The sequence below is a fragment of the Falco punctatus genome (genome assembly GCF_963210335.1).
Source record: "Falco punctatus genome assembly, contig: scaffold_49, whole genome shotgun sequence".
NCBI lineage: Eukaryota > Metazoa > Chordata > Aves > Falconiformes > Falconidae > Falco > Falco punctatus.
Genome location: NW_027660175.1, coordinates 695,420 through 767,508, shown reverse-complemented (window position 1 = coordinate 767,508; position 72,089 = coordinate 695,420). Strand labels below are relative to the sequence as shown.

The window sequence follows — 72,089 nt, the reverse complement described above, 5'->3', positions numbered from 1 at the left end:
GCATGCAGATGTGTCTGCAGACGGAGATACCTAGCTAGATACAGGCACACACAGCGTGGATCTCTCTAGCAGCCTACTGGATTTGGCAAGCCCCTTCCTCTGAGTCCTTAGTTTGGGTTCCCGCCCACCCTTGGGCCTCTCTGCTCCCCTGAGCTGGTGCAGATGGGCCTGTGAAGAGCTGGCAGCTCCTCTGATGGGCCTGGGTCAGCTGGAGCAGGGTATTATTCCGTGTCCCACCCCACCTGCACCACGGTCTCCCTGTCTCTTTTGTGAAGGCAAGCAGAACAGCTTTTCTCACGTAACACAAGACTTAACTCCTCAGTGCCTCAACACCTTCCAGCATGCATGTGGGTCAGATTTCTCACACTGTGTCACTTGTACCCGTTATTTACCCATAAACCCCCAAGAAATTGGCAAGACAACCTTTGGCTGTCCCAATCTCTCCTCATACCAGTGTCTGTTAACTTAACATTGCTGTTGGCTAACTGATTTCTTTTCACTTCTAAAGCAGGTTAACATCACAGAATGCTTAAAGAAATAGCAGTGTGAAAGACAACTTCTTGATCTGCTTATAATTATAACGTCTTTGCATGCCTTTTCCTAGCACAGCTAGTTTGAGAAGACTATGGAAACCACCATCAAACAGAGCTCCTCTACGTGACAGCCAGCAGCGTGGCAGCACAAGGTGCAGGTGCTGGGAGGTATCAGGGTACCTAGAGAAGGCCCCTAGGACAAGGGGTGGGCAACCAGTTGTTCAGCTTTTACTGTACCATCGGTTTGATTTATCCCTCCTCTCGCCCGCTGGTTACATATTGCCAGTAGCAGATGGTGTTGGCTCTTTGCACCTGCAAATCAAGTTGATTTTATAATTGTCTTTCTTGACACAGTCAACCTTGAATTTGCAAATTGCTTTTCATTGGTAGTACCGCCTCTCCCTAAGCATAAGCGCTACTTTAACTGAGGTTACTGTGATAGCTGATCATTGTACTACCTATTAACTATGATGAATTATTAATGATCAGTTATTACTATTAATCACTGCTATAAGCACAGCAAGGACAGTGACTGTTAGGAAGACAAGCAGCACAGTCCATGTTTTATTCAGGATAATCTGGACCACACACTAGTTGGGCCTTTTGAGCACAGCTGTGTATCACAAACAACAAGGACAATATTCACTTTTTATCTTCCTTGCAAATTCTGTTCTATTTGTAGAAACTGAGTACAAGTTCTGCTCCCACCTCACAGGCCCACCCCCAGATGTCTACAGCAATACCTTCATGTAGAAGGAGCTCCAGGCACCTTTACAAACAAACAAACAAGCAAGCTTCCTTCACATCTATAAACACCCGTGGCATCTACACGAATACTACTGCCAGTCACCTTCTGGCTGGTGAAGTGCCAATTGGCCATAGCCTTAGAGAAAGTTCCCTTTTAACCTCCGGCTGTATTATCAAAATCCTGTGCATAAACCTGCGCTCCCTGTTGCAGGAATGAATAGACAGTTATTACCCAGCTCAAATGCTCCTCTTTAATGGCTCTTCATGAAACAGCATCATGCTTACCTATTTCTGGAGCATCAAGGCAAAAATAACCCTGTACAAAGCTAACAGTCCTTTCACAGCAACTAGGTAGCCACAGTAGAAATTATTTACCAAGGAATCCTAAATCGCACAGGCCCATTCCAGCTCCCTTTTCCACATAATTCTTCAGAGCAATCTCATCAACAATGTGTCTTTGTATTTACTGTTCATAAACTCTGTTTTGTGCTGCCCTCTAATTTTCAGGAGTTGCAGGGCTGCTTCCCAGAAATACATCAATATCTCAGAGAAGCTGGGATTTAAAACCTGGCTTGTTTCTTGGCATCCACAATGGCGCTGAGCTTTCTCCCATCAAGAAAAGGACATACTTGGGGGATTTTTTGACTCATCTATTTTGGGGCAAGGAAGAAATTACTTTGAACATGGGCTGAATTTAATCTTCGCCTTATAAATGACTGGCTGTATTGCATTCCAGCTTCATCCCTGCAACAAAATCCTGCACCTGTATTTTGCCATCTGTCCTATGAGGGGCCCGAGCCACTGTGAGAAAGACCAGCTTTCATTTTGCACATGGAAGACAAGATGTGTCGATGTTACGGGCATACAGACAGGAGCAAACAAGAGAAAAGTATGCACCAGAAGTGCAGGGGTAAAACGATGGATCACTGGCTTTTGCAATTTACCTGAACGTCCTTATGTCTAGATTGTCTTCACTGATTAAGCCTTTCTTGGTGCTGTAGTAGAACCTTTGTCATTCTAGAAGTTTTTCACTTTAATAAGTTACTATGGCTCAGATGGTACATGGAAGAGTGCAGGGAAACTTCAGTGCTTTCATAAATAACGCTCAGCTGCTCAAAGGCCCAGGGTGATGAAGGGCATTGCCCTGGGTACATCTGTGTGTTGAAGCATGGCATTAGCAGTAGGGTAGCCTGGCAATTCCCTTTCAGCTATGAGTAATTCTGCTGGCACGTGCACTTTGCAGAAAAGCAAAACTGCTGACATACACAATGTGATTGTAGAGCATCATACACATCTTACCAAAAAAAAAAAGTAAGGGCTCCCAGGTTGAAGTTTGTCTTTCTTACTGCTTTCTACACTGACCAGACTTCTAAAAAATGGTGGAATCAGAAGTTAGATAACACTCAAAATTACTGAATGGATACTATAAACTACGCCAGATGTTAACCTCTAGATAAAAAGGAAGCTGTCCCCTTCACCCATATAACAATCATCACTTACATTATAACAATAGCTAACTCTACCAAATATTTGAATTCTGTTCCATTTCTCATCAGAGACACTTTCCACTCAGATCCTGGCAATTTTAATTGAATATGAGCTGATGACTTTTCGGGGAAGCAACCTTGAAAATCAGAAGCACAATTCTTCACAATGCTTCCCCAGTATAGTTACACAGAAGAATCTTAAGCCTTTTCAAAGGCCTCTTTGCACTTGCTAGACATAAGCTGCCCTTACGCCTGACTCTTGTATCCAGGATGAATTAGAACAAGCAGGAGAAGAAACATGGCAAAAAGCAAGGCCGTTTCCGCTCAGCGTTGATGAGCACGCACTTCCATGCATTTTGCACTTGCAGTTTAATCATGGAAATCATTCTGCACACTCCTACTGCTAATGACCTGATTGTTAGGAGAAAGGTGGGCCCCGGTCCTATTGTCTGTTTACATCTTAATGTGCCCTGGTTTTGAAATCTATGTCCAGACTAGCTGAGGTTCTACGGTGTTACATTTCCTCTGCAGCATCACACACTTCCAATCAGCATCGGCTCTTTAGCCATAATCGCTTCCTGCCCTGGCTTCTGCTCGGCACTGCAACTTGCTGCAGAACAGAACCCCCCCAAACCTGGTCTGTGTGCATGAAATGGTATAGATGAAGTGGTATTTAAGTGGCACTTGGCAAGAACCGGTTATATTCATTGGAAATGCTGTGAATGGGTTTGAAATGGTTGTAAATAGGTTTTCACTGTTGCATGTTTTTTCCTGGTCTTCTGCATGCACGTTGCTTTAAATGCAATTTTGACCATCTGTCCCCTGTATCTGAGGGCACTACGTCACCTGCATGTTCCGTCAGTGCAAATACTGCAGATTCTTGCCATATGCCACCTGCAACTCTGGCCGCTTCACAGAAACGTCACAGCATTCATCTGCACACAGGTAGGTTTCCATCTGCATCATAAGCAGAGCTGAAGTCTGAAATTATACAAGTGAGAGTTCCGAAAGACTTAAGCGCAAAAGTCCAAAGCAAGAACCAACATTTTAAAATAACATTTTATGATAGAAAGCTTCCATATGAAATTCTAGTGCCCTAAAATATTTCTTGGTAGGGAATGTTTTCTCACAATTACTCAGTATTTCTTGTAATATGAATGACATGCACAAGAATTGTATCTGTGTTAGAGAAAACTTCCCTATAATGGGCACTGCTCTAAAACCTGACTTTGTCCACATTCAACAGGTTTGTGTTCTGCTTGCTCCTGCTTTTTGTGGATTTCACTACTTCAAATCCAGCTTCTTTCATTTCTCCGCCTGTATAATCTCCGCTTGTTTCTATGCAGAGCACTGTAATCACTGCTGAGAAAATTGGCACTAAAGATAAAACTCAAGTACAAAACAAAAAGATGATGGTGGGACAGCCAGTAAAGCTGTTTTGGTGGACAAAACCAGCGTATGCACATGCCCTTGTGCTCCCTTGAGTAATGAACACCTTTTATCAAAAAGTGCAAGTAGCAGACAAGGAGTTCAGCACTGAGTGAAATTTCTCGGCGTTCAGCAGCACCGTGCCTGATGTAAAGCTGAACGGCAGCAGCACGTTGTTCCACTCAAGTTCCAGAGTTTCTGGAACGTTCTGCAAGGCTCCAGGAAGGAAGGTATTACCGCCTGGGTGAGGTCAGGCCCTTAGTGCTAGCAAGTAATTCTTGGCAAAAGTCTGAATGCTATTGTGTTTTCAGCTTTGATTTCCACCTTTGTCAGTGAAGCTTTTATTTTCTTCAGGGACAACATTGCTACTGGAAGAAATGTCAGCATTTCTGCCATAACTAAACACTACTATAAAAAAAAAGGCCCCAGAAAAGGTCCCCAAGACAGAATATAGCACACTGGAAGAGGCTGTTAGAACAGGACTTCCAGGACAAATGCCCGGCTCTTTGCTCTCTTCTGTCATATGTTTTTAACCTAAGCCTGGTACAAGTCTTCCCTCCCTCCCTCAAGGCTGGGCCCACACAGATAGCACCTTCTGGCACATCTAGGTTTTGCGGTTTGTCTGTGCACACCCGATATATGAAGTATGTCTTATTATTTAAGCAACAGGGAAGCAAAGACTGATTTACGTGACACAGCTTTACTGGATCTTTACCGTGACTGAAGAACTCTCTTCCACTTAAAATAAGAACAATCCACAGATTTACTTTTGTGATTCTAATCAAGGAACTGCTGTTTCCCCAGCTAGAAAGCAGAAATAAGGACACAATTAGTAAAAATTAGTGGAGTTGCATGCACAGGTGCCAAAATGCACCACAGACCAAATATAACTGGCAAGCACAAACCATCCTGACGTTTCACTTGCGTGACTCACATTCGTAGTTTCCAAGTCTCTTCAATCAAGGCTTCTACCTTCTTCAGAAGTGCCTTCATCGTTGTTGTCATTTAATTCCTAAAGGAACAACAGCTCATGGCTTGGTATTTGTCATATTAACTGTGGAATTAATTAAATTCTTTCTTAACAATGCACAGAGAACTCAACCCTGGCATTTAGGATCATTTCTGTGTGAATCTGCAGAATAAAATTCTTAGCAGAGCACAGATTCCTGCAGAAGAGACTGAGAGGTGGAATTATGTTACCACATTTGCTATGAAAGTAGTACAGCAGTGGCCATGAGAAATCATACGAACCACCTGTACTGTACCTTCAGCTCTAGCACAGTGTGTTTAATGTGTCTCTCAGCTGCTTTACTTATAAAACGGATTGAAGAATAAATGCTCCAGGAACTAAGGATGACAGGCTATAGTTGATAGCAAAGGCTGAGTCATACAGAAATTCTCCACTGTTGGAGTAAGTCCTCAAAACAGAATCCATGTTCTTTCAATGAATAGGCCATGCAGTATTTGAAGAACTTTGGTTGCAAATACGTGGACATGGAGGCACTTCACATGGACTGCAACTAGGGACATTGCCCTTGGACCACAGAAGATGGCTCCTGCATTGCTTCATGCACAACAAATGAATGTAACTCATCTTTTTATAAGACAAGTCAGTCATTTCACTGGAGGCATCCTTTTCCAGTACTCATCAAGACTTGTCCTTTCACTCCATGATCTCTATTAAACAAACAAAAGGAGGAAGTGACCAGCCTAGGGCAATGCAGGAAACTTAATGGAATATGACAATTACCTCCAATTCAGCATTACTTCTTCTTGTCCTTAGCATCACCTTTCTCTGCCCTACTCATTTTGGGAAAATTGGTTTATGACTCTGCAAGGACTCACTGGATTTTAGGGAACATCGCCTGTTATTTATTGAATCTTTAATCTAGGCTTTTTGCAGGAAAAGTGTTGCAGAATGGCTGTGTGATCACGGCCATGACTCCCTTAAAGATCTTTGTGAAACAAAGTTAGCGTAAGTTAGCTGAAGCAGGCCTTGCAGCTGTGCTGAGGCATGCTGATAAGGAAGCTGAGAAAAACACTGACCTTGTGCCTAATGTTGTAAATAACTTTGAGGAATTCGCGTAGACAAGAGAGAAAAAAATATATGTAGCTAGCTATCCGCTGTAACCGCAAATAGGAGGACGTATGAAAATGTAACCCTTTAGAGCTTAGCCAATTAGCAGATGATTTGTAGGCATAAAATTAACTGGAACTGTATATAAGACATAATCGCGCCGTAATAAATTGAAGCTTGCTTTATCACTCACACTGAGTCGGCCGCTTGCTTCCCCTCGCTCGTCACAGAAAAGACAGTTTCCAAGAGCACTATGGACTATGATGACCCTTTTCCTATCTCAGCAGGGCTCTTCACGTGCCGCAAGGAACCAGCTCAGCCATCCAGCCACAGTGGGCAGAACCACTGTAAATGCCTTCAAGTCTGAAAAGGGAGTTACTTTTTTTTTTGTTGAGGGTACTTTTCCATCAGAAAGAGTAAAGCACAGGCTTTTTGTAGACAATACTACTCCTCATCTCCCAGGAGACATTTGCTTTGCTACGTCTCTACAACCAGTGGGAATCGGCAGAGATCCTTTGCCCCAGCCAGCTGACACCCACTGACTGGCATTCCCCCACTCCGCACACAATGGTAATCTGTGGTGCTCTTTTTCCATTCCAGTCCTCTTTCGTACCTCCTCAGCATCAGAAATAACTTCTCCTCCCCAAAATTCAGCTCTACTTCATTTCCTCTCTGTTTTACCTTTTCACCGCTTTCAACACTTTTGCTACGCTGGCTGCAGTGTGGGTTCACCTGGAGTCAAGATACATCCGCAGCCTTCACACCTGCTGAGCTTCCACCCTAGGCTCTTCCTCCTCCGGGGACTGACATCCTCTAGCTTTCTGTTTTAGTATCACTAATACAAGGCCATCACTCTATGTCCACATTCTGGTTTCAATCCCATTTATTTTTCCTGCTTTATTGAAATGAATCAAAGTAAATTAATGACATAAAAAATATTGACTTTCAGGGATGACCTATTTTTTAGCTGGACTGCACTACAGGTTTGATTCAATGAAAATAGTTTCAGGGTGGTTATAATTCAATAATGCATCAACTACTTTTCCTGAGTGCTTTCTTTCCACCACATACATACAGGGATCTAGCTATCCACTATAGATTAAAAGTTACTGTAAATTCACAAGACTATAATTTAATGTCATAATTTTTAAAAGCATATTGGGCCCTAGATTAAATTTCAAGATACCCCTTCTGACTGGGTGTAAGAGACTGTGCTGCTGAGACCCACCATCGCCACAGCAGATGTGTTGTCTCAGCATTGCTGTGGCAGGAGACTCATGCCATCCCCACGGGGAACGATCTGCACATTGTTAAGGCAGGAAGATAACACCACCGGCACAGAAGGGATTTAAGGCAGGAGGGTAACACCGCTGCCACCGCAGAGATCGCTCTATACATTGTTAAAGGAGGAAACCGACGGACGCCATGGAGCAACGGGGGAGGCTGATCCTGCACAACCCAACCAAACCCCTGTGCACGTGCCCAGACTTGGGGTCAGGGGGTCAGGGTGCCCAGAGGCCCCTGAGGAGTGTTGGGCACGTACACCATTGCCGGGTGGAAGGTGTGGTGTAGCAGAACAGCTTGTAGCAACTCCATAAAAAATGGAACCAACTAACATGGGACAGAACGTTCCCCCACCGGACTGGGGAACGAATCAGACCGTTGGGACGCTGCACTCCGGGGTGGTGGCTATTGCCTTGAACTCTTTCTTTTTCTTCCCTTATTTCTTTCCTTCCTTTCTCTCACTTTAGCTCTCGCGCTCTCTCCCTTTGCATTTGCAGATTTATTGTTAGGCAAATAAAGTTCCTTGGCCCTTGACTCTGTGTCTGTCTGTGTGTGTGCGCGTGTGTGTGTGTGCGTGCGCACACGTGTGTGTGTCTGTGTCTCTGTGTGTCTGTGTGTATCTGTGTGTGTGTGTGTCTGTGTGTGTGTATCTGTGTGTGTCTGTGTCTGTGTATCTCTGTGTGTGTGTCTCTGTGTCTGTGTCTCTGTGTGCGTGCGCACGCATGTGTGTCTGTGTCTGTGTGTCTGTGTGTATCTGTGTGTGTGTGTGTCTGCATGTGTATGTGTCTCTGTGTGTGTGTGTGTGTGTGTGTGCGCCTGAGACGTGCCTTGGTGCGAAGTGAGTGCGGAGTCTGGATCCGCGGTTCTGTTTGCCCGTGAGGAAAACAGCCGAAGGACAAAGCGATCCAATTGAACAAGAGATGAGTCTCTACAGAAGTTTACAAGTGTGACCTCCTGAGAGTGAAGGGCGGCGGCAGGGGTGGGAAGTGGTAAGAGAATTTACAGTGAGGCCCTCTCAGGATGAAATAACCCCTCTTTGGTGAAGCGTGTGCCCACACTTCTACAGATGTTCATGATGTTTCCCCCACTGAAGTATGGGGCGAAGATTTCTATAAACTGGATGACTTTTGGGCACCTATCATGCTCGCCCAGCTGCCTGAGGGCGAGAATGGGCAAAAAATCAGTGGTTCCAACCGCAGAGTATAGTGGATAGGATCACGATATTGCAGAAGGAAGCTAAAGTTAGGCCTGGCAAGGGAAAAATCCATAATTTGTGCAGTTTTAGGGGCAAGTTTGCAGCAGCCATAGAAGATAGGAGCCAAACATTGTGTCAAGATGATGCCATGGTAGATTCCTTGAAAATGGCAGTTAAAACACTGCCAGAGCAGTTAGAAAAGACCAAACAGCTATTAGAGCAGGAGAGAAACCAGAATGCTTTGTTAAAAGACACATTAAGAGAAGAATTGTGGAAACAAAGTGACTCGTTTGGGGAGGTGGAGTTGAAGTTAACAGAGAAAGGGATTAGACAAATACACGCCCAGGGGGAAAAAGAGGCCGCAGAAAACCCTCCTCACATGTATCCCCTGGTTAAGACTGAGTGTTTGTATGAGACAGACAACGACACTTGTGCCCAAATTGTGCCCAAATGGTTATTAAAGAGGCTCCGTTTACAGCAACTGAGTTAGTAAAATTAAGGAAGGATTTTGCAAAGACTCCAAAAGAATCTGAAACAGAATATGTTTGGAAAGTGTCCTTGTCAGGAGGGGATGGGATTTTGTTGTCAGAGAAGGAAGCAGAAGGATACTGGGGCCCAGGTGTGTTTTTAACTGCTGGCAACCATCAGGCCCCATGGTCATTAACACAGAGGGCAGCGTATTGGGCCGGGGGAGTGAACCCTCTGGAAGGGGAGACCCCCTAGCCGTAACAGGTGCGGTGGATCAGCTGGTAGGAAGTGTACAAAAGGCAGCTTGTCTGCAGATGATGTATGACAGGAGGCTTGAATCTCGCCAGGGCTCCCCCATGATGGTGCCTGTGGACCCAGAAGGGATGACTCCTCTAATTCCAGGACTTCCTGATTCTTTAAAACCCACTGGGATCCAGCTACAGGGGAAAATACAAAATACCCCCATATCAGGCAGAGTTATGTGAGGGGAAATTGCTCAACTGCGGCGAATGAAGAGACGGGACGCAGCTTGATGCAAGCAAATGTCAATTTATTGTACAGAAGCACGAGGTTTTAGACACTTTCAGAAGCTGCGCGTTTGAAACTAATTGGTTCTTGAAGCTAAGCCTTGCATACTAGGCAATCCCCGATTGGTGGTTAGCTGCCATCAATTAACAGCAAGCTGTTACCTTTCCTTGGCGCCATCCGCCCCCCCTCCCCTGTGCTCTGTAAACATCTCATCATGTTAATCCTTGTCCAGACAAGCTCGAGCACATTCCCCTCAGCAAACGGATTGCCACGCATGGTCCTAGTTTCCAGCCAGCTCCTGCATCTCCCCCTTCCTGTTGCACAAAAAGAACCTTTGAAACCGAACGAGTAAAAACAATGTATAAGTAATAGAACAAATAAAAAACTAACTGAGACATATTATCAGTGTCAAAATAACCCACTGTCTCTGTTCCATACAATTTTACAATTTCCCCTTTTTGTTTTTGAACAGCTGGTACCAGGTTTGGCATGTTCTGCAGGGCCCTTGCAAACATGACAGCAACCAAGGTAACAGCAAACAAACAATACTGCCAGTTGAGTGAATGGATGCCCAAAAGGCTGACATCTTCTCAGATTTTGATAACATGTTGCTGCAATGGGGCGCCTAAAATCCATGCAGCGCATACCATCAAAATCCTCACAGCCATGTCCTTGTGATGTGCGGAATTAGACTCTATTGATATGGAGAAATAGTGTGAAATGGGGACGCTTAACACCGACTGTGATTGTATATGTCTGCCCAGGAATGTGGGTATGGTGACTGGTCATGGGTGCGTGTCTGGTCACATAGGCACACAGCTCTGAGGAGACAACTACAGTTTTTGAGGAGACGCCTGCCCCTCTTCCTCTAACAAAGGGGAGACGGGGAGACGCCTGCCCTTCTTTCTCTAACAAAAGGGGCTATTTAAAAGAGAATGAGAGAAGATGAGAGACATTCAAATGCTATCTAGAGGGAGGGAGTGCTAAGTCTCCTTGCTGGAGAAGATTGGATGGTCACAAGAACATGAATCACCTACAAACCTGCAAGACCACCACATTCCAGGAAATGGACTGATAAGCTAATTAACATACGAAGCGGGGTTTAGGTAACGAATATGTATAGGCGTTAATTGAATATTCATTTGTTTCATTGTATAAATGTGGGATGGTTCGTCACTTCGGGTATGCACGCTTGTGGAGGAGCGATCCCCCGTGCATCTGCGCGCAATAAACATACCTACTTTATAACTTTCGAGTTATAGAGTCAAATTCCGCACGTCAGTTTGGCGAGCCAGGCAGGAGGATTTCTGCTCGGCTGAGGGACCAGCTGCGGAGCGGACGCTCCTAGGCGCGCCCTGGGAGATTTCCTCGGAGGAGCCTCCTCTTCTCAGCTGTTCACCCGGGAGCAGAAGAGAAACCCCTGGATCCACGGATAAAACGGTATGTTTAGTAACGGGGCGGCTGGTGAGACGCACGGAGACGTCCGGCGCGCAGCGTAGTCCCCAGGAGGAAAGGTACCTTGGGAGGGGGTTTGCTGACCAAGGAAGGGGTGGCCGCTAGCGATCTTGAGGGCAGATCGAGCAAACCCGAGGTTACTGCCATTCCTAAAAGCCCGGAGGCCTCGTGACGGAAAGCGGGGGGCGGGACGGAATAAGGCGGAATCTCACAGGAACAAGAGGGACCTCATAGCAAAAGTAAAAGGGAAACTTTTGCGTAGGAAAAAAAAAAAAAAAAAAAAAAGAAAAAGGGGGAAGCTAAAAACTTCCATTAGGTTGTCTTAAGAATTGGGGAATTCCTAGAATGTAACAACTGAAATAGCGCTCTGTGTCTTGTTTGTTCTATGTGTTGTCTTGTTACATGTTCAAAACTTGGAGTTATGAAATGTATGTTGAAAATATTCTGGTAATTCGTGGCAAATAGCGGAAAACTTAACACTCTGCTTAAGACCAGGAAAAATGTGTTTTTTGTTTGTTGTTTGTTTTTTGGCAATTGTTCATTGAAATGCATACTTTGTGAACTGTCAGTGTTCCTAAAAGTTGTACATAAGTGCACGGTACCGTATAGCATACTGCTTGTGTGACTGCGGGCTGCCCGGAGAGTGTGAATGGTGTGATTGAGATGCGCATTTTGATTTTCCGTGTATAGCTTAATTATTTTGACTGAGTGTGAGTGCAAGAGTGCTTGAGACATGCGTTTGAGTGCAATATAAACAAGGAGCTCTATCCGTGTTTCCGACCTTGGGTAGCTAAGGCGACCAGAGAAAAAGTAATTAAAATTGTAAAATGAGAAATGAAAGGAGTAAGCCCTGTAAAAAATCGCCCTTGGGTTGTATATTAAAACATTGGAGTGATATCGTAGGACATGGTGGTACCAAAAATAGAAAGAAATGGATTAAATATTATAATCAGTGGTGGCCTTTGTATAAATTGGGGAGTGATGCGAAATGGCCTCAGGAGGGAGGAACGTTAGATCATAACACTCTCCTGCAATTAATGTTGTTTCTGAGGAGAGAGGGAAAATGGGACGAAGTATCCACCGACAGCTGGAGGAGTTAAGAGATCGTATACATCAAGTTAAAAAAGGTTCTTCAGGTATAGATGAGTGGTTTGCTTCTTTGGGCATTGGAGGGTGGTTGACGGATTTACTGAAACAAGGTCTGTCTATATTGTTGTTTGTTATTCTTCTGTTACTTTTAGTGCCTTGTCTTTTACAATGTTTTCAGAGCTGTGTGGAACGCAGTATTAATGCTGTATTTAAAAAGAAAGGGGGAGGTGTTGGGGCTCTTGCTGTATTGAATGATTATACTGAACTTTGAAGCAAGTGGAAAAATACTGAAGAAATAAGACGAGGTCACGATCAGAACAGTGGAATGAAGAGGGAGGAACAAATTGCAGATGCTTGCACAAAACCAGGGCCAGCAGGACGCGATAAGAGGAGCTGGGAAACAGCAGAAAAGAGCCTACGTGCCAGAATGAGCAGAAACAGAAATCTTGCCAATAAACAATTGTTAACCAATCATATTATTTTACGCTTGTAAGATAGCCAATCATATTATCGCACGTTTATAGAATGCCTTATAAAAGTTTACCTGGTTTGTACAATAAACGGATCAGATCTTGAACTCCATGAGTATTTGAATCTGACTCCCGCTCGCCCGAAATGCCCGCAGCATTTGAAAATGACCATCATAGAAATATTAAAAACTCCGTTTCCAAATCTGGCTAGTTTATGTTACCATCGACTTGTTCCTCTGTTATGTAATTAGTTCTGTGACTAAAAAAATAGCCTGAAATTTACTGTCCAGTGAAACGGATAAGTTCTGGATACCTATTAATCGCAGAACTTGAAGGGTAGTTATTTAGTTATTGGACTTGCCAGCGCTGGCGAGAAGAGCCGGCCACGCAGCCTCTTGCTGCTCAGCTGCTCAGTACGAACCGCATCCGACCGTGCAGTTTGTCTAACCCAGTCAAAAGGTCAATTGTCCCAAACAGACCCTACTCAGCTGTGCAGCACTTGGAGTACACCAGGGTGCTCAGTGGCTCCAGGGACTCTGCCAGCGATGAAACCTGCTACTGCTGAGGCGGGGGAGCCCCCAGGCTTGGTGGAGGAGCGAGGAAGAATGGCACTGAGAAAAGAAAGGACAGGCAGCTGGGAATTCTTGCTTCTTCCTTCTGCTCCCCCGGTTGCTCTCAGCCTAAGGGTGGCCGCACAGATGCGTCCCCTGAAGGCCACCTTCTTCAGTCCTGTTGGCCATCAGTGTTTCTGGAGCTGTCGAGCAAGAGTGTTAGACTCTCTAGACACAGAATTCTAGAAAGCTCTCAAGAAACAAGCTCTGTTGTGCTTCCAAACTAAGATGCACAACATTTTGTGGAATTCTGATACTGGTTTTTGTTTAAATTAGCATGTTATCAGTTTCCTCTTCCCCCCCCCCCCCCCCCCCCCCCCCCCCGTGATAACTGGAACCCATATTCTTTCCTGAAGGTGGAATTTTAAGAGGTATCTTTTTAAGGTAATATGGATGATGTTGAAGTATTATATTAGTCACTGTTTGTCCACCAGGAAAAATGCTATCAGAAGAAATTATTCTTATTTAAATGAAGTTTTTTTCATGCTGTCACAGCTCTATTTTCTGTATCAGCTGCCTTCATGTATAATAGTAAAAATAATACAGGCTTATAAGTGATGATACTGTTAAAGCAGAATACCAGATTTTGATATACACTGTACATACCCAGCAACACTTCTGCAGGGTTGTACTGTGTAATATTAATGAGACTCATATGCTTATTTTTAATCAGTTTGCATGGAATAGGAAGCTAGTGTAGGGAGCTTTGGTGAAAATGGCATAAATGCTGGAAGAGTTTAATGGGAATTTTTAAATAATCCTAGGTCCAAAGCCTAGTCTTTTTTTTTTTTTTTTTTTCAGTCTCGGGGTTGATGGAGATTGGGTTATAGAAATACAGAATTTTTTTAGAATAGGCTTTTTTTAATACCAGCCTGTTTTATTTTCTGTTGTGCATTTTTTTAAAAAAATTTTGCAGTATAGAGAAATACTAAAGTAATCATGACAACGAAAGTACCGTATTTCTTTAAACGACTTTTTTTTAATAGTCAGTGCTTCTCAGGGTAGGAATTGTGCATGTCTGCATTGCTGAATAGCATCTAGCATGGTAAGGCCTTAACTGGGGTCTGTGGTTACTCTTGCAGTCTAAATAAAAACTATGTAAAAAGCTCCAATGTCAAAACGGTTATACTGATGGGTTGGTTAGAAGGCATTCCAAAAGGGAGGTTTATTAGTATTACTCAACTAACAGGCACTTAGCTTTGTTTATTTACATTGCATGGCTTCTTTATTCAAGCAAGATTTATTCCTTAAGGTTGGATTAAATCTACACTTAGGCTCATTTTTATATTTAAAGAATTATTGGCCTTATCATCAAGCTTTAGGAGAAGGCAAATCATACGGGTTTTCTGAGCTTGTTTATGGCGCCGCTTGTTACTTGTCTTTCTACTCCACACCAATGCTCACATTATAGGTAGATTTTTTTTACCTCTTAATTTTATACCCTAATACAGACATTTCCAACAAAACCTGTAGCTGTACAGTAGTTCTAATTGTCTGTTATTCATCTTTTCCTTCTTGTGAAGGAGTTGATACTGACTATTATCAGTAACAGGCTCCAGGAGTAAGTGGATAGCAGTTTTACAACAGCGTATCTGTTTCTCTGACTAGTCACCTAAAGTTCTGTCCCTTTCTGTGCCATTCTTAGCCTGCCCTTCCCTGCCTCAGGAACGCTGCAGGTTAAATGTTCTAGTATGAGAGTTACCTGATCTGGTTTTAGAAGTTAAAATTAAAAGCATGTGCTGCTATGTTGTATCTAGAAATTAACAGCAAGATTTAGGTTTTAAAGCCGAGAAATACTGTGCTTAGTTCTCAGAAATATCGACAAACTTGCTTCTGTATTTTTCATTAAGTATGTTCAAACGTGATATGAAGTGATCTGTCTTTTTATGGCCCGCCCCAAAATTGTTTGAGGATCTTCAAAAGCTATTTAAAGTAGAAGAGGGGTGGTAGAAAGTGCTTTTAAAGTATAAAGCTCCTGAAGTATTGTGGGTAGGAAGGTTAAAGTAAATTAGGTACAGAACAAATGTATCTTTGTGGTTCTTCCTGAATAATGGTTTTCCATGACAATTTGCAAGTGACACATTCGCTGAAAAGCACCTTGAACGTGTGCCACTCATAACAAAGGGGCAACATTAATGTCCAAGGTGTAAAGTATGAGAGTGTTCCTGTTTACTCCTGTCTCTGCTTAGAACAGTTTTGTACTTAGTCTTCCTTTGTATTTTAAGTTTCTTTCTATACAATGTCTTCAGAATGCTTCTAGCATTTAAACACATTTAAAATGTAAATACATTTAAGTTCCTTGTTACACTTCACAGGATTGTCTTGTGTTTGCTGCTAATAAAAAAGTGTTAAAACAAAAGAAACAAAACAAAAAACCTTCTGAGGAAATTTTTTCATGGATTAAGGTTTTGTATAATGACTTTACATATAGAACTAAATCATTTAAGCATGAATGTGATGTCTGCTTTTTTGTTGTTTGTATGTAACCTGAAGATGTGTTGCAGTATGTTGAACAAGTGTTGCAATTCAGACTCGGATATAAAATTTGCAAGTGAAATTTTTCTACAGTAAAGAAAGAAAAATTGTACTGCAGTGACTCAGATTTTTACAGGGTACTAACCTTTTTCAAGATTGCAAGCAATATATTTGAATTAAAATTTTGTTCCTCCTTCAGATTGCTTTGTGGAGGTGAAGAGGGATATTTTAAACGCATGCTGTGTGGGACTGCTGATTTATATGTGTATGTACAATTGTGTTTTGGAATGTCTTCAGTAAAGCAATTTTTACAAATGGAAGTAAGTCAGTTTTATCTGGAACAATTCTATATTAAAATTTTTAAAACAGCACTCATAGATTCGATGTTATCTTTAGGAAATACACAGGCATAAAGTCATCAAACAATATGTTCTTGTGTCCTGATCTTTTTCCATATGATAATACTGAAACATGTCAGCTTCATTTGTTGCAGGAAACAGAGGGCTTGAAGGAACAGAGCACCGAAAACCAAATCCCATCCCATAACTCTTCAAACTTACTTTTCCCTCTCTCATCCCCACCCCGCAATCATATTTCCTGGAGTTCCCATCCATATTTGCATTCTTCTGGTCTCTCTGTTCTTTTTTTCTGAATCATACTTCCGTTTTTTTTTTTTTTTGTAGAGGAAAAGAACTGCTGAGAGAATGCCAAATAAGCACAACTACTGTTTGTTGCCCTTGCAGTTCCTTCAACAGCCTTCAAAGTACTGAAGATTTCTTGGTTAAGAAGTGTTATACTACAAGGTTTATCAGCTGTGCAGTGTTCCCTGGCCAAGTTGGGAAAGGGTTTGTCAGAGGACTACATACTCTGCCTTATTTTATCTTAAAAGAAAAGTAGCTCTTCCTTGGTACCGTATTCAAACTGCCCAAACTGGTTTGGGAATGGTAGACTAGTGTGATGCTTAACTCTCCTCAAATGCTGCACAGCCTGGCTTCTGTTCCCATTTGATGTTTGCAGCTGGACGCTGAGTGTAGTCTTTCAGCTTCCAATGCTACTCATTTCCTTACTCCTTCCGTATGTAAATAGCAGTTGTATGGGTTCTATTCTCTTGCTTTCCCTTTTCAGTTTGATGATTGTAGAACCCTTTTAAGGGGCTGTTGAAGGAAAAGAGTCTCTTATGGAGCCATCCAGCAACATGACTTGGTTATTTGGTACCATCAGAGACAACTGAAATATGACTGAAACACATTTTGCAAGTAAAAAGTGACGCTGTGGTCAATGGAGGAATTTTGAAGAACAGTGTCCTAAATCTGTCTCCTCTGGTGGTTACAAGTCCACAACTAGTTACTTACACTATGAACAAAACATATTCTTGGATTAATTTATCTGATCTAGTGACATATGTAAGATCATATCTAGTTGACTGGGGAGAGTTGTGTTAGGTCATAGCGATCCTCTCATTCCTACTTCATCACTTCTCAGCTTAACTGTGGCAGTTCAGTGTACGTGGCATGAAGTTACCAGCATTAAAGAAACGTCGGTTCTGTCATAGGTGTCCTGCTGTAGCACACTGGGTATCTATACAGAAATGATGATCTATCTCCATCTACGTGGAGTCTAGAGAACATCTCTTCCAGAAACCACTTGAGAATTCTTCAGCGCCTGGTCCAACACTCCCAATCTGTTGACCTTTATTTCTTAAAGAGATAAACATACAGCAGAGTGTATGTGTGAGATTATACACATGTGTAAACACACATTAGGTTATTTTTTTTAAAGAAAGGAAACCTGGTGGTGTGTGATCAATGCACTTGGATGCATATGCTTCTTTTGAGGGTGAAAGGTATTAGGTGTGCTTTTTAATGATGGTTAGTTCAAGAGCTTGTATTAACTAGAATTCCTGGAACTCTTCAGCCATTACACAGAGACTGGCATGTACTCAGTCTCTGTCAGGTGTAAATTCAGCATATGCAAGTGATGCAGCTGCTAACCTCCAGCACGCCTGCAATAGAGATTTTTCACTTGCTGATGTTTGCCTAGAGTCTAAAAATCTGTATGACTAAAAATGTATGTTTTCAAATATGCTAGCCTATGATGTAACCTAGAAGTCACCATTATCACCTAAATCATACCTGATTTCATCTGCTCATTAGCTGCGTTTTCTTGCTCAGAATCTCTCACTGTCTTCATTTCCATCAAAACAGGCAGCTGAGTGGGAAACTTGGGGACTCCTCTGTCTGCTTATTTTTACCAAAGGAACTTCTGTCATTTCATAAAAACTCTCATTTTTTGATTCAGGTACAGTTTTATTTCTTTTACTTATAACACTTATGTGTGTTTCTAGAACAGTGTATGTAGATTTGGAGAACAGGAGGAGAAGGGACGACAAGAGGTCACCTGCTCTATACACCAGCCTAAGGACAGGCTTATCTCTCTACACGGGTGCCAATATTTTCTGTTAAAACCTCTATGATTAAGGTTTTAAAACAGCCCCGGTCAACACCACTTGTAATACTTTACTGTCCTTACTACTAAAAAGGATTTCATAAGGCTGAGTATCTTCTTTTGATATCTTTAGTAGCTAATACAAATTTCCCTTAAGCTTATTAGTTGTCCTATCCACTGTGGACATGAAAATTGCTCTCGCTTTATGCAGCAACCTTTTGCACGTGTGGTACACATTTGCACATCACATCTCTCTCCAATTTTTTCCTTTCTTCAGATAAATGGTTAAATTCAATTTATCTATCTTTTTCTAAAGCTAGAAACCATGATCACCACTCCTGGTATTTCCCCTACCTCCATTTTTCTCAGAACTTTCTTGAAGGATAGAGCCCAAAACTATACATGGTACTGCTGGGCTTCTTTTCTAAAGTTGCTTTACAATAATGTTTACACAGATATCATGGTCAACTTGCCTAGTAATTCCTCTAGAGCCTGTGAGACTCTATGCCTCTGCTGAACTTTGTTCCAGTCTCAAAGCAAGCTGTGCAGTGACACCATCTGGTTTGGTTTTGCCTATAGAGTTCTTCCGCATTTAAATTGCTGTTTCAACCTAATTCAGTTTAAGCTGCTTTATACAAACTCTCTCCTTTCCTTGTAATAGCTTTGTGTCCTCATTCGGTGCTGCCCACACAAGACTTCTCCTGTTTTCAGGAATAGAGCTGGCGTTTCTCCCACACGAAACGTTTGTGGGGAGGGGGCTCAAAGGCTGTTGCCTTACGCAAGCAGCTTCTTTCTTACAGACTTCCGTGAAACTCAATTTTATCTTTTTTTCTTTGTCAGTAATCCAGATTAAAAGGTTAACAGGAACTGTAGAGTTACATATAGCTTTACAAGCAAGAACTTAAATAGTTAGGCATACTGACTTCAAGGGGGAAGTCAGGATAAAAAAAAATGTAAACCAAATAATACTGTGGCTAAGAGATGAAAAACATATTACTGTTACTGCATTTGTGAAAATGGCAGCAATTTTTATGGTAAGTAATATTTTTTTTCTCAAAGTACTACAGTTGAATGTGATTTACAGAAATGAGCTGTGGTGTTTTGTTGGGTTTTTCCCCCTTTTCCCTGTTAGTGGGCAGGAAAGAAGCAAAGTGCAGGGAGTTTTTTATTGCTGCATTTGAGTATGGTCTTTTTGAACAACCTGCCTGCCGAGTTTGTTAGGAATCTTACTTAGATGGCACTGTTTGTTACACTTGTTAATAAATTGTTATAATAGTTATATATATATATTAAATTGTTACTAAATAGTAGCTTGAAATGTGTGGGTGAAGTTGCACTGATAGCTGAGCTGATTTAACAGCTCAACAGTGCCAAACAAAAATCTTCCTCTTTTCTGCCGGTGTGCCTTCCACCTCCCCTTGTATAAGCTTCATTCCGAATGCTCTAAGATGCTGCAGCTCGCTAAACTATTAGACAAAAGAACAGTTCTTTGCCAGATTGTGGAGCTGGATCAGCTTAGCACAAGGGCTAAAGAGCACCAAAAATGGCTTAATGCGGAACTAAAAGTTGGTGCATGGGGAGGAAGGAGGGGTTCAGGTTTTGAAGAGGAGCTGATTCTTCATCCTTTAGTGGACCTGAGCTATTAAGTTGGCTCCAAGGTATGCAATGCTACCCTTTGAGAAGCTGAATTGTACAACATGTTTTTCAGGAAAAAATGTTGTGCCCAGAAGTTGTGGTAAATTCTTCTGAGTCCCTATCATGTGTCCACCTGCCCCCCCCGTCAAAACTAAATGCATGATTTGAGTCGATCTGTCCTCTTTAAGACTATACGTATTTTCTTCTGATCTGTTTCTGTTATTTTTTAGAAAGGCTTGTCTTTTTTAGTTGTTGTTGTTTGAATTGCTGATGCAGTAGCTACCAGAAGGCGGAAGATGACCTCACCAAAGCCAAGAAAGGCACAGCATCCAGAAGGGGAGTCCAGAAGTAAATTATAGATGGAACAACAAATTAAGCTGCTCTTTGGCTTACCTCTGGGTTGTCTTTTTTTTTGGTTACCGTAGCACTGGAATCTATTTCTTTCCTTTTAAAGTGATGAATCCTGAAAACATTAATGTTGTTTGTACCTGTTTTGAAGAATAGATGTTTTATTAAAATAGATGTTTATTAATTAGATTTTTTATTAAAATATTTGCATAATTTACGAATACTTCAATACGAATGCAAAGTTTTGCCAACTTTGAAGTGAGGATGTGTTTTCTTTATACACACAAATCCATATCTTAAAGGCAAACTAAAGTGCTTTTTTCTGCTTTATAATGTAGAAATAAAGCTTTATTTACTTTTGTTGTGGGTACTTTACAAAGAACAGTGGTGTTGCATCTGATTTCTTCTAATTTTGAGTAAGTCCTATTGAGGGCCACTTAGATGTACACCAAGAGGAAGTCTGAAATGGTAGAGACACCTTTTAAATATTTTTCGAGTGTTTGAATTGAAAAAAGAGAACGTAAGACAAAAATCACGTCCTTGCATTCCAGTTTGTTACAAAATAAGTTTAAACAATTATTTGGAGAACAGGTAGTGAATGTTAGTTATTTTTTTCATAGTATTTGTGTTTGTGTCACTTTTCTAATTATTCAGATTTTCTCTGGAAAGGAGGAGACCAGCATTTCAGACATAGAGCCCAGGGCAAAGAAAAGAACAAACCAAAATCCAAGGTCCATTCTCAACTGCCCCCTCAGGTTTTCTTTTTATGTTAGTGAAAAGTTGTAATTGTTAATAATTTTGTAAAGTGTCTAGTTCCAGTGAAAGCTTGACTTGCATGTGCTTCTCATAACAAAATAATGGTTTACCTTTTTTTCATAGTTGAGAAGCATGTAACCTACCAAAACCTTTCTTAAAAGTACTTCCTTGCCTGGCTTTGAGTCTTGTTTTCAGAGTTGTAAGTAAAAAAATGCAGTGTTTAATTTTGGTGTGAAATACCACTACTTTACATTTAGATACTGCAAAAAAAAAAAAAAAAAAAAAAAAACCAACCAAAAATTGTTAGGGCATGAACATTATTCTTATCAGGGAGACTGCTTTATGAAGTTCGGCAAACCAAAACGAATGCATATGAGCCAGTGGGTGGTGTATTTGTGTGGATGCCCAGTGCTATGCTTGCTTGATTTTATGGCTGAATCGCTACTGAAATAAATATGTTATAGCATAAAATGTTGAATGAACGCCAAGGTTATGTTTTGAAAACATATGTTTTGAATCAAATTCAGGATGGGTATAAGATATTTTTTAGATGGTGCTGCTTTGCTAATTTTTACAGGAATAAGTTAATATAAAATATTAACATAATTCCCGATGTTAGTTAAAGCTAGCATTAAGAAGGGTCAGTTGCTTTCCTGAGTAGTTTGACAGACTTTACTCACTGTTTTATCCTAGTGAGCTGCCAGATTTGGGATGCCATAATAGCAGTAATGCAATTAGGTTTTCTGCACGTTGTCTGGTTGACTTCTTAGTTAAGAGTTTCTTTCCCTTTGGGAATAAGACTAGACAGCCTGTCATTTGCTATTACTAATTCTGCTTAAGATTATCACTGGAGCTTTTTTTGTAATTAGCTGTCTTAGTTGGCTCTTAAATTTTAATAGCCAATTGAAGCTACATTTTAGCCAAGTTCCATACCTAAATTGCATTCAGTCCATTAACAAAGTTGGTTAAAAGGCTCTTAAAACAAAAGCCAATAGATGGTGGTTAGCACTTCCATGTTTGCAGCAGTAGCAGTACCAGCCTCCAATGAACATTCTCAAGAAATGGCACTTCCTTCTAGCAAAGGAAAAAAACAAAGAATGACCGAAATTTGTTTTGGGAACAAAGGCTGATTATGCAGAATACTTGTAGAAAAAAAATAAAATTGAAGTGCGTCTTTTCTGGAAGAAGGTGGGAGAGATGCAGAAGGGAGAAATTAATGGTTCTGCTCAGACTTGACAGGTTCTGGAAAAGCCAAATAAATGAAGTTACGTTTTTCTCCATTTCAGCTGATCGAAATTATTAGCAAAACCATCTGAAGCACCTTGTGGTGGAATCGTCACCTTGCTGAGTTTAGTTTGTAAAACATCCTGCCAGACATTAAAAAAACTGTAAGCATGCCAGCACATAGGCTCAGAGCACCGCTTCTCTAGTTGATAGACCCTATAATTTTCTTTTATACTGAAGACCATGGCTGGATACCTCAGCCTCCCAAATAATTTAATGTAACATCAGTCTGAATTTTTATCCCTAATAACACTTGTTTAAATTAGATTTTTCTCCTTTTTTCTTTCTTTAAGGTGTAGACAGGAGATTAACAGCCTTTGGATCATCCCGTGACAAATAATGGCTTTCTCAGACTTTTCTGCTTTTTAAAAAATAAATAAATCTTTACTGCTGTGAAGACATCAAATATTAATACTGCTACAGTTTTAATACAGAGTCTACTAGTTGCTGTTGAGTTGTTTCAAGGATGGTTTGCAATGCCCTGTATGTGTGACGATAGGTAAGTATCAGTGGCTTCATTGCAGGAGGTGTGAGGCAAACCCCAGATTATGTCTGAATAATCAGTGTGTGTGTGTATCTATCTATCTATCTATCTATCTATCTATATGCTTTTACCAGCATATATAGTGGGACATCTAAATTAGAGTTTCCAGAGTGCACCACTTCCATTGTTCAATAAGACGTAGAGCTGGAGCTCTTTGAACATGAGTTGGATGCTGTTGCTTGTAGCTGACCTGCAGAATCAAACCGACTGGAAATGCTCTGTGGCAGTAAGTGCCGGTTCCTTCATCTCTCTTGCTGTTCTGGGGGTGCTGGGCTCTCTGTGACGATGCAGTACTCAAAGGGGGAAGGAATCTTATCTGTCTGAAGGTTGATTTTCACGATGTCCTTTCTCACAGGTAGGGAGAAAGCAGATGTGGTGGGATCAACTTCTTTGGAAATTCCTAGAGTCCTAGTTGATCTCATGGATAGCTTTATGCAACCGCATGCTAACTCACATGCATTTCAGCTTTCTTCCCCCATATTTTCAAGACTGAGCAGCTGAAGATTTAGAAAGGTGATTCTATGAATTCTTGCTTCATTTTAGGCCTTCTTTATCTCTATAGATGATACCTCTATAGCAACAGTTTTGGGGTTTTGCGTGTTTTGTTGTTTGGTTTTTTTTTTTCCTTTTCTCCTGAAGTGATACATAAAAAAGGGAATATACTATTTCTGTGAACAGTTTTTCCTGGATGCAGAATAAGCCGGACAGCTTAGAAAAATGCAGCAGCTCTAATTGGATGCTACAGACTAGTTTTTCTCTGCACTGATGGGCCATGTTTTTAAACATGAAGTCAACCAGCAGTATTGCACTTGTACTTCTTTCTAGTTGTCTGTGTTTCATTTTATCTCAATCCAAACCTGTCTTCTTTCAGACTAGAGCATATCCTGCTCATATAGGCTTTCATGCCAGATTTTAATGCCCTTGCATCTAGGTCTACTGCATACAAATAACTGAAGCATTTTCAAATGGACCTCAAGTTCCACAGCTCCTAAGCTGCTGACAAGTGAATCCTGACAGCTTTTTCTCCATCGTTGTGAATGCTGCAACAAGCCAAAATTGAGGTTTTGCATTTTCTCAGGGATATCCCAAACAGTGAAAGAGTTGTGGAGGAACTGTTATTTGATGGGAGAAAGATTGCCTCCCGTATTTCTGCCCCTTGTGTTGGAAGGTCAGCTTTCCAACCCTGCAGACCTCAGCTGCTGTGATGGGTTTTCATAAGTATACTCGAAAGAAAAGTGACAAGAGCACAGTGAGACAGCTGTGAAGTGTAGTAGAAGTGAAAAAAAAATAGGCGTTTATGAACTTTCCTGAACTAATTCCTTTTGCCAAACCACTCCAGACAGGAAGAAGCTGGCACAGTGGTAATCTGCATCTGCAGCTCCTGAGAGAAGGAAAATGCTTCTTTGGCAAATGGAGCAAGAAACCTAGAAAATTAAGGATTAATATGTTCATTTATAGAGAAGCAGTGAGAACACAGTAAGATGAAATACAACCAAGGAGGATGCATTTAGAAGACAAAAGAGCCCTGGAAGGGAAGGTACTTAGCTTTGTTCAGAATGCAAACTATAACACGCAGTTCTTGGAACTGGTGAGTTGCACAGCTGAATGTTAAAAGAAATTAGTTCATACCACACGAAATACACAATCTGTGCCTTGAAAACCTGAAGGTACTTTTCTTTTCTGCCAGGAGAGGAGTGGAACACTGGATCTACTTGAAAGTAAGTAACCCTCCAGCTAATTTTATCTATCTGCTGCTAAACTTCAACAAAAATAGTTTTATTAATAAACTGAATTCCTTTCTGAAAACAGATATATCTATACAAAATAAAAATGCCTTTATTCCTGCTTTCTCACTAATCTGTCGTTATGGAGTTGTTTCCTTTGGAACTGTGAAGGTGGATCTGCACTAGCACATGTGCAGTCCCTGACTCGCTTCTAATAACACTTGGTGATAGCCATAGTGACAGGTATAGAGCAAACGGCACCACATTCAGAAGACAATATGATGCTGAAAATATCTGGACATGGCCTAACAACTAGTTCCTTTTGTCACCTTTTCCTTATTCGCCAACCCAGATATTTCCAAGGGGGAAACTTCTGGACCTTTTCTGGTGCTATAGAGAGACCTGCCGAATTCACGGCATCTGTGACAAGGGCTACAGCTTTCTCCATGACTTCGTGATGTTGTGCTGCCACTAAAAGGTCATCCATATAATGATACAATAACACAGTAGGCATAGCATTTCGGACAGGACTGAGTATTTTTGCAACATACCATTGACACATTGTAGGGCTATTTTTCATACCTTGTGGCAGTCCAACCCACTGATATCTCTGCAATGGAGCTTGCATGGTGATGCTTGGAAATGAAAAGGCAAATTTCGGGGCATCATCTGGATGTAACGGGATACTGAAAAAACAATCTTTAAGATCTATGACACTTAGATGCCAATGTCAAGGGATCATAGTCAGGGACGGGAGCCCGGGTTGGAGGGCTCCCATATCTTCCATAGCATCATTAATTTTTCTAAGATCATGGAGCAAGAACCACTTGCCAGTTTGTTTTTTAATAACGAAAACAGGTGAATTCCATGGGCTAGTAGAAGGTACAATGTGTCCTTGGGACAGTTGTTCTGAGACTAAGTTTTGAAGTGCGTGAAGTTTTTCCAAAGGAATGGGCCATTGATCCACCCAAATAGGAACATCAGTCTTCCAAGTTATTTTCAGGGTGTCGCGCACTTCAATGGCCCCATCTAAAAATGTGTACGGATGGACATTCCCCATTGTGACAATACATCACGTCCCCACAAAACCATAGGGACAGGCAGCACAAAAGGTTTAACAGAAGCCACATGTCCCTCTGGTCCTTGAATTCGAATTAGTTCCAAACTCTGACGACTGTTACCGGTGCCCCCTATCCCAGCCAGTGTCTGAGAGACATTAGTCAGTGGCCATTGTGGAGGCCATTTGGCTTGAGAAATTACTGTTACATCAGCTCCAGTGTCAGTGATCCCATTTAGTGCTATTTGTTGGTCATTGTAAATAAGGGTACACTGATACATAGGTCGCTGTGGAAAAATAGATTGTGCCCACAAAATGTGAGGCAACCCTGTAGAACCAAAACCTCCTCTCCTCTGCAGAGGGTGATCAGTGGTAAGAGAGCTTACCCCTGCCGGGATCAAAATCAATTGCGCTATTCTACTACCTTGAGGTATCGTACAAGGTGGAAATGGAGTCCATGCCATGATTTTGATTTCGTCCACACTGTCAGAGTCAACAACACCCGGTAAAACAAAGAGACCAGACAATGTTGTGGAAGACCTACCAATTAACAGAGCTGAGGTGTCGGTGCTTCTCTCTGAGCTTGTTGAAATGTCAGCTGTGGCACTTGTGTCTGTGCGCATCGCTGCCCCGCGCTCCGCGGTTGGTTTCCCTGTATCGGTTGTCCCTGGAAGTCATACTTAGGTCAACATCGATTAGCATAATCACACCCTTTCTGACATTTCGGACAAAATCCAGGACCAGGAGGTTGTTGTTTATTCCCCGCAGCCCGAGCAAGACAATTTCTCTTTAGATGACCAGGCTTACCACAACCATAGCAATTCCCCACACCACGCAAAAGCAGCAGCCATAGCTTCAAACTTGTGGTCAACCGTACCGATTCGGTTACATGCTTCCACCATTTCCACCAGAGCGGGGTTCGGGTTGGGAAGAGACTTCAGTAGCCTTTTACAATCAACATTAGCATTTTCAACAGCTAGTTTTGTTAACAATATATCCCGAGCTTCCGCATTATCTACTTGACGTTCCAAAGTCTGTTTTAGTCTACCAATAAACTGCATATAAGGTTCTCGAGACTCCTGAGTGATGTTAGTAAAGGCTTTTTGTGGCGTTTGTACGTCAGGAACCTGGAAAAAAGCCTTTTTCGCCTCTTCTCTAATTGCCTCGAGAGCCGCACGGGGGCAGTGTTGAGCCTGCGCTACCGGATCAGCACGTGCACCGGTGCCCGTAAGATGCTCTATTGCCAGTGCAGCTGATGCAGCATCATTATGGTTAACGTACGTGAGCAGGAGTGCTTGCAGTCCCCCTCTCCAGTGCGACTCCCATAACGTGTACTGAGTCGGGGTTAGCAGCAATCGTGCTAAAGATTTCAAATCATGAGGAGTCATGACATAAGCATCAAACACAGAAGATAACAGACTTATAAAACAGGGAGAAGAAATACCACGTTCCGTAACCGTGCGGCGCAGTTCTTTAACAACCGAAAAAGAAAGAGCCTCCCATCGTGCTCCCCATGCCCGACCCTGAGAATACAAGACCGGAGCAACTATAGTTTTAGCCATTTCTAGATCCCCCTCCTTTAAGGCTTGTTTCTTTATTTTTGCCCACACATCACGTAGATCAGGAGGGTATAAATCAGGTTCTTGTTCAGGCTCTACCGGTCCCGGGTCAAAGGGGTCTTCTTCTGGCAGATACTCCACTGCATTAACACCCAGGGGTTTGGAGCACTGTGATTTAGAGGCTGACAAGGACAGGGCTATAGGAGCTTGCGACTCCTCCTCCTCCTCTCCTTCCTCTGCCTTTTCTTTTTGTGCTTTCAGAGTCTCAAAAATAACTCTCCACGAAGAGAGCAGACGGTGGGACTCGGTATTGCCTTTTGTCGCAGAATCCCACAATTTCACCCCTGTGTCGTCCCAAAGTTCCTGCGTGAAAATTGTAGTTGCGGTCACTGCAGGCATATTTACTTGCACCCACTTAAGCATTGCTTTAAGGTCATGCCCAGAAATACTTTCCTTATGTTTGTTAGGGAGACCTTTCATAAGCTCATATACGTCTCTTTCTGGGGATGAAACCTGATTCCCCATTACGGATTTCCCACAGCTCACCTCTCAACTCCGGAGGGATTTCAGGCCGGCTCCCGCTTCCTTTCAGTGGATCATTCAAAGTTCTGTGGGATCCGTTGCATGTCGCTCAGTTAGGCGATTCGAGAGTCCGTCCACGTCAGATCCTTCACCAGATCATGTCGGGGTCACCAATTTGCGGTGAATGAAGAGACGGGATGCAGCTTGATGCAAGCAAGTTGTCGGTTTATTAGTGATTTTCTTACAATTACATATGTTTCTACCTTCTACATATTACACACTGATTGGTTAAATCTTAAGCGTAAAAAACACTGATTGGTTGACATTTAAGGCACACCGTTAAAACAATAGGAACTTATTAGTTTACCTTGACATAGCAACAGTTTCTATTCCAAAATTAGGGGGTTTCTTTCTAGGCGGCTTTCTTGATTAACAAAGTTACATATCGGCGCCATCCGTTCCCTTATCCGGCTACTTGTTTCTCTGTCCGCCTGGCTGCCTCCTCAGCTGTAACGGCTCAGGGGTCTGCAGTTAGCTTGTTCCTTGGCTCCCAGGGCTTGTGCCCTGCAAGTTCTAACAAGTCTCTATTCATCAGGCTATCAGTACTTGGACTCTTGTCCTTGAGGCCTTGTCCTACAGGGGAACACAGACAGACAGGCTGATTCTTTGCACCAGCACTCTGCTGCCTCTTGGCAGGGTTCTTTGTGTGACTTTGTGGGTGATGCAAGGTGAGGGGGTCGCTCTGAGCCAGCTGGCGTTTCCGCACCAGGCCAGAGGCGCAGGATCCCTTTGGGCACAGCTGTTCTCTCATCTTGCGTTCGCTGCTTAGATTTAGTTTAATGCCCTGTCCTATCCTCAAACAGCGTGGCTGTAGCAAACTAGAGAGGAAATGCCCTGCGGTCCCTGGCTCCCTGAGCTTGTGAAATGATCTGTTGCTTTGGGGAGGGACTGAGAAATGGTTTTACGTCATTCGTATGGAAGGTTAAAATGATGTTGGGCTAGGGCAGTTCTCCATACTGCCCAAGTGACACAAGACCTTAATCTCACCGAGGTAGGCTTTGCAGAGGACTCTGTTTCCTTTAAAATGCGATTTATTAGTATGAATTAGCATTCATTTTGGGTGTGGAAGTAAATTGGTTCCCATGAAGGGCAAATTGCTGCTCTTCAACTAGAGAGAAGCAGCAGAGCAACAGATGAACATCACCCCAAATAGAAGTAGGGTGAGAGAACCCCCAGGAGCACTCATGTCCAGTACTTTGTCCCTTGTCTTGCCCTTGAACTGGTGAGTGTGTGGCATTAGGGAGCTGTGCCAGCAAGGTCCTCTGCACAGCTTCAGCGACACCACGGCGGTTTCTGCCGAACTGGGTTTTGTGCTCCTTGCAGGGCATTGGGGGAGGGATGTGGGCCGCTTGGTGAGGAGCACATGGGGATTATACAGCAGAACCAGAATGTTGTACAAATTAGAATTTTGTCTCATACTTGATGGAGTGTGAGTCAGCAAAGTCCCGCAGTGCTGTCGCTCAGCTAGAAATGCATCAGTAGCATGGTCAGGATGTGCAGAGCACCTTGCAAAGCCCTTGGCCAAGAGGCAGGCTTTCGGAAATGGTTCTGTAAAGCCACCTGCGCTGGGCTTGCAGTTGCTTGCCTGCAGAGTATCTGTGTTAGTTGTGGAAGGCTCAGGAGTGCTGCCTTTGAACAACCCCTACATCCCTGATGTTGCACGATCCACAGGGACTGTGGGTAACCCAGTGAACTGGGATGCGGGTCTTCCTGATGGGGAGTTGGTTTGTATAATTCTCTTGCTTTGAATCTGTTCTTCCCTGGGGTAAGTCTGACTTCAGCGAAGTCACTCCTGATTGAAAGGAGTAAAATTGTGGCTAAGCCCTAAGTAATAGGGCCATGTGAGTTGTTAGTGGCTGAAATGCCACGTAGCCCTTTCTTGGAAAATGAGCAGTTTCCTACTGTCTCGCAGTCATTTGGGAACGTGCCACGTGGTTGGACTGTCAGTAAAGAAATAGCTGGTGTGCCTCTTGGTTTATTGGCACTTGTGTTATAAATGAACTGCTAATTTTTCTGCTGGGCAACATTTCCAACTTGTTACTCTTGCTGCTTCTGATTTGCACGTTTCTGTTTTATGGCTCCAGTTGTACAGCGTGGGTGTTCTCGTGCCAGCCCCTGTTCCCGTGCGTTCTTGCGTTATGGTCTGACAGCCTCTGCTGAATTGGAAACCATTGTGGCACTGACTGGCAGATAAACAACAGACAGAAATACTTCCATTTGTGCGTCCTACAGGCTTATTAATAGTTTATTGTAAAGGAAGAAGGAAGTAAGAAGCACATAAAAACATAGCAGAGCTTATTCTGTGTTGTCCTCTTGCTCTTTTCACTGTAGCAGTACACTGTTTTCAGGCAATGCAAGTTCAGTCTGTGAGGTTTGTGAAATTCATTGCTGATGCTCGGTGGAGACTGAATTAATGCACATTGATTACTATGGAATACGACAGGACAGCGAGTTATTGCATTACTGAAATGAAGTCCTTTAAAATTCAGCCCAGCCCTGTTAGATGTTTTGTTGTGCACAGAAGCTATTCCACAAATACTTTTAAGATGACTCTTGTGAGGAGGAAAGGGGCAGAAGACCAAGGCAAATGGCCCGGCGCCACATGAACGTGAAGCCAAGTGACTCATTTCAAAGACTCCTGCGAACCGGCAGGTGAGGGGGGCAGGCGCAGGGGCACCCCCTCTGCTGCAAACAGATCTTCATCCTCCGGTCTCTCCTCTCTTGTCATGGCCCTTATTTTCCAGCCTTTCTGATATCAGGGTTTCAGCGGGAGCTTTCCCTGCTTGGCTTGCCGTGTTACCTCATGCTACAAGGATCTTTTCTGTGCAAGTTGGCTGCTGCAAGGAGTTCAGTGAAGCGTTTGGGATAGGTTATGCAGGGAAACTGACATCTGAGTTTGGGGTTCTGGGCAGTTAGGGTTGATATTGCTGTGACAGTAATTACTGTTAGCCTGAGTTTACAAAGAGCCTGAAACAGCACCAAAGACGAGCAGCTGCTTCAGTCTCAGTGGGTGCCAGTTCAGGTGCCAGTGGTGATACCTGGAAGGCCAGAGCTTGTAATTTACTGCTTGTCACAGGGGAGCACGAGAAGGGGAACCATCGTACAACTGTCTGTATCTTCCTTGAAATTGAGAGGGGAGTTGTATGAAGGATGAAGTCGTATTTGCATGAAAACCTATAGCCTGAAGCTGTGTCTAAACACAACAAACTTTAAAGCATAGATCGGATGCAACCCCTCTGTCATCCGGGCATGTTTATTTAGAAACCTGGTCTTAAACAGTCTGCTAAGGGTTTGCAGTTGCGAAGCAGAACGAGATTTTGAACTGGTCTCAACAGTTGCCCAGGCTGTAAGCAAGCATGTAGCAGAGGTAGTGTCCCGGTAGCACGAGGCAGTGCTGCAGGGGAGACTGCAACCCGTTCCCCCCCCAGGGGGGCAATTCAGCTTTCAAAAGCTTAAGGGACCATGGGTCCACAGCGACACAAGCAGCCAGCTTCTGCCTAGCACCCCTCCTGCCTTGGCTTTCCCCCTGTTTGGGCTGACGCTGCATTCAGCCTGGTGCAAGGTCCCACTTTGGTGGGGTGGTAGAGCGTGGCTGAAGGGTCAGCCCGCTCTGAAGTGCTGAGTCAAGCCTTGCACGGGATGCCATGTCCCACGGTGTCCCTGGAGAGGGGGCTTGGAGCATAATGTGCATCTGCGTGAATGGCAAGAGGCATCTTTCTCTCTCAAGGTCGTGGTTGTCTCTGTGAAACCAAATCCTTGCTGCTTTAGCCTTGCCCTCAGGTCCATGGAGAAATCCCTTGTGCATTGCTGTGCAGGTGGTCCCAGTGCCCCTCACCAGCAAGGGAGCTGGGAAGGCTGCCAGTGCTTGCTTTTGGGGGGTATTTATTTCTTGGGCTCTTAATTGCATTGCTGTTGATCCATTTGCTCCTTAGCAATGACAACGACTTGACAATTACTTCCTTTTACTTCCTTCAAGTAGCTCCAGTTGTTGAAGTTCCTTTTTTCTTTATCCTCCTGCTGATCTGAACTTGCATCCTCCCCTGCCTACCCGGCACCTGAAAGAGGGAGCTAAGTAAATATGGCATGCCAAGACTTAATAAGGCAGGTAGCTTTCAATTGGACTTGCCTTTGTTACAGTAGTGTGGCCAAAAGAACAACAACAATAAAAGCAAATAACATTCTTCATTTGCTAATGAGTTTCTGAGGATCGAAACAGTGCAGGACGTGAAGTACCCAGATAACAGGTGCTTTAAATTCATATGGGCTGCCCATAGCTTTTATTTTAGAGGGCTTAGCTGCAAGATTGAGTACAAAATTGCCAATTCAGAATGACTTGCTGAAGGTGAAACACTTTCCTGAAATGCGGTATTAAATCATGCAGGTTGCTTGCTGCAGTTCCCTTCCTAGTATTTTACCTTCCAAATAGGAAAAGCAAAAGCCCTTCTGCAGATTCTAGGGTTAATATTTGAGATGTCTAGAAAAAGAGATTATTCTTTTTGTCTTGGATGGGGCAGCATCTGTGTTGACAACCTTAAACCCCAGCTGAGCAGGTGGTAGGCGAGGTGCTGGGTGGTGGGTGAGGCGCTGGCTGTCAGCGCCTGTGTTAGAGCAATAGGTACGTGTCTGTGCCTGGGCTGGCTGCCTTAGGGCCCTTCCAGGAGGGGGTGGGGATGGGAGCAGAAATCCCAGCTGTGGGGGAGTCTGGATCAGTTCTGCTGAAGGGAGTTTGCTGCTGTATGCAATTCCTAAATCAAAGTGCTTGCTGCTTCAACAATGATAAAAATATCAAATTAATTAAAAGCACTGAGGAAAACTTCAGGGCAGCCAGTGAGTGATGAGAAGCAGAGCTTTTATCAGCTCATCAACAAAAGCGCTGCTGGGGGTAATGGCTCCTGGCCCTATGGCAGCAGTTTTACCACTGATTTCAGTGGGGGCAAGGTGATAGTTCCAGCGCAGCGACGCCACGCCATACATCTGGAGACTGCTCTGCTCATCTCTGCAGTAACATGATTTTGGTAATTTGATTTGCCTTCCTGCTGCTAAACGCCAGACAGCCGGGATGGGGGGGGATTGCCTGGCTCTGTTCTGCAGAAGGCAGTGGCTGGGACTGCACAGCCGGCTTTGCTCTGGCGGGGTGTCTGAGTGTCCCCCGTGTGCAGCTCCCGATGCCGCCTGCCTGGGGTGGGTGTGCTAACCAGGCACCCCGTCACTTACTCCTCTAGAACAGACCTTACAGAGGGGTGTGATTAAGGCATCAGCCAGAGCTGTCTCTGTGTCCCCTGGGGCTGGGGTGAGATGTAAAGGGAAACAGAGTTCAGACACAGGAAGAACTAACACCCTTTAACTCTAGCGCAGAGCTGGCGTAGGCTGCTGAGGGCAGGGGTGGAACTGTTAGTGCTTTTAAGTACTTGTGAAACCTCTTGCAAAAACAGTTTGGGTCTGGAGCTGAGCCAGCTCTGGTGTGGGGAGATGGACCAGGTGGCTTTTGAAGGGTGCGTGTCCCCAGCCTTGGCCCTATAACGCTGTGAGAAGGGGCAGGAAATACACCCGTACCCTACACTGCCCTGACGCTGCCGCAATTGTCTAATTCCGTACGTCACCAGCTTGTGAAGTATTTCCCCAGCGACTGACCGTTGCTCACGTATGTGGTGAAGTCCTTTTGAAAACGTACCTGAGCATCCCCTGCCGAGCTTCAACGAGGTCGCCGCGTTGCTGGCATTGGAGTTAGTGCTGTGGCACAGCTGGGTTCTCAGTGGTGCTTCCAATAGTCTGCGGTGGTGATTGAAGCAGGTTCCATTAGTGCTGTGATCCCTTGCACGAAGAGACTGTTCTGGTGTCTCAGAATCAAAGCATCAGATAATTGTGGTGCTGTCAGCTTGCTGCGAAAGCGGGTGAATCAGTGAGCTTGTTTCTTTGCAAGTTAACGACCCTGTGCAAGTCATGCTACTGGAATGAAAGGTCATGAAGGTAAAAGCTACTGTTGCGTTACTGAATGATACTGCTACAGTCCTAGAAAACAGCAGTTTTCCTTCTGCCGTGGGAATGGTGCTAAAAGCATTGTGCTGAGATTGTTTCTTTCCCTGCAGGATTATTTCCACGAGCTCATCTGCATCACAGAAAGGGAGAAGTTTGTTGTGCCTATCCGAGCTATAGGTGCCCGAGCTATCCTGGACTTCCCCGACCAGGTGAACTTCTCAGCCTGTCCCGTCAAGTACAGCACCCAGAAAACACTGCTGGTTCGCAACGTTGGTAACCGGGTGGCCCGCTACTGCATCAGCACGCAGAGGTAGGGAGCTCATCTCTTTTTGCGCAAAACACTGTGGTGTGATAATATAGTTGGGAAACAGCGACAAAAAGGAACCAGAGCATGTGAGCTGCCGTGCTGCTGCCGTGGCTGGAGATGGGCAGGGCACGTGGGGTTTGCTGTTGATTATAGTGTTTGAAGCATGGCGCAACCTCTGCTTAAACTCTGCAAGCTGCAGAGTGGAGTTTTATAGTGCAACGGTGTCTTCAGTGCACAGTCGTGCAAGGCTGATTGTGTTAGACTGAAAGAGCAATTGTAAGAAGGCAGCTGGACTGCCCTTGGGCTGTGGAAGATCCTGCGGGGCAGACGACAGCTCTAGGAGCTCAGTTCCTGCAGACCAAGGGCAGTGTTAAGAAATGGGCAAGCTCTGAGCTGGTGGAAGAGACATTTAAGAATTTATCAGCAGTTTGTCTAGAGTAGCAAGTGCAATCAGAGATGATAGATCAAAGCAATTGGTATTGAGACCCTGACAAAAACCCTGTGGGGTCCAGAACCTGGTTTTCCAGTAGGTTTGATCTGGTCCCTGGGATCCAATATTCTTCATTAGAATGAGCTCTTAAGCGGAGATGAGCTGGCAGTGGCTTCAAAGCTGCACTACAGCCCCAAAGAGGAATGCCTTACAGCGGGGGCACAGGCCAAAGATGCAGCAAATACCTGGTGCGTGGGTTGGGAGCCTCTTGTAGAGCTTTGTCTCTCTCAGATCTCCTGGAAAGTGCTCTAGCACTTTGCAGTAGCTACCGGCAAGCTCCTTGATCTTCAGTGCCTTCTGAAATGGGTATGTGGCCCTGTTGGCCAAATATACACGTTCTTTGGGAGGCCACAAGCACGTGGTATTTGGGCAGTCTCCTGATCAAGTGCCTGACATGTGCGGTGTTGTGGACAGCCTGTACTGTTCCTGTTGGTCTCAGAAGACAGTCACTGTTTTTCCAGTTTGCTGAACTGGAGAGGGTAGTGCCTTTTTGACACTGCACCTGCAAGGAAACCAGTTCAGCTGGCTGGTAGTTAGCTCCGAGTTGCTTGGTCCCAGAGGTCTTGGTGCAGGAGCTGAGGTCCAGAACGCAGCAAAGACGTGCCGTCTGCCTTAGTGCACCTGAGTTGCTTCAGTTTCTTCCCCAGGAAAACAGGGGTCAAGAGAAGGCTCTTTGCTCTTTCTCCTGGGAAGCGTGAGGGTCCAAGAGGCTCCTACCAAAGCCTGGCAAGGCTGTTGAAGCAGGCTTCCAGGATGCTATTCAAGCAGGCTGCTGCTTGTCACTGTGGAAATACGTAGGCAGGACCTTGTAAATCCCTGTGCAGCTTCCCTCTGGGATTTCCAGATCTAGTCGTCACCACCAAAACAGATACCCAGTCGTGTCTGGCATCTCTTGGCAACGTCCTTGCCAACTGTTCCGTTGAGTGATCCAGCGTATGTTGAATCCTGCTTGATACGATTTTTATGCTGAACTTCAGCAATTGAATGTTTCAGTCCTGATTTGCAACAAAGGGATGGGAAGCGTTACGAAAGCTTTATTTCAAACTACACAAGTAAGTACAATTCTGAATAACTGGATTGCATGTGCGCAGAGATCAAAAGCTGGTAAGATTTCCCATGTCAGCCAAAGGCATCGGTCATCTCTTCCATTTCGTTATGAACTTTTGAAAGCCAGTTTGAAATTTCAAACTGATGATCTTTGAATATAAGCAGCGTTTTACTTTTTTATTCTAATTAGGTCACCCCCACTTTCCTTCAGATTTCTTTTTAAATACTCTGAGGTTCCTGCCTTTTTGCTCAGGTTTTTTTGGTTTGGTTTTTTTTTTTTTTTTTTTTTTGGCTTTAAGTGTTCAGCAAAATGTCATAATGAATTCCTCATTGGGAACTTTCTTAAAGGTTGAGTTCCTCTAATGCCTGTCTGTCTACCATCTGCCTATATATATGCACAGGTGTATAGGAAATATTGGAAATTTGGGGAACATGTGAAATGGAATTGGGCTGATGGAGAAGATAAAATCATAGAATAACTTTGGAAGAGACCTCTGGAGATCATCTGAGCAAACACACTGCTCAAAGCAAGTGTCAAAGTTTGATCAGGTGTGCACACAACACGAAAAGTAAGACCAAGTGATACCAACCTTCGTCTTTCCTTCTCAAGGCTGTGCAAAGCCATTTATCCCAGCATCTCCCTGTACGTCCTGTGCTGCAGCCCCTAAGCTCCCTTTCCGTAGAAAGGCTTTCGTGCCCACCAGCCTGTACTGCCAGGGATTCTTCCACCCCAAATACAGGTGTTTGCATTTCCCATCCCTCGGCTGCATGCAGTTCTGCTGTGTCCCCTGAATAGCAGCCCAGCAGTCCGGTATCTCGACTGTACTCCCCCAAGCTTGCCTGGAAGCAGATCTCAGTGCAGCACTGCCTTTTCCTGATGTTACATTGTGCTATGCTGTGCTACGGGGTTAGAGAGGATCTGTCTGAGAAGGTCCATTTAGGAATGTCCCATCAAGCTCTGGAAGCTCAGGAAATGATCCTACATGGCACAGTGCTAGGAGCCGCCTTGCATCCCTCCCTGCAGTGCCCATTATACTACATGGAGGCGTGGGATTGGAGAGTTACCATGGGATGTACAGGGATGTGACAACAGAGCCTATGTGCAGGGAAAGAGGGAAAGAGAGAGCTTGTCAGATGCTGGCTCTGTGCAGGATTTTTTCAGTATGGAGATGGAGTCTTGGATGCTTTGACCTAACAGACTGTGTTTACTGGAATGGTTACAGTGCTCGACTTTGGCTTTTATACCATTACCAAAACATTCTGTATGCCAAGATTAAATGATCTTTGGGTTTTTTTCCTGCAATAGGTCTTAGTTGACAGATGAGGCAATTCAAACCAGTAATTTTACTGTCAGTCTTGGGGTTGGAGGCAGCTTTTAATGAAATCAATTCTCACAAACTCAGATGATTTATAATGCAAATTAAGGCACCAGTGGAGTAAAGGGGTTTTGGTTGTAGAAGAGAAACATACCATGGGACGAAGTATGTTGCAGCCTCCTTGCACACTGCACTGACTAAACGTATGGTTGCAGGAGAAAAGGCAGCGCGGTAGTCGGGAAATCCTGAGCCACAGAATTGTCAGCTTTGTTCACTTGTCAGTTGTGTTTCTGACTTGTCAGGAGTATTTTGCCTGTGGTATCCTCATGGGATTTAACTTTTGCCCGGCTTTGTCAAGATGGGGAGCTGATGCCTGGTGAAAGCAAGCAAGATGTAAACACCAAGATAGATCACAACGAAATTGCTTACTAACCTGGTGTTGTTCCCTTTCTGAAGGGCAATTACGGGCAAGATCTCAGCAGGTTGTGCTGGGAAGGTCTCCCTCAGATTGGTGCAGCTAGATGAGTTTATACAAGCTGGGGATTGCAAGGCACCGCTGGGAGATCTGGACCTGTGACAGTTTAGATGTTGTACAACAAAGCAAACATACAAATGGGCATAGTTAAAAAGGATGTCAGAAGAAGAGCTATTAATAAACCTCCAAACCTTATCTTTCCTGTCATTTCAGGAGCAGTAGTGATTCACTAACAGGGTAGATCTAACAGGACAAGAATTATCCTAAAGAGCAGCTCACAATTAATGGCTAAAAGGCCAGAGTTTAGCCTGCCAGCTTCATCTCTTGGCAGTGGCTTTCATGTGGCTATTAGTGTGCCAGGGACGTTTCCTTAGCATCTCTTATCTGTAGGCTGCAGGGAACAGCTTAGTGACGTGCACTGAAGTTCAGAGTTCAGGTTAAGCATGGACATTGCATCCCTCTGGGTCTTGGAGAACCAGGTCTACGTGAGGGATAACAAGCTCCTGCTACAGCAGGAACCAAGTTGTCCTGTGGGTACAGCGTGGGGTGGGAGGCAGGAGGTGCGGTGTCTGACTTGCGCTCTGTTTCTCAGTCCTGAGAATGAGTCCTGACCTCGGTGGGATCCTCTTCTCTGGTAATTTGAAGATGTGAAGGTATCTACTTTCTCGGGCATCCCCTGAAGTCATCCTCGGGAGTGTCATTCCCATCCCAGCTATCTGAGGGCAGGGGTATGCAGACAAGGGGATGGAGTAGGAAGGGGATGGGATGGGAGGTAGTGCTGAAGTGTGGCCCTTAACCAGCAACTTTTCTGTTCCGGCAATGTTTCTGGTAAAAACAACAAAATAAAAGAGGTGGGAGGGAATTTTTCTGTGCCTTTCCCCCAGCAGGCAGTGATGCCAGCCAAGCACCAGCAGAGCCCTGCCCAGTATAACCAGGCACAACCCCCAGTGCAGGTGCAGGGCCATGTAGAGCAGTCCGGTTCTGAGGCTGGTGGCACCTTGGCTTTCCTCCTCCCTCTCAAAAGTCTCAGGTCCAGCACGTGAACATTGCAGGCCCAGTGCTTCCCCATTAGTCACTGGTGATGTTCTTGCTAGTTGTAATGGGAGCAGGTCAGGCCCCTAATTGCAGCAATACCTCCTTAATGAGCAGGAACTCCAGCAATTTCATCAGCTGTCACTGCTTACATGAACGAAGCTCAGCTTGCACATGGCTCCAGTTTTTCACATTATTTTTGTGGGCTGCATTCCCCAATCACTGGAAAACTCTGCAGAACATATTTTTAAGGTTAATTGACCACCAGCAAAGCGCTAAACCAAATAACTTTTGCTTTCTAAGTGAGGCTGTACAAGAGCCACAAAGCCCAGCTGCTGTTGTGCAGAAACATGTTGCATCTGACTTTTCCCTGAGCGTTAAAGGACTGAATTATGTGTCTGTCAGCCAAGAGCTGTTTACCTGGCCACAAATCATGATTGCTCTTGTTAAATCCAAAGTACACCAAAACCTTTTCATCATTATTTCCAACGCACTGCACAGAATTTCTCCAGCGGGCCAAGCAAACAGTTACCAAGCCTGGATCACAACCCAGAGCCCCAGATTGCATTGCTTGTGAATAGACCGAAAACCTCCTGTTAAAGGTGCCTTGAAATGCTCCTGGTAATGGTGCTTCATTTAGCTAGAGATTTAATTGTTCAGGCTGTAAATGGGATACTCCTTTTGTGTCTTATTTTCTTGTTTCTGTATCACTCTAATGTGCCTTTGCACTCCTACAGATTTTTCTTGGCTTAGGGCAGCTTTCATTGAAACACTGATAAAATGTGCCCTTTCTTAGGCAAAACCAGGATGCTTTCAAGGTAAAAAAAAAAAAAAAAAAAAAAAAAAAAAAGAGTTGAATTCTGCAACTTAAACTCCAGTTATTCTCTGGTCTTCAAGAAGAAATTCTCTTCTCCCTGTCTGATTTCCAGGCTGCAATCTCACTGGGACAGGCATTGTCTTGACATTTGTATCTCTTGAGGTGTATAGGTGGCAGGAAAAGACGGATTCCTGAGGAACTCAGTGTCAAGTTGTGCATGCAAATAACTCTTGCCATCTCTGTGCCCTTCAAAAACCCTCCTCCGATCGTACCGCTAGCAGTCAGACTCTTGAGCCTTGCTGCAGAGAACTGGATGCAGGGTATGGGGGAGATGAGGTCATTTTATAGCTTAGGATCTTTATAGCTTAGGCTGGAGCTCTTCAGGAGTTGGGTCGGTGGCTCAGTTCCTGGCCCTGTATGTTCTCTTTTTCTGCTGCTGACTGTGGTTTCTTGGCCCCTTGCTAATACAGGTGAGCTGGAGTGAGCTAGACGGCAGAAGGAGCGTAGTCCCCAAATGTCCCACAGTAATCCTGATGTGCCTCTCCGTGTTGCAGCCCTTTCTCTGTTGATCGCTCTGCTGGGACTCTTGGGATTGGCGATGCCATGCAAGTAACAGTGGACTTCCACCCACAGAAGACTGGTGATTATTCCGGGTCCCTGACAGTACACTACGACACAGGTAAGTGCTGGGCACTGCATGGTGCCCAGTCTCTGCGTCCTTCAAAACAGAGACCTTTCAAAGCAGAAAAATGTGAAGCTTGCTTTGCAGACTACTTCTAAAACCTTGTATTTCAGAACCTCAGTATGTTTTGGTGCTTCAAGTGAGCAGGTAAGGGACAAAGGCTGAGTGTGCCCTTGTTCTGTGTGGCTGTGTGCCGGCCTCTCCCTGGGGGATGCTTGTGTTGGCTGGGTGCTCTCCACCCAGCCCCCCCATGACTGTCATCTACCATCATTCCCTGTTGTCCTGGTCACCTTAACTCCCTCTCCAGGTGTATCTCCCCTGTCCTGGCTTTGCCTCAAAGAAAAGTGACAAATAGTTGGTGTTTAGGGGGGCTTTTAAAGTGCATCCCCTCAAGCAGGAATGAGGTTTTTTGGAATCCGGTTTTGCTGGGAGTTGCTGAGTCGGAGGCGGGAGGAACCTTGATTCTCCGTTACGGTGTGCATATGCACGGGTGAAGCTTCATTCCTTGGCGGTGCTATGTTTGAAGCACAACGTGGGAATGCGTGCCTCTGTCAGACTCGCTCCAATGCCACTGTCTCTTACACATCTGTCCCCTGCACTGCTTCTACATTGTTTTGCCGCAGACCCTTGTTCTTTCTTTTTGCCCTCTACCCACCTGCATCCCACAGCTCACGACATCATGACTAATGCAGCCAGGACTTGAGGGCTCTTGGGATATGGGAGGAAGAGCTCGCTGCCTCCTGAGATAGGTGTAAAATTTATATTAGGCTAGGAGAAGCCAAGATCAGGCCACAGAAACACCATCAGCTTTAAGCTTCACTCAAGAGTAAGTGGGGAATATCTTTAGGAAAAGGCGTCATGTTAAAATGCTTCTGTCGGCCTTGGCTCAGCAGGGGTATGTTGTGGTGCCGAACGAGACGCTTCCTCAGTTGCATGAAGGCACTTGGCGTGTGTTTCCTCTCGCCTGAGAGGGAGGTTTGGTTTGTCCCTGTTCCTCAGCGTTGGTCCTTGGAAGCGTGGTGTCCTAACCGAGGTGATACTGTGTGCTGCTTTAGCCCGGCAAAGAGCATTTTAGTTGTCTTGGGTTTGTGGAGTTACAAATGCTCCTGTATCTTCCAAACGCTTATGTAGCCTTACGACTTATTTCAGCTTTGTCTAATGTTTTCCAGTTATTGACATATTCACGGAGAATGGTTTATGCTCACTCAGAGGAGCTTATTGTTTTGGGTAACAGTTTCTAGGAAGAATAAATGAAATATCAGCTAGGGAAGCACAAAAAAGTGCCTTATTTGTATGCCTATACAGAATCTATAGGATGAAATTGAGAGGGATAGAATTTCTCTGGGGCAGATGAGCAGTGACAGTGGAGACTAGGGCCGTGGGGTTTATACTTTGTGACGGAACAGAGTGAGTAAATAATTAGGGCCAGGATCTTTGTGGCTTGCTTTGAAAAACCTGAGAGTCTTGTTCTTACTGAAACAGCTGGTTCCTCCGTAGTCAATCTTTGCAAAAGTGATTTGTGTGGGTAGGCCACGGAGATAAACTCTCTGCTGGCTCTGAGATGGGTGATTTCCCAGGAACATGTGCAGCTCCCTGGGAGAAGAACCCAGGATTTCATTCCTGCCTGCCAGTACAATGTGGCAGTTATTTTGAAATAAACTACGAATTGCGAAGGAGAGCAAGGGGATAATGAAGGGATTATCTCTCTAGCTTTGAAGCACACAGGTAAGTGAAAGGCTGCTGAGATTAATTGCTAAAGTGAAGCAGAAACGTTTAATCAATCAGTCTTTCGAGGTGTGGTGCAGAGCTTATTGCAGGAGTAGTGCAGAGCACCAGACAGCGTTCCCTGACCTCGCGCGGCGAGCCCTGGCTAATGTGTCCGGCACCACGGCAGGCTCCCTGTGACGCGCGTACAGAAAGCAGCCGGGTTGCTCTTTCGGAGCCACCAACAGAGTGTTTATTAAGAAACAGAAGTGCTAAGAGCAAAACAGCAGTTTAAGGTGTTGGGAGGCGTTTCCCTCGCTTTGCTGTGTATCAGTACTGACTTGCTCGCAGGCAGCAGTAGTTCTCAATGGATCACACCCTTCTTAGGGTGACTTACACAGAATCAGGTGAACATTGCTTAAATTTCTGCCGAAGCTGGGTCAGATCTGTCCCTAGCATTGCTTAAGCAAGCATGGAGCTCTTCCATGTGAACAAGTCACAATTTTTCCCTTAGCGTATGATTTGGTTGCTTTAAATTGTGTGTCCTTTGGGCTGCTTAGGAGCACAGGTACTGTCCCCTGGATAGACTGTGTGTGTGGTGGCGGTTCTGTTGCTACAAATTTATGGATGAGTGTGGAGAAAATGTTTGCTGCTACGAGCGTAATGATTTACAATGAAAACTTGTCCTTCAGTGCTTTACATGCCTAAACTCCTTCTTTTCACCTGTGTACATGTGTCTGGGTGTGAAAAATCCCAGCTCGTACTGAAATGAGGGTGACTTGGGATGTTCTGGGCTCCAGCATATCCCTGCCCAGCACCTTAACATCAGATCATGGTACTTGAAAGGGTTTCTGAAACCTGCGTGCGAAGCACTCGTACAGCTTTGGAAAAGGTTTCAATTCCACTGAAAGTCCTGTTGGTCACTTGGCCTTTCCCAGATGACGTTCAGCCCACCCTGTGTGGACCGTGTGGATGTGGGAAAATAAGTTTATGGAGGTAAGTCCTGGTCTCAACCAAGTCAGTATTCATAAAGTTTCGATATTCTTTCAGCTGTCAAGTCCTGCTCAAGTGAGATGATGCCCAAGCTGCTTGCCCTGAGTGCTGCTGATTGTACACCAAACCCAGTTTGCTGCAGTAACAACATTTATTGCAACCTGGCAGCGTAGCACCAGCTTGGTGTGGGAAGGTGAGCTTTGCTCAGGGACACGTGGCTGAGGAGATGCATGACGGGTTCCCAGAGGTGTGCCAGAGGTGCAAAGCAAATCCACCAGTCCAGTGCCATCCAGAAACAATAACGTCTACGGCAGGTGCTCCATGCAGGTGCAGAAGGCTGCCAGAGACAGGAGGTGCCGGAGAGATGCTTGGAGTTGTGAAAGGAGAATTGCTTCTCTACTCAGAGCTCCCTAAATGCTGACTCACATTAGACTCCTGTCTCCAAAGAGTACCTAGTATAGTATGATGGGTGGTCTTCAAGGTGTAGGACCAGATCCTGTGCCTGTATGTGGGTGCCTGCAGTGCCCACTGGCCCTTGTGGCAAGGCGCTACAACACGCTTCTAGCCCAGGGGATCTGTGGTGCGGCACTGAAATTCCTCTGTGCAGTTTTGCCCCATTGGTTGCTGCATCCCTTGGCATCTCCTTGTCAGCACAGAAAACTTCAGTAATTAGCAAAGCACCACTGAGCTTGTGCATGGCTGACAGACACTATGTATTGAGATGCTTTTATTGCTGTCAGTAGTAAAAGTAATGATGCAGATGGCTCTCTTTCAGTAGCTCTGTGAGTCTAATGCAGAAGCAAAAGCCTGGGGGCAGGATCTCACCCTCTTTGAGGAGGGAGATCAGAACCCATACCCATAGGAGTATTTTAGAAGACAGCATACCCAAGAGGAGGCAGCCCTCAAGCAGGACTGCCTATTCCATTACTCTTCTGTCTCCCCTTGGTTCAGAGCCCCAAAAAGCGGTTTCCCCAGAAGAGAGGTAACGTGTGTGGCTCAGGAGTAGTTCTCGGTGGTTTTAGTCCTGCTGGAAGCCTCCAGCCTTGTGCTAAAAGCCTGCTGAGGAACCATCTAGGTGTTTGGCAGATGAATACCCTGTTTTCCCTCAACTTCCCACACAGCTTGCAGGAGGGCTGACAGCTGCTGAGCAGGAGCTGTGCTAAAGCAAATCTTGGCTTGTTTGCTGTGGATGGCAGACCCAGGCTCAGAGCATCCTTTGTGGTTCTGCACGCCCAGGGCACAGTTGGGGGAGTTCAGCCTCGGCTCCTTAATTACTTGCTTCAAGGGCAGGTAGAAGGTGCGAGCAGGGTCTGATTCTGGCTCCGTGGTTGTTAATCAGAGTGAGTTTTCCTGCGCTGGCTCAGTTCCTGTCCCCATAGGAAGTGGGTGAAGTCATGTCTCCCCTCCTGAGCCCTGGGCGGCAAGACTTGCTCTGTGCCAGATTCAGGTTATTCCTGTATGGCAGGAGAGAGCAGCTAAATAGGCTTCTTCAGTGCAGCACGCTGGGAGCTGGAGATGATGTGGAGCAGAGCTTGCCTTGCCCTGGGTCAGGGAGGGCTCTGGCTGCCTTGTTCCCCTGCCCCTGAGCTTTGCTGCCTGGCCCTGACAGCAGGGGGTCCCCAGCATCGTTTCCTCCCCATTGCTGCTTGCTAGGCGTGGGGCAAATGCCATCAGCCTCGTAGAATCATAGAATGATTGAGGCTGGAAAAGACCTTGAAGATGACCAAGTCCAACTTAACCCGGATTGCCAAGCCCACCGCTAAACTGTGTCCCGAAGCACCACATCTGTGTGTTTGTCGAACACGTCAGGGGTGGTGATTCCAGCCTGCAGCGTGGAGAAGCAAGCCCTGCCGGAGCCGTCTCCTCCCTGGCAGGGTCCCGCCAGCCCCCCAGTCCCGAAGGCTGGCCAGCAGCTGCTGCTTAGGCTGCCCGCACGCGGGGCGCTGCTGCAGGGGGGTTTGGTACTGAGCACTGGAGAGCTACTGGGATGTGTGGTTTGGGTTGGTCAGTAAGCGTGACGAGCTGGCCTCAGATCTTCCCCTTCCTCTAAGCCAGCACCAACACTTGCACGATAGACAAGATCTCCTTAGGGCAGAATGGCTGCAGAAGCGTGGCCATAGAATCCCTAAAGATCTGCACAATCCAGGCCTGGAATTAGAATTGTGCTGAAGTTGTTGTGCTGAAGTTAACAAGAAAGTGGCCTTGATCTATTCCTGAATCCTGAGACCAAGTAACTTTGTTGTACTAACAGGCCGTGGCTGTAACAAGCGGCAGCTGTCAGGGAAGACAGGCGCAAGGCCAAGGGAGATAGGGAGCGGGATGGGAATAAAGGGAGTAGCAAACCGCAAGGCTAAAACATGGCTAACGCAAGTAGCTGCGTGGATAGAATGCTTGTTCTAATCCTGATAATGAGTGGTGTGAGAGCAGCGCGTGCCTAGGGGCTAATAACCAATTATATGTTTGCTTTGGGAACATGCTTGTGTATTGAGGCTGTATAAGAAGTATTAGAAGCCAATAAAGATGAGCAAGATGCATAACTCGTATTGAGTAATTTCTTGACTCTGGCAGACCCCTCTCCCAACAGTAGATCTGGAAGAACTGGCTGGGGATCACTGTATTTAGTGTGGCAGCAGTGCTCAGGGTGGCAGGGGATGTCAGAAGAGGATCTGGGTCCTCTGCCCTACACAGGACGGCCTGAGCCACTGCCCTGAGGTGCCTCAGCCCTTCTTGGTCCAACCACAGGCAGCTTCTCTGTGCTGCGGCAGCCTCTGGAGCTGTGAGTGATAACCGCCAGCTTGAGAAAACACCGAGGTTTCATCACAAATGGGGGGAAATGAGGCATGAGATCACAGGAAAAATCAAGGCATATGAAACACGATTAATTAGGGAGCTGATGTGGAGCTCTTCAGTCACCTGTGGCACGACAGAGAGTTTGATGTGGTGTGTTAGAGCCATTTGGGTTTGGTGAAGATGACGGTAACTACAGAACCAGGTGTGCTCGGCTGGCAGGAGGGCAAGCACAGCCTGTGCATCTCGGCCACGGTGGGAAACTGCAGTAGGGGCTGCATCGCGTTGCAAATGGGCCAAGGGGAATTGTCAGGGGCGTTACTGACTGCTCAGCTCCTGCACAGATCAGCATGGGGTTCCCAGCCGGGAATGTCGATGTGTTGGGATGCTGAATCCCTTTCTTCAGCTGAAATTGATGCTGGGCTTAGCTGAATCGGCTTACTTTGGTAAATGAGGCCACCTCTGCAAGGGCTTGGCGGTGTGTTAGTGGCCACTGTACACATGCAGGAAGCTCATTAAATCCCAGCCCTACGTGTTTATTGATGTTTGAGGCTGAACAAGTAACGGCAGCACGGATGTGCCATCACCTCTGGGCATCTCAGCTACTCACAAGAGTAAAACATTACCTCGCTGTGATATTAGTCTGTGGTTTTGTGCAGACTTTGGAGAAGACAACCATCTCTGCATGCCTCTCTTCTCTTTCCTTTAAGAACCCCCTTTCTACCAAAGGTCCTGTCATCTTGCCAGGCTGGCACTGCCATCAGTAGCTTCTGGGAACTTGTCTGAAAACAAAATGTAAATCCTATTGACTTAGCCTCTAGATCAAGCCTTTTCCTTTGTCTTTTTTCTCTGCAAACCCACTGATGGATGTGGATAGGCAGCAGGGTTTAGCTGAGGTTCAGCCCTTGCTGTGTTGTGTTTCACGTTCCTGAGATCACTCAGGTTGCTGAGCCCTCGCGGTTTGTACCGACTCCAGCCGGAGTGGAGTAGGCTCAGGACTTGCCTGAGCAAACCCTCTGCCTCGCTGCATCTTGACCTGAGCTGTGCCTGTGTTGTGCAGGATACCAGGGTGGGAATGCCAAAACCATTTCTGGTTTTAACCTTGGTCTGGTGTGAGCGTTCACAGGGGCTCTGATGTCGCAGTGTGTTCGGTTGCTATCGAGCTATATTCACGGCAACAGCCCCATAGCTTCTGGTGGCCACCGCTGTGTGCCACTGCTGGTCAGGTCTGTAGCTCTTCATCGCCGCGCAATTCTCCCACCCTTCAACACCAGGCAGGCTGGTAGTGGCTTCTTACCAGTGCTGAGAGGTGGGGAAACCTTCTGCTTCCCTAAGCAGCATCCTCTCTTGGCTCTAAAGCTTCACTGTAGTGCATGAACTGATGTTATTATTTCCGTTTGTGTTTAGTGCTAGCAGACGCAGACAAACTTGTTTTGTTTGGTGAGTTTTTAAAGATCTTGTTTCCTGTGTTATCCAAAGGTGTAAGCCAGGCTCTGACACCGTGGTTATTACAAGAGGCTGCTCTAGCTTTCCCTTGGACTGTCAGGCATTTAAGAACTTTGCAAAGGGATTTTCCTTTCTGCTTGTCTCGGGTTGTGAGTGCATGTTGTGCTTTTCTTCCTTCACTTGTGAGAATTCCCAGCAGGATTGGCTAGTTTCTGTCGGACTTTTATGTTCTTGTATGTCTGCTTCAAAGCAAGTGCAGGGTGGCATATACTGTAGGCAAAAAAAGGTGTAAATAGGAGTTCGTGCAATTATATGTTGACTTTGCATCTTAATCACAGCAGCACTGCAATGGACTGAGGATTGGTAACTAATACTTTATACAAATAATTGGTTATATAGGCTTTTATAGTTCAAATCAATTAGAATGATGGGCGAGTATAATTGGTCTCCAAAGTGTTCCTTAACGTCAGATCAGCTAACAGTTAACAACAGTTTCCTGTCTTTGTTCCCCTTTTCCACAACTGCTTGTAACAATGATTTTTCTTTATATATACTGTTTTAGATAAGGTTGTTACATTTCTTGCAAACAGAGTATGGCCTTCGCCCCTCTCTAGGACCTTGTGTTTCAAAGCCGATGGTCTGTCGCTTTGAGGGTAGAAGAAGAGAAATTAGGTTTGTGCTTCATTTGCTTGATTTTTTTTTTTTTTTTTTTCCCATGGCTTTATATCTTCAAAACTACGTAACACCCCTTCTGACAAAAATGCTGCTAAAGCAACCTGTGGAGTTGACTGCAGGAGCACGGCTGGGGGGTGGGTGCTAAGAGGGCTATTTGGAGGTTAAAAGTCCCCTTTTGGCTGTTTTGTTCATCCCCAGAAGCAGACTTCCAGGTGACGCCGCCTATCCCGTTCTTAGCCTGTGAAGGATTTCTGGAAGAATGTAGTTCTCATCTCTTTGCAGGGCATCCTGGACTGCAGCTTGTCTCTTCTATCATCAATGGAAATCACTAGTACGTTCTTAGGTGCCATGAACCCTGGATGCATTTCAGGGCAGAACTGACCATTCATTAGTCTCCTTTCCTCGTGGATCAATCAGCGTTTGCTGAGAAGCAGAGGAGTAGCTTGAAGGGTGATTGATTTATGAAGTGGCGTATTAAACATGCCTTTGCCAGGCAATCAGAATGAAGATTCCTGCTCTGTTTTTCCCCGTGGGCCAAAAGCAATGTTTCAGTTGATCAGGGACCCCAGCGTACCATGGCTGTAGTACCAATAATGATTAAAAATAGCCCACGGCATCCTGGATACGCGGCAGCGCTGTCTTGCGTTATCCAACAGTTTCATTGTCCTTTCAATCCATTCTGCGAGTCTCCTTCATGCTGGGCAGCACAAAGCCTCTGTGCTGGCTCCCAGATATTCCTGTGCTGGAGTATTTCATCCTGTAACAAAGCCAACAGCCCTTCCTAAGCACGGTGCGGAGGAGGTAATGGGTAATACTTTGGGTGATCCATTACAGGAGGATGCAACAAGGAGCCTGGTGGAAAGCAAAGTGACTCCTAAGTGCAGGAGAGCTGTCTGAAGAGCCTGCGACCTGTCCCGTAGACGCTGTGGCTGGTCATTGCTCTCCATCTCCCTTTTCCTCCCCATCTGTTGTCTCACGGTGGCTTGCATGCCCTGGGGTAGCAGATCCTTTCCTTGCAATGGGCTGCATGGGCTCAGAGGGGGCTTTGCTGGGGACTTTAGCTGTTGACAGCATCACCTGTGGCAGCAGTGATGATTAGGGTGCCCTGAGCTTTGTTGTAGCCTGGGCAATGGTCCTGCAGAAACCCCTGTGTTGGCAGCAGTTATTTAATGGTGAGGTTTATAAACAACCTGCTCCTAGGGCTGGAGTAACCAGCACGATGGTTTTAATGATGTCTGAAGGTAGCTCATGAACACTGCCTCAGAGGAACACTTAAAAATGATTGTCACTGCCCTGTGTTTTGCTCTAGTGCTGGAAATACAAACGTGGGGACTGACAGGTGGCCTTTGTCAGAGATCCAGCACACTTTGAAGGTGATGCCATAAGCTTCCTGACACCAAAACAGCTCAGAGCAGCGCTCCTGACTCTGATCGAGGCAGCTCTATGGGAGGTGCAGCAAAAAGCATATGGTGGGGAGGGCTGGATCCAGCTGCAGGGGACTCCTCTCACTTTCCAGAGATTGCTAGCCTGGTGAAATGACTCCCGTCTCCGGTGGTGAAGTGGTACCAGTAGACCTTTGCATGCTGTTTGAAAAACCAGAATATGCTGGTGGTGGTGAGGCAGTTGGGTATCGTGATAGTAGCAGGAGCAAAAGAGCTGCTCAGAGGGTCGATGTGGAGGTACAATGACACTCTTCTGAGTGAAGAGCTTGGCTTTCGTTGCTTGCTTGTATTTTCAGTGAAAAAGCAGCAGGACCTGCCTCTTTTAGAAGAGGTGAGAGCCAGGCATAGTTTTCTGACAAACTGGGCAAATTAACTTAAACTTGCTTTCCCTGTTACCCAAATATTCTGAACCTGATTGTCATGCACTCCTAAAAAGGTTTAAAATCCAAATTCAGCAAGGAGAGAGTTACAGGGATAGAAGAAGAATATTATGGTGAGGACGAAAGGCAGCAGAGTGCTGTTTTGTTTCTCTTCAGCCGTATCCATCTGGCTACCAGATTCCTAATATTTAGAGCAGTAATCGATGGAGGAAGGTACTGGCTGTTGAATGCTAGGAACACATTCTTCATAAAACCTGAAATTTGTTTTGAAATCGTGTTCAAGGGTTTGCTTTGATCAAGGGAAAGATATTTTAGCTCTTCTGTAAATTCCCTCTCCTCCTGCACAACAGGCCCCACAGAGGATGGCCCAGTGCTGGATTTCTTACTTTCAGATAGTTAAAAGTTACCATGATGTGCTAAGATACCGGTGTCCATAGCCATGCAGATGGATGCTGGAATAAAACACGGTGGTGTTCCTGCTGTCTCAAAAAGCATCGTTCAGGAGTGCACAGCCGAAAGCATCTGCTCTACTGCTGTATAAGAAGCCTCTCTTTTAATTTCAAGTTCAGGTGTCACTTTGTTCAGGTTGCAGTGAGCTGTGTCCTGCTCATGTAAGAATGTAAGAATGAGAGAACTGACAGCCTGTAATAAGATCGTGTTGTGTAAGTAACGATAGGGCAGGTACGTCTGGCTTCAGTAAACGTGCTTTCATGGCAGCAAAGCATCCCAAACCACAGACCCATGGACATTACCCCGTCAAGTGAAATACCTAGGGCTACATTGCTGTTACAGTACAGAGATTGTTTTGTTGTGGTTTGTTTTTTTTTTTTCCTCCAGACTTATATATTAAACAACCAAGAGTCTTAAATAAATGTCACATCTAATTTGGCACCCAGGACATGAAGCCTGCAGCTGCCCTGGGCCAACCCTGACAGCTCTGCTCTGTGTCAGTTTATCTGCCTGGCAGAAAGACCTGCTGCTCCCTCCTGACTCGCTGGCATCCGCACGCTCTCGTCTGTACCGGGAGGTTTGTGTGTTTACACAGTCAGCACGATGCCAGATCCTTCTCTCTGTGGTAGAAGGTGCTCCGGCAAAGCCCTCCAGCCTTCGGAAGCATCCTCGGTGCCTGCAGCCAGGAGTGTAAGTGCTCTCCAGGAGAGCAGCAGTAGGGGATGCTCAGCAAAGCGTGTAGAAGCAGGCAGTGCATGTGCTTTCTCCCTCGTGGGCCTTGGAGGTAGCATTTTTCTGTGCTGGAGGCTTTATTCACGTCTTTGTTTAATCACTTCTGATGGTTTTACCTTCCAAGCCTTTGTCCAGTTGCTTTGTGGATTTATAGCGGTGAGCGTCTGCAGGCAGCTATGGCAGCATGTTCCAAAGGAAGGAATATTCCTTGGAAAAGTACTAGTACTACTTTTCTCTAATTTTGACTAATACTATTTCAGGCCCTCAGGTTCCTGTTTTATGACAAATGCTGACAATTTTTTCCTCGTTCACTTTCTCCCAGGCCATTCATACTTTTACAAACCTACCTGTCTCCTATATCATTTCTAGGTTGAGGAATCCTGTTCAGTCTTTGTATAGAAGCTGCTCTGTACTTCGGAGAAGGGCAGAAAGAACAATTAAATTTCAAAGGCTTCAGCTTGGCTTTTTAAGATCAGAACTATACCCATTATTTCAAGACCCACGTGGCCATGGGTTTAGAAGTGAGACCATGATAGTTTTCGTGGAGTTTATTTTGCCGTAGTTAGTTGTCCCGTAGAGCATTAGGTCATGTTTCCATGAACCGGAGTTGTGCATGCTCAAAGCACTGTGCATGTCTCCCATTTCTTGGGTCCTGCTTCCTCTGCTTGCCAACGTATGCCGAGGATTCAGCGGAGGGGGAAGGCAAGGCTTATAAAGCACGCCTGCCTCTGTAACGCTTCTGAACCTTATTTTTGTACGCTGAGTTGTCTGTTATAGAAAGCAGGCTGTCCAGTCATTGGAGACATTGCTGTTTCTCGCAACATAACTCATGTCTGGCCACGAATCCCTCCCACTCCTCCTGGGCTCCCTTAAGAGCAGAGAAGTTGAGGTTATACAGGCACGAAGGCTGAACTCTCCATGTGTGGAGATGAAGGAATGGCTGCAGAGATCTGTTTGAAGGGTGATTCATTCCCCAACCTCCCTTCAAGAGAGGGGCTCTCTTTCTTCTGGCACGACTGTGATTCGCCGCATTGTGTCTGGCTTAGGGTTTAAGGAGTCCACCCAGAAGGCAGCCAGCTCTCCCCCGTGCTGTTGCGTGGCAGCCTTGGAAAGGCAGGTCCATCCCCTGGCTGCCTTGCTGTAACCCGTGCAGCGAGGGGAAGGCTCTGCCTCGGCAGGGGGATGCTCTCCAGGGATGGCCGGGTCGCTGCCCTTCTCAGCTGGGGCTGGCTCTGAGGCTTTAAACACGCTCCACAGAAGTGCCATTTCAATTGAGAATGTCTCGTGTTTGGGGTTTGCTTCTCACCTGGGAGACCCTCACCTGCAACAGGCAGAGTAGGCTCGGTGCTCAAGTTTGAGCTTAGTTGACTCCCGGGAGTTGCTTGGTTGGGAAGAATGAAGGTTTGGAAGCTCTGGCAGTGAGGGCGCTTTGGTGGGGGTCTCTTCTGGAGGGTGAAGGGCTGGCAGGTGCTCCAGCAAGACTCCAGGCGTTAATCGGCTGCTGTGCGCAGCCAGGGGCTCTCTCCTCTTCGGTCTGAGGTGGAAGGCAAAGGTGTGCTCGCTCGGGTTGTGGGACAGCTTGGGAATGCTCGGTGCAGGCTTGCACGCTCGGGCACAGGCACCAACAGGCTCCAGGCAGAAGAAATGGGCTTGCAGGGCTGGAATGGGCAGGTGGGTGTGGGCCGTGCCCCACCGGTCTCGTTCCGACCTATCTTCACAGACCCACAGCAAGTGAGGGCACTGCTGCTCCAACACGGTGAAGTTCTCATCTGCGTCCCATCCTGCCGTGGGCTGTCACTTTGCCTGTTTCTTTTTATCTCCCTCTTCTGCCTACGTGCCCCAGGCACCTTCACTTGTTGGCAACAAGGGATCAGGAGAGACACAACCCTGGTGGCGTGCTTGCAGGAGACTCTGGGCGAGCTGTGACCGAGGTGGGGTCTCCTCAGTCACCTGAACGACTCAGATGCAGAATTCCCTGTGACCCGCGTGGGATGGTGACCCAAAGGCCACCTGGGCACACTGAAAACATCTCCCTGTAGATAGTGTCGCCTTGGGGATAAATCTTTACAAGCCCACCCAGAAATAAGGTGCTTAAGGTGGTGCCCAGGACATCCTCATGCTGTACACATGCAGCTCTCGGGATGCAATAAATATATTGATCTGTGGAACTGCTCACACAGCTAAAAGCTGTGACACTTCTGTTCCCTGTGGCTTCCTCCGTTCCTTGTACTCCCATCAGCAAGGGCGATGAGCAATGTCTGCCTTTTGCTTTGTTCTAGGTGAAGATACGCACACAAGCCTTCATGGAGCCGCTGAAGATGTCAACATTAGGCTGGACAGAAACTCCTTGGCAGTTGGGAAGACCTACATCACGCTGTCAAATCACAGATGTGTGGTCATCCACAACCGGAGTAAAATCATAGCCCACTTCCAGTGGAAGGCTTTTCTTACTCAAGAGGAGGAGGATCAGGAGAAGCTGAGGTTCGTTGGAAAGATTCCTTTCAGTAAGACACACTGCCCAGGGGTGAAACTACCATACGGCCTGAGAGGGATGTTGGTGCTTTTTTGGATGGTGTAGGAGAAATAAAGCATCCACCGCATCCGGGTCTGTGTCCCTGGGCTTCAGGGTAATGGAGCTCGGTGCTTCCCATTCTGGTTCCATCCGTGTTCCAGCTGATGTTTTGGGGAGGAAAGGTTGATTGCAAAGACTGCATTTCCTCGGAGAGCAAATTCCCATCTGTGGGAGCCCTAAATCAGTGAGGCCTGGTCCCTGGGCTGGCAGGGGGTCTGTGAGGCTGAGGAAAGTGTCGGCACTCCTTACCTGGGACGGCGTTGAGCAGTAGCACCTAACAGCTGCAGGCAGCGTACCTGCTGTGATATTCACTGCAGTTTCTTCCCCTCCAGCTCTGGTTGGACAGCAACCTCCTTCAGCCTGCTTTTGCAGTAGTGCGCAGGGCAGGGTGCTTTGCTGGCCCCGAACGTTGAGGCCATCCGGCTGTAGGATGCTGAATTGCCTCGCGCTGTCCCGGCTTCCAGCACAACGAGGTATCCCTCACGGTGCTGAGAGGTGGGGCAGGCTCTCCAAAGGGTGTCTCTGAAGCTTTGAAATTCCGTTTGGGGCAGCAAGGAAATGCTTCTGGCCCAGGGGGAGGCACTGGAAACGACACTTCAAAGCTGGGGTGATTTAGGGAGTCCTTGTGTGACTTTTCAGAGTTGGACGGCTGTAGGTGTATAGGAGTTAGTCTGAACCCAGAGCTGATCAGGAAACTGCCTTCAACTGGAGCACTTTTTAAGGGCTTCTGAGCAAATAAAGTTCAATGTAATTAGGTCAGAAATGCCTTGAAGGCCAAACCTAGTTTCCCACTGTTCTCTGTTTTTAATTGCACAGTGCATGACTTCTCTGCAAGATCAGTGTGTTAATAGAAAAAGTCTGTAGTTACAGAAAAAGTTTGTAGTCCCTGCATGCACAGGCTATCTGCCCTGGCTGAAACCTGACAGGATAACAAACGGTGATTGCTTCAGGCAGCTTCCCTATGCAGATGTCCCCGGAACCCCTTTGGAAGAGTAACCCAGAGAGGGTGCTTCAGGGAAACCGCAGGCACTTCCAAAGCGTGGAACTAATGAGCAGGACATGCACGGGAGAGTCTGTGTTTAGTAGCCACCTTATAGCTTGAAGTGAGCGATTCTTATTTGCTTTCCAAATCCATTTTCCTCTTGCCTAACCCAATTGGAAGAGTGAGTTCCACCGCATTTTTTTGTGATGTACTGAATGTATTCTTTTTTAAAAGCAGGTGCCACCTTCTTGGCTTTGCTTCACGCTTTGTGCTGTCCCTTTTTTCTATGTACAAGAAACCCCACTGAAGACAGAGCGTTGATGGTTCTATTCAGCTGCAGGGGAACTGCCATGGCGGCTGTAAGAGAGGGGCAGGGCCGGGCGCAGGCCGGGGGGTTTATCCGTTCTGAGCCCCTCGACCCCAGCTGCGCATATCTGACAGCCCTGCCTCGCTCACAGCCGCTGTCCCAGAGGGAACAAAGCCCAGGAGAGAAAGTTCTCTGTCGGCTCAGGGGAAGCACCATGCAGGGGTGCAGCACCCTCGTGTTGCAGCCAAAGTGATAAACGGGCCCTGCTTAGCGCAGCTCTCCGTGCAAAAACCTCCGTGGCTGCAAGGATCTCAAGCCTCGACTCTGAGCGCTCGATGGAGCTCCCTCCCAGCCAGCCGAGATTCCCGACCGTCCTGACGTGGCGCTTTCCCTCCCAGCAGCGCCCATGCCCATTGAGTGCCTTTCGCTTGCGGCCGGCTGTAATGCCGGCATCAACCCTGCACTCCAGTTCTTGGCCTCTCTGAGTGTTGCTCACTAGGATAGCCCCGAGAGTGACACCCCCCCACCCCCACCCCCACCCCCTCACCCCCAACCCCCGTGCCGGCTGCCCCCATTGTGTCCATAGGGATAGCGGTTTGCCTGCGGGCATGGTGGGATGGTGTTTCTTCCAGGAACCACACGGGTGGCAGGGTGAGCCCTGGGGGGGCTTGCGCCGCCCGGGCTCACAGCTGGGGAGGCGGATTCCCCGCTCGCAGGGGCTGGGGGCCAGAGGGGAAGTGTTTTAGGGACGGACCGTGGGGGCCGGAGGGAGGGGTTTGAGGGACGGACGCCGAGGAAGGCCTCATCCCTGCAGCGATGGCTCAGGCCCAGGGCAGGGCTCTTCTCTGGATGCCACGGGGTCGATTGCAAAGGACCAGGCTGCCCCATGCAGGGAGCAGGTGCGTGCCGGGGCTGCCAGGGGCCCTGCCTGCCTGTTCCCAGCCCAGCCCCAGCTGGGGCCAGCCCTGCGCTGCAGCCCTGGGGCCGAGGCGCAAGGAGCCGGGCATTGCTGAGGGTGCTGCACCCTGACGGGCCCCGCCGCCAGCTGCCGGCTGCCCTGGGCTGCCCCTCGCTCTCCCCAGCTCTGCCTGCTGCCAGTGCCGGGGTACCACCACGGGGCTTGCCCTCTGCCCACAGCTGCCCTGACCCACATCTGCAGCTGTACGTGGTGCCCACATCGCACAGCTGGGGCGGGGGTGGCAGGTCTCTCTGGTGGCAGCCTGGGACTGGGGGCAAAGCCAAGCCCATCCCTCGCTTGTGATCTTTGTCCCCAGGGAGAGCCAGTGCAGACGTGTGCTGCGCTGGAGAGTGTCGCGCAGAGAGGTGACGGCCGACTGCAGAGCAGCACTGAGACCCGCGCGACAGCAACGGCAGCCGGTGGCTGCAGAGCAGCCCAGGGGAGCTGGTTCCCTCGACGGGCCCCAAAGCAGCCTTCCTCAGCCCCAGCTTTTGGTGACGTGTGGAGCAGCGCAGGGATGTCTCTCAGGATTACAAGGTTATGGTATGCCACTGGTTAAGCGAGTAAAGTGTTAAAGCATGTTATTGTTATGGACAGAATGTGGGTTTGCTGACCTGGGTTCCTGGGGTAATGGTAGTGTGATCTTGTGTTCTGTGTGTGTGGTTTTTTTTTTGTGGAGAGTGCCTTTTCTCAGCTTTTTGGCCTTTGCAGGGTTTGGATGGGGGCCATTGGTTTGTGTACGAAGTTTCTTCTGGTTGTTTTTCTGCTGTGCTGGTGGATGGTGGTGTTTTTTCTGTCTTGAAACCATCGTTACTGGTCTAATATATCTCCTGCAGGTCAGGCAGTGTCACTTCTGGTGTGGTCTGACTCATTTCTGGTGAGTTGGTAGGTAGGTATGGAGGACTTGTGGTCCCTCCATGGAGGATGACTGCTAGAGGACTAAGAGGCAGATCTGTGGAGGGGTGAGAGGACTGCTGGCCCATAAGCAGTGACTGTCAGAGGACTAAGTGTACTTGAATTTACGTGGGCTTCCAAATTCATGGTTGTTTCTCCTGCCTTGCGGAAGAGCCATGGGAAGTCACCAGCCACACGGAAGGACAAGGGGTTTCCCAAGGCTACGTGGCTTTTTGGGGTTTGCTTTTGAGTAAGAAAGTCTTGTCTCTACATGAGCGCAACTGTGAACGGTCAATTTTGCTGACTTTAGAGAGCAGGGAGCTGCACTTTTGTGCTGTGCCTCACATGGCTGTAAGGACAGAGTGAGAACCAGCAAGAGGATTCCTTCCTGTCACCTTCTCCAGGGGAACAGTGCTGCACTTTCACAAGGTGAGCTCTGGTTCTGCATGAGTGCACAAGTTTTTGGTCAATTTTCTCACCACAGGAAGCAGGGAGCAGAACTTTTGCTCTGTGCCTCATCACATGGCTTCCAGGTCAGGGTGAGAAACAGCCAGAGAATTCCTCCCTGTCACCTTCTCCAGGGGAGCACTGCTGCACTTTGTCAAGGTGAGTTTCTTTGGGCTGTACATGATTGCCAATGAAAAGAGGTCAATTTTCTCACCACACAAAGCAGGGAGAAGAACTTTTGCTCAGTGCCTGACAGGGCTACCAGGGCAGGGTGAGAAGCAGCAAGAGAATTCCTTCCTGGAACCTTCTCCAGGGGAGCCATGCTGCCCTTTCCCAAAATGTATTTTTTGGGCTCTGCATGAGTGCAAAAGGTTTTGGTCAATTTTTCACCACAGAAAGCAGGGAGCAGAACTTTTATGATGTGCGTCATATGTCTGCCAGGGCAGGTTGAGAAGCAGCAAGAGGATTCCTTTCTGGCACCTTCTCCAGGGGAATTTCCCAGTTCCCGAGAGACTGCTGGTGCCGGCTGCAAGGGTGCTGCCAGACAAAGGGTGGTCCTGTGTGATGCTGGGGTTGGAATTGGTGATGTCTCCTTTCCTTAGTCTCGTTAAGGCTTTGCAGTGACAATTTGGTGCTTCGCTCCTATTGCTCTTTTATCATATCGCTCACAGTAACTGCCACTGGTTCCTTTTATCATATTGCATGCTATTTTCTTTTATTGCAATATAAGAAACTGCATTTGATATATTCCATTATTTGATATAATTGGTAGATTTTATTATATTTGATGTGGAGTTCAGCTTTGCTGTGTATCCAGTCAGCCAGCAAAACATAATTCGGCGTAGTCGGCAGCGTACGAAGTAAAACTCTCTCTATTTAGGAAAAAAAAAAATGTTCCTTGACTTGCTGTTGTCAGGTGGGAACCATTGCCTTATGGTGTTTGGGCCAGAGTGGTCTGGTGGTGCTGGGCAGTTGGGCCATGCCAGGGACAGAGGGACGGGGGCAGGGGAGGGGGCGGGGGGAAGGGGTTTAGGGACGGACGGGTGGGAATGGATGAAGGTGTTTAGGGATGGAGCGGGGTGTGTGAGGGTGGGGCAAGGATGTGTGTTTGTGGGAGTGGGTGTATGGGGGGTGGGGGGTGGGGGGAGGTGGGGTGGGGGAGTGGGGGAGGTGGGGGTATGTGGGGGGGTGCGTATTGATACACGGGGGGGGAGGTGTTGAGGCTGTGTGTGTTATTTAGAGAACAGAGTGGGGAGTCTGGGGGAAGGGTTTTAGGGACGGATGGGCGAGGTTGATGAAGGCCTTTAGGGAAGGACGGGAGGGGAGGTGTTGGGGTTGGGGGAAGGACTTTAGGGACGGACCGAGGGTGGGGGAGGGACTTTAGGGCCGGACCAGGGTCTGGGGGAGAAGTTTTAGGGCCAGGGCAGGGAGGTGGAGGTGGGGGATGATTTCAGGAACAGCCTGGGGTGGAGGAGGGTGTCAAGGGAAGTCTTTCAGGGTTGTTTGGGGGGAAGGATTTTAGGGACGGATGTGGTGTCTGGCGGGACGTTTGATGCCACCGTATAGATTCCACCGTATATACATTTATGTCCAGGGATTCTGCTAAGGGGAAGCTGCTGGCTCGGCAAAGGGACAAGATGTCTGAGCTCCCCAGTTGCCACGCTCTGATTTGCTGTGTAGCTCTACGTTAAACACACCTGCGCACAAAGGTTAGGCCAAGCTGACTCTCTAAAGCTGTTAGAAGTGACGAATTAAGGGACCTCTCATCCAGGGAGTCAGCCTTGGGAAGGATGGGGAAGAAAGAATGGGTGGGGAAAAGATCTGCGTTCTCTTCGGTGATGCAGAAAGAGCCTCCGGGTGAGGACGTTATGGTCGCAGGAGGAGACAAGCTGATAGAGTGCTGCGATCCGCAGAATGTTGGTTGGAATTCGGACAAAGGTAATTGTTGTGGGGGGAGATCGTGACCTCTGACTCAGATAGCCCCCCGAGAGAGGGCAAGGCCCCGCCTGGGGAGCACGGGGAGCTAGTAAAAAACCTCAGCAGTGCTGTCTGAGGGTGTGTGCTCGTTTGCATTAAAGCAAGCAACTTGTAACCCATCCCGTGCCTGACTGAAAATGCATGTGTAATGCGCTATGAGTGTGCAAGTGCTCTGCTGTCCATAGTGCGTACCCTCGAGGAACTGGGTGAGCACGCTCAGAGGAAACATTCCCCCGTGCTCCCAGCACTGCCATAAAGAATGCCGGCCTTCTGAAACTTGCAAGCAAGTCTTAGAGGGTTTTTCTCCCTGACCGACTTTATGGTATCATTCCCACCATACTGGAGAGAGCAAATCTTTTTCTCTTTGGTGGTGAAAGCAGCTTGGGGAGCGTCACTGAAGTGCAGCACTTTTTTAACCTCAGGTCTAAAGTGCCACTGGTCCTACCGGGGAATACATCCTTCCTCAGGCTTTCACCAAATGGAAAGGATGCATCAAACCCACCCGACAAAGACGTCCTGTGTTTCTTTTATCTTTCCTGGAACGTGGGGACATGACCCTGCTGGGCCATCAGTGCCACCTGCCTGGGAGCCAAGATGGTGCCTTTACATTCCAGGCTAAGGACTTACCTTCTTTTTTTCCTTTTCAGCGACTTTAGAGCCATCCTTAGGGAGGCTGGTTAAGCTGGTTTACTGCACAGCTGGTCGCCAGTGGAGGGAAACGGTAAGCTCCGCTATTGCCTTTGGTGTTTACTTGTTACCTTGTCGCTCATTTGAGTGATCTTACCATGCCCCGGCAAGCAGAAGCTATCACTCCACTTTAGGCCTTGGTCTAAAAGCCATGCAAAGCAATATTGAAAGTCATTCTGAGATGTGGAACAGGTCCCAATATACATTTTATAAAAGTGCATCTTGGCTGCTCTTTATCTTTGTATGGGTGTTTTTCCCTTTTCTCCAGACTGTTGAAGCTCTGAAAGGCGCCAATGAGCTGCTCTCCCTCAGTTTGCTCCTTTGCCTTTGGGGAGTGCGTTTCATGTTTTCTTCATGGCTTTGCAGAGGAGAAAATCCATGAATACACAGCCTTGCTTGAATTGATCTTGCTGGAAAGTGGTTGAAAGCTTATTGCTGCCCCATCTTGCAAATGGCATACATTCTGGTTCTGATTTGATGGGCAGCGTGTCGGCTTGTCAGATAACTGTAGAACGATTCAATTGCTCAAAGCAGCAATGCTGATAGGGAGAGTTTATGTACTTCCTTGCACAAAGCAGTACCGGGCTTTTTTCCCTCTGCGTGTGTTTCTGTGCAGACATGTGCGTGAAACACAGGTGTCTCTCTGTGCCACAGGTGGGACTGATGACAGCTTTTCATTTCATTTCAACTAGAATTTAAACAAAGATTGTGCCTGCAAAAGAATTTGAGCAGCTGTCCTTGTTTCCCAGAGCAAGCATCCAAGCACTGGGGAGCAGTTTGCAGGATCAGAACCTGAGCCTGCTCTGGGTGGTAAATCCTCAGGAGAGGAAAGAGAAACCCCAATTTTTTCAATACAGATCTAGTTCCCTTAATATTTTGAGCAGCAGAGGGGGGTGAGATGGGGTGGTGTGGTGACAGGAGAGGGACAGGAGAGGGACAGAGGAATGAAGAGAACAGGGGTGGATCTGGGCAGGGAGTGGAGGAAGGAAACCCCTGCTGAAGAGTCAGCAAACCATGAAGTATTCCTATGTGCTAAATTTCATCACACTAGCCTGTTTTCCACAGCAAAGACTCCAAAGTTACCCAAAGAAACAAGGAACAGAGCAATTGGTACTAGTGATGGCAAACACGATGGAGTTCTTGGCAGCATGAGGAAATAGATAACTACTGTAGGAAGTTCAATGACCTAAACTGATGGAAATAAATCTCTGAAACATTTAGGGCAGCTATTGCATAATTTTTATGTCTGTCTGACTATATATCGATCGATCGATCGATCGATCTTGCAGAAGACCCAGTTGCAAGACCCTACAGTAATATACCTCTGTTCCTGGTAATAATACTTAGCCCTAAGACTCGACCTTAAGACTCAATATTAAAACTCAACCTTAAGACCTAACCCTGAGACCTAAATTTAAGACTTAAGCTAAGACTTAACCCTAAGACATAATCCTAATACCTAACCCTAACACCTAACCTAAAGACCTAACCCTAGAGACTGAACTCTAAGACTTAACCCTAAGACTTAACCTTAACACTAAACCTTAACACTTAAACCTAAGACTTAACCCTAAGACCGAACCTAAAGACTTAACCTGAAGACATAACCTTAATACATAGCCTTAAGAATTAACCATAAGACTGAACCCTAAAGACTCAACCTTAAGACGTAACCCTAAGACTTAACCCTATAGACTTAACCCTATAGACTTAACCCTAAGAACTAACCCTAAGACTTAGCCCTCAGACTTAACCTTAAGCCTTAAATCTAAGACTTAACCCTAAGACTTTATCCTGACTCAGTTCTAAGACTTAACCATAAGAATTAACCTTAAGAATTAACCTAAAACTTAACCATTAGGCCTATCCCTAAGACTTAAACCTAAGAACTAACCCTAAGACCTCACCATAAGAATTAACTCTAAGATTTATCCTTAAGACTTAATGCTAGGACTTAACCTTAAGATTTAATCTTAAAACAGCCAGAAGACATAATCCTAATACCTAACCATAAGGCCTAACTCTAAGACTTAAGCCTAAGACTTAACTCTAAGACTGAACTCTATAAACTTATCCCAAAGACTTAACCCTAAGACTAAATCTTAAGACTTAACCCTAACACCTAAACTTAAGACTTAAGCTAAGACTTAACCCTAAGACTTAATCCTAATACCTAACCCTAAGAGCTAACCTAAAGACCTAACCCTAGAGACTGAACTCTAAGTCTTAACCCTAAGACTCAACCTTAAGACTTAACCCTTTGAATCTATCCCTAAGACCTAACCCTAATACCTAGCCTAATGACTTAACCGTAAGACTGAACCCTACGACTTAACCTAAAGACTTAACCATAAAACTTAACCTTAAGACTTAACCCTAAGACTAAATTGTAAGACTTAGCCCTAAAACTTAACCCTACATATAACCTTAAGACTTAACCCTAAAACTTGACCCTAAGACTCAACATTAAGACTTAACACTAAGACCTAACCCTAAGACCTAAAATAATGACCTAACCAGAAGACTGAACCCTAAGACTTAACATTGAGACTTAACCATAAGACTTAACGCTAAGACTTAACCCTAAGACCTAAACGTAAGACTTAGCCTTGAATCTTAATCCTACGACTTAAGCCTAAGACTTAAACTTAAGACTTATACTTAATACTTAAACCTAAGACTCAATCCGTAAGATTTAACCCTGAGGCTTAAGCTTAAACTTAACCCTGAGACTTAATTCTAAAACATATCCCCAAGACAACTCTAAGACTTAAACCTAAGACTCAATCCATAAGATTAAACTTAAAAATTAACCTTAAGACTTAAACTTAAGAATTAAACATAAATCTTAACGCTGACACTTAACCCTAAGACGTATCCCAAAGACTTAAACTTAAGACTTAACCCTAAGACTCAAAGCCTAGGACTTAAGATTTATAAAGACTGAACACAAAGACTTAACCCTAAAACTTAAATTTATGAGTTAACCTTAAGACTTAACACTAAGACTTAACCTTAAGACATAACCAGAACACTTAAATTTAAGACTTAACCTTAACACTTAACCGTACGACTTAACCTTAAGATTTAACCCTAAGACTTAAATTTAAGACTTATCCTTAAGACTTAACCCTAAGACTTAAATTTAGGTCTTAACCTTAACAGTTAACCCTAAGACATAACCCTGAGACTTAAACCTAATACTTAATCTTAGAGACTTAACCCTTAGACTTAACCTTAAGACTTAACACTAACACTTATAATTAAGACTTGAGCTTAAGACTTAACCTTGTGACTCAACCTTAAAAACTGAACCTGAGACTTAACCCTAAGACTTAACATTAAGACATAACCTTAAGACTTAACCGTAAGACTTAACTCTTAAGATTAACCTTAATTCTTACCCTTAAAACTTAACCCTAAGACTGAACTCTAAGCCTTAAGCCTTACACTTAAACTTAAGACTTTATCTTAAGTCTTTACTCTAAGGCTTAACCCTAAGACTTCATCCTATCTTAACTTAAGACTTACCCCTGAGACTTAAACTTAAGACTTAACCCTGAGACTTAAAGATTTTAACACTAAGAATTGACCCTAGGTCTTAAATTTAAGACATAACATTAAGACTTAACCCTAAGACTTAACCTTAAAACTTAACCCTGAGACCTAACCCTAAGACTTAACATTAAGACTTAACCTTAAGACTTAACCAAAAGATTTAACCTTAAAAATCAACCCTAAGACTCAACCTTAAGACTCAACATTAAGACTTAAGCCTAGGACTTAACACTAACACTTAACCCTGAGACTTAGCCTTAAGAAGTAACCCTAGGACTTAACCCTGAAACTTAACCTTAAAACTTTAACACTAAAATTTAAGACTTAACCTTAAGACTTAACCCTGAGATTTAACCTTGTACGACTTAACCCTAGGACTTAAATTTTAGACTTCACCCTAAGACTTAACCCTAAAAGTTAACCTTAAGACTTAACCCAAAGACACAACACTGATACTTAATGTTAAGACTTCACCTTAAAACTTACCCCTAAGACTTAACCCTGAGACTTAATCTTAAAGATTTTAACCCTAAGAATTAACCCTAGGTCTTAAATTTAAGACTTAACCCTAAGACTTAAACATAAGACTTAACCCTAAGACATAACGCTGAGACTTAACCCTAAGACTGAACCCTAAGACTTAACCTTAAGACTTAACCCTAAATCTTAACCCTGAGATTAACCTTGAGACTTATCCCCAAGACTTAAAATTAAGACTTAAACTTATGACTTAAAATTATGACTTAACCATAAGACCTAACCCTGAGATTAAATCTTAAGACTTTAACCCTAAGACTTAATAGTAATACTTAACCTTAAGACAAAACCCTAAGACTTAACCCTAAGACATAAACCTAAGACGTAAACTTAAAGATGTAACTATAAGTCTTATCCTTAAGACTTAACCCTAAGACATAACTCTAAGACTTAATCTTAAGTCTTAACCCTAAAACTTAACCCTAAGACTTAACCCTAAGATTTAACCATAAGACTTCACCTTAAGACTTAACCTTAAGATTTAACCTTAAGACTTAACCCTAAGACATAACCCTGAGACTTAACATTGAAACTTAGCCTTGAAACTTAACCCTGAGACTTAACCCTAAGAATTATCCCCTGTTGCGACGGAGGGAAGACACAGTCACTCAATATGAGTGATCAGCAGACTTCATTTATTGTCCCTTACAGTCACCTTTTATGCCTTCTTATAATTAGCTCATACATATTACAAAAGTTAAGCTCATTATTGGTTAGTTGCCTAAATACCAAGCCCGCCCCTAGTTTCTCTTCTGTAGTTACCTGTTCCCACCTGCAACATTCTTTTCCCACTGCAGTCTTCCTGTTATTGTGTAACTTTTGCTTTACTTCAGATAAGCTGAGAGCGATGTGCATTTTTGTCCAGCCAGCTGGACTATGTCTATGAGACCTTTTTCAGCTAGCCAGTTATCCACAATTCCCCCGTTTTTATTTTGGGCGACATAGGCTTGGTTGACCATTTTCAATAACAGTGTTTTAACACAGGAAAATACACAGCCAACTTATAAAATCTCAGTTCAGAAGGATAATTCCAGAAATACTTGAAAAATAAAGTTAGCTTGAAGCTTTAATTTAGATGCTCTTTCTGTTCCAGTGATATAAAAAGTTTTAAAACTTCAAAGGTAATTTTAAAGTTCTGAACATGGACTAATGCAAGCTCAAAACCCAAAAAGAAACCAAACTGATGTTTGACTAGGAATATTTGCAAATATTTTAGTGGAAAATCCCTGACCATTAACAATTTTCTGTCCAAATAACAACTGCCCTTATGCAACCAACCAGTCCATACATTTTCTGAAGAATACCTCATTGATATCAAAGAATTAACAAAGGGAAAAAATTAGTTCTAAGCTATATACATTCATAAGTGGATTTTTCAACAGTTACATACAGATTTACACACTAAGCCATAATGGCTTGTAGGTGATACACACAAGAAGAGTACCTTGCTTATCTGTCTGAATGTCTATGCTAAATTTGACAACTATGCCACAAGCCAAGCCTACATGGGTGCTGTGTGTTATGCACGTTCCTTAACAAACAGAAGTATAATAGACAAATTCCCAAGATCTAGTCCCCAACCTAATTATATTATTTTGTAGCCAATTAAGGAAAATAACACAAATGTGCATATCTACGTGTGCACACACCTTTTAGTTCAGAACCAATCTGTGATAAAAGGCCTTAGCCTTATGGCATCATCAAATCTTAACGAGTACAGTAATTAAAAATGCAGTCTTACTGTAAGTGCGATTTATGCTGACATTCCCTCAAATGCTACACGTGAGTATTTCTCACTCAACTGCCTCAAGTTAAAATAGTAGTATTTGTTAATATGTATTAAAAAATCATTAATTCTCTACAATAGCAGTTGACTTCCACAACACTATGTAAGCAAAAGAGGCTTAAGATGGGTTTTCTGAATACTAACAACTTATTTTAGACTGTCTAAACTCAGGTCTTGAAAGATTTCACTCTGCCAGACATAGAAACACTGTTGCACTCCAGTTGTGATATCCCTTTTCCCATGCACATCCCTTGTCACATGCACATCTCGCTCAAGCAACATTATTGTTAAAGTTTCTCTTTGCTACATAAAAGCATATTGCACTTGTAGATATAAAAGCCAGCACCCTTACTTAGCTTATTACCTTATTACCTCATAACTCTTAGTATACCTTGTATCTCTGATTTCATCACTTCAAAAATTCACCAGTAGCAGATAAAACCACAGCATCAGACTAAACTACACCTTAACTGCTGATTCAAATAAAGGCATTCTCTTCAGATATGCCTAATGTTTACAAAAAATTTTGGCTGGTTTTGATCAAAAAACTATTATTACAATAATGATCAAAAATAATAATCCCGTTTGCAAAATGCCTTTAAGCCAGCCTCCTAGTCCCAACCAATTTCCACATTCAGAATACAGCATAAATACAGAATACAGAATAAATTATCTCCATCAAGGCAAAAAGGCTTCATTTTAAACACAGAGATGTTTGCTAGTTCAAGGCAGAAACCCATTTCTTGTAGAGGACATCTGAAGCACTTTTTTTTTTTTTTTTTTTTTGGGGGGCTTGTAATCAATTCCGTATTTTTCCTTGAGAAGCTTAAGCTGTTCCTCTTGTTTCAGGAGTGTTTTCAACTCTGATTTGTCGAATAGGTCCGTATTTCCCAAATATATCATACATTTCCTCCGCTGTGATTTTATACGGCAGGTTCCGAATATAGAGGATCCGATTGACCTCTGGGGGCAGCCAGATGTTAGCTCGCTTGGCCGCTTGCATCGCCATGGCGACGATCGGAGGGGGGGGGGGGGGGGGCGGGGGGGGTGCCGCCTTGGAGAGAAACCGTGGCCGGGAAGGGGCCTGCCGGGCTGCGCGCCGCCGCTCGCCGCTGCCGCGGGGGTCCCGGATGCTATCCCATACGCTAATAACCCGGGTAATTCCTTGTTACAATCTATGTCCTGCACGCTCCGCTTCTCTAAAAAGCATATGAGCGAATCGTACGTCGCTTGTCTCTCCACACCTTCGTTAGCGCTGCTGCAGCCTTTGCGAGACTTCGGCGACGCGTGGCCGGCGGGACCCTCTGTAGCTGCTCCCGGGCGCGGGGACTGTGCCCTGCCGCCTCCTGCGCTGCTTTCAGGACCGGTACCCGAATCTCTGTCGAACCGTGGCTCGCAGGTTCAGACCTCTCTAGGGTCCCTGTTCGGGCGCCATTTGTTGCGACGGAGGGAAGACACAGTCACTCAATATGAGTGATCAGCAGACTTCATTTATTGTCCCTTACAGTCACCTTTTATGCCTTCTTATAATTAGCTCATACATATTACCAAGCCCGCCCCTAGTTTCTCTTCTGTAGTTATCTGTTCCCACCTGCAACATTCTTTTCCCACTGCAGTCTTCCTGTTATTGTGTAACTTTTGCTTTACTTCAGATAAGCTGAGAGCGATGTGCATTTTTGTCCAGCCAGCTGGACTATGTCTATGTGAACTTTTTCAGCTAGCCAGTTATCCACAATCCCCAAGACTTAAACTACGGACTTAACCTTTAAGACCTAACCCTGACTCAACCTAAAGATTCAACCTTAAGTCTTAACCCTGAGATTAACCTTGAGACTTAAACCTGAGATTAAACCGTAAGACTTTAACACTAAGTCTTAAACTTAAGACTTTAACTTAAGACTTAACCCTGAGATTTAATCTTAAAACTTTAACCCAAAGACTTAACCCTAGGACTTAACCCTAAAACTTAACCCTAAGACTTCACTGTAGGACAAGGCCTCAAGGACAGGAGTCCAAGTACTGATAGCCTGATGAACAGAGACTTGTTAGAACTTGCAGGGCACAAGCCCTGGGAACCAAGGAACAAGCTAACTGCAGACCCCTGAGCCGTTACAGCTGAGGAGGCAGCCAGGCGGACAGAGAAACAAGTAGCCAGATAAGGGAACGGATGGCGCCGATATGTAACTTTGTTAATCAAGAAAGCCGCCTAGAAAGAAACTCCTTAACTTTGGAATAGAAATTATTGCTATGTCAAGATAAACTAATAAGTTCCTATTGTTCTAACGGTGTGCCTTAAATATCAACCAATCAGTGTTTTTTACGCTTAAGATTTAACCAATCAGTGTGTAATATGTAGAAGGTAGAAACATATGTAATTGTAAGAAAATCACTAATAAACCGACAACTTGCTTGCATCAAGCTGTGTCCCGTCTCTTCATTCGCTGCAAATTGGTGACCCCTACGTGATTTGGTGAAGGATCTGATGTGGAGGGACTCTCGAATCGCCTGACTGAGCAACATGCAGCAAATCCCACAGAACTTTGAATGATCTGCTGAAAGGAAGCAGGAGCCGGCCTGAAATCCCTCCGGAGTTGAGAGGTGAGCTGTGGGAAATCCGTAATGGGGAATCAGGTTTCGTCCCCAGAAAGAGACGTTTATGAGCTTATGAAAGGTCTCCCTAACAAACATGAGAAAAGTATTTCTGAGCATGACCTTAAAGCAATGCTTAAGTGGGTGCAAGTAAATATGCCTGCAGTGACCGCAACTACAATTTTCACGCGGGAACTTTGGGACGACACAGGGGTGAAATTGTGGGATTCTGCGACAAAAGGCAATACCGAGTCCCACCGTCTGCTCTCTTCGTGGAGAGTTATTTTTGAGACTCTGAAAGCACAAAAAGAAAAGGCAGAGGAAGGAGAGGAGGAGGAGGAGTCGCAAGCTCCTATAGCCCTGTCCTTATCAGCCTCTAAATCACAGTGCTCTAAACCCCTGGGTGTCAATGCAGTGGAGTATCTGCCAGAAGAAGATCCCTTTGACCCAGGACTGGTAGAGCCTGAACAAGAACCTGATTTATACCCTCCTGATCTACGTGATGTGTGGGCAAAAATAAAGAAAGAAGCCTTAGAGGAGGGGGATCTAGAAATGGCTAAAACTATAGTTGCTCCGGTCTTGTATTCTCAGGGTCGGGCAGGGGGAGCACGATGGGAGGCGCTTTCTTTTTCGGTTGTTAAAGAACTGCGCCGCACGGTTATGGAACGTGGTATTTCTTCTCCCTGTTTTATAAGTCTGTTATCTTCTGTGTTTGATACTTATGTCATGACTCCTCATGATTTGAAATCTTTAGCACGATTGCTGCTAACCCCGACTCAGTACACGTTATGGGAGTCGCACTGGAGAGGGGGACTGCAAGCACTCCTGCTCACGTACGTTAACCATAATGATGCTGCATCAGCTGCACTGGCAATAGAGCATCTTACGGGCACCGGTGCACGTGCTGACCCGGTAGCGCAGGCTCAACACTGCCCCCGTGCGGCTCTCGAGGCAATTAGAGAAGAGGCGAAAAAGGCTTTTTTCCAGGTCCCTGACGTACAAAAGCCACAAAAAGCTTTTACTAACATCACTCAGGAGTCTCGAGAACCTTATATGCAGTTTATTGGTAGACTAAAACAGGCTTTGGAACGTCAAGTAGATAATGCGGAAGCTCGGGATATATTGATAACAAAACTAGCTGTTGAAAATGCTAATGTTGATTGTAAAAGGCTACTGAAGTCTCTTCCCAACCCGAACCCCACTCTGGTGGAAATGGTGGAAGCATGTAACCGAATCGGTACGGTTGACCACAAGTTTGAAGCTATGGCTGCTGCTTTTGCAGCAATGTGTGGTGTGGGAAATTGCTATGGTTGTGGTAAGCCTGGTCATCTAAAGAGAAATTGTCTTGTGAGGGCTGCGGGGAATAAACAACAACCTCCTGGTCCTGGATTTTGTCCGAAATGTCAGAAAGGGCGTGATTATGCTAATCGATGTTGACCTAAGTATGACTTCCAGGGACAACCGATACAGGGAAACTGACCACGGAGCGCGGGGCAGCGACGCACGCAGACACAAGTGCCACAGCTGACATTTCAACAAGCTCGGAGAGAAGCACCGACACCTCAAGTCTCTGTCCAGCAACCTCAGGCAGCGCTGGACTGGACCTGGCAACCTCACACACAGTAACACTGCTCGATTCCTTGGTTCATTTATTATCAACAAATGTCAAAGGACCATTACCCCCCGATACACAAGCTCTGTTAATCGGTAGATCTTCCACAACATTGTCTGGTCTCTTTGTTTTACCAGGTGTTATTGACTCTGACAGTGTGGACGAAATCAAAATCATGGCACGGACTCCATTTCCACCTTGTACGATACCTCAGGGTAGTCAAATAGTGCAATTGATTCTGATTCCAGCAAGGGTAAACTCTCTTATCACTGATCATCCTCTGCAGAGGAGAGGAGGTTTTGCATCTACAGGGTTACCTCACATTTTGTGGGTACAATCCATTTCTCCACAGCGGCCTATGTATCAGTGTACCCTTATTTACAATGACCAACAAATAGCACTGAATGGGATCATTGACACTGGAGCTGATGTCACAGTAATTTCTCAAGCCAAATGGCCTCCGCAATGGCCACTGACTAATGTCTCTCAGACACTGGCTGGGATAGGGGGGACTGGTAACAGTCGTCAGAGTTTGGAACTAATTCGAATTCAAAGACCAGAGGGACGTGTGGCTTCTGTTAAACCTTTTGTGCTGCCTGTCCCTATGGTTTTGTGGGGATGTGATGTATTGTCACAATCGGGAATGTCCATCCGTACACATTTTTAGATGGGGCCACTGAAGTGCGCAATACCCTAAAAATAACCTGGAAAACTGATGTTCCTATTTGGGTGGATCAATGGCCCCTTCCTTTGGAAAAACTTCGCGCACTTCAAAACTTAGTCTCAGAACAACTGTCCCAAGGACACATTGTACCTTCTACTAGCCCATGGAATTCACCTGTTTTTGTTATTGAAAAACAAACTGGCAAGTGGCGCTTGCTCCATGATCTTAGAAAAATTAATGATGCTATGGAAGATATGGGAGCCCTCCAACCCGGGCTCCCATCCCCGACTATGATCCCCTGACATTGGCATCTAACTGTCATAGATCTTAAAGATTGTTTTTTCAGTATCCCGTTACATCCAGATGATGCCCCGAAATTTACCTTGTCAATTCCAAGCATCACCATGCAAGCTCCGTTGCAGGGATATCAGTGGGTTGGACTGCCACAAGGTATGAAAAATAGCCCTACAATGTGTCAATGGTACGTTGCAAAAATACTCAGTCCTGTCCGAAATGCTATGCCTACTGTGTTATTGTATCATTATATGGATGACCTTTTAGTGGCAGCACAACATCACAAAGTCATGGAGAAAGCTGTAGCCCTTGTCACAGATGCCGTGAATTCGGCAGGTCTCTCTATAGCACCAGAAAAGGTCCAGAAGTTTCCCCCTTGGAAATATCTGGGCTGGCGAATAAGAGCACACACTATTGTTCCTCAACCATTGCAGATCAATACCAATGTAAGAAACCAGCATGATGCACAAAAATTACTGGTAACAATAAATTGGGTTTGACCACTATTGGGAATTTCTAATACAGACTTGGGTCCTCTGTTTGACCTACTAAAAGGGGACACTAATCTTTGTTCGCCACGTAGTCTTAACTCTGAAGCAGATACATCTTTACAAAAGGTTGCCTCAGCTATCGCTTCTCGACAGGCCCACCGATGGGCTCCTGAACTACCTTTTTACTTGATTATTTTAAACCCTGCTCGACAGCCTCATGCCCTGATATTTCAATGGGACCTTCAGAACTCAGACCCCCTGTCGATTATTGAATGGATCTTTTTACCTAACCAGTCTACAAAAACTATTTTGACACAACACGAAGTGTTTGCCTCTCTGATTGTTCAAGCTAGATCACGCCTGTTAACCTTATCAGGGAAGGATTTTGTCTCTATTTGTCTGCCAATAACAACAGTATACTTACAATGGCTTTATCAGCAATCAGACACCTTTGTTATGGCACTTGCCGACTATACAGGTCAAATAACTTCTCATCCACCTTCACACAAACTGTTTAACATTGACTTTCGTCTGATGTTAAAACCCAAAAGAAGCAAACAACCCTTACAGGCACTTACTGTCTTTACAGATGGATCAGGCAAATCACATCAATCTGTTCTCCTATGGTGGGATGATCAACAGAGACAATGGGACTCGGACATAGAGACAGTCTCCGGTTCACCTCAAATAGTAGAACTGAATGCAGTTGTTCGTGTTTTCCGAAAATGGAACGCACCACTCAACCTTGTTACTGATTCCACTTATGTTGCAGTTGTTGTTAAACGAGCCGAAGCTTCTGTGCTGCGGAATGTTTCACATTCACAACTTTTTACCCTGTTACAGGAACTTATTTTCCTTTTGGACTCTCGATCTGCACCTTATTTTGTTATGCATATTAGGTCTCACACCTCACTACCTGGTTTTCTTGCAGAAGGTAACCGACGAGCTGATCTATTGACGTTACCAGTTCAAGTATTGCCAGACCACATTGCACAAGCTAAACTAAGTCACTCTTTTTTCCATCAAAATGCTGGAGCTCTTAAACGACAGCTTGACCTTCCTTCTCAACAAGCGCCAAATATTATTGCTGTCTGTCCTGATTGTCAAAAACATTCTTTCCCATCAATTGCTGCAGGAGTTAACCCTAGAGGATGACAAAGCCTACAATTATGGCAAACAGATGTCACACATTATTCTGAATT

General features: G+C 45.3%; 1 long non-coding RNA gene across 1 annotated transcript; it reads right to left on the bottom strand.

The window, feature by feature from the left end:
• Nucleotides 1-25,067: 25,067 nt before the first annotated feature.
• Nucleotides 25,068-71,166, bottom strand: LOC308057697. Its single transcript, XR_013925404.1, has 2 exons — nucleotides 70,406-71,166; nucleotides 25,068-25,299 (listed from the first exon to the last, which is right to left on the bottom strand). It is a non-coding gene; the product is annotated as an uncharacterized lncRNA (long non-coding RNA).
• Nucleotides 71,167-72,089: the final 923 nt, after the last annotated feature.